The 72,089-nt window shown below is 33.2% G+C and overlaps 1 protein-coding gene and 1 long non-coding RNA gene across 5 annotated transcripts; one reads left to right on the forward strand and one right to left on the reverse strand.

Annotated features, from left to right (window-relative positions):
• The first annotated feature begins 2,759 nt into the window (after window positions 1–2,759).
• Window positions 2,760–4,694, forward strand: LOC100574884. 2 transcript variants are annotated; one of them, XR_510688.3, is made up of 3 exons: window positions 2,779–2,920; window positions 3,952–4,200; window positions 4,289–4,446. It is a non-coding gene; the product is annotated as an uncharacterized LOC100574884 (long non-coding RNA). The 2 variants fall into 2 exon arrangements; XR_510689.3 differs by having other exon boundaries at window positions 2,760–2,920; window positions 3,952–4,694.
• Window positions 4,695–11,600: 6,906 nt separating this feature from the next.
• Window positions 11,601–49,597, reverse strand: LOC100575006 (transcriptional activator cubitus interruptus). 3 transcript variants are annotated; one of them, XM_003244281.4, is made up of 13 exons: window positions 48,944–49,597; window positions 39,373–39,766; window positions 17,150–17,317; window positions 16,324–16,706; window positions 15,965–16,180; window positions 15,561–15,710; window positions 15,161–15,325; window positions 14,549–14,821; window positions 14,297–14,440; window positions 13,900–14,190; window positions 13,720–13,827; window positions 13,449–13,637; window positions 11,601–13,360 (listed from the first exon to the last, which is right to left on the reverse strand). In XM_003244281.4, exons 3-13 carry the CDS (start codon window positions 17,187–17,189, stop codon window positions 12,107–12,109), a joined length of 3,213 nt encoding a protein of 1,070 aa, XP_003244329.1. In that variant the 5' UTR covers window positions 17,190–17,317; window positions 39,373–39,766; window positions 48,944–49,597; the 3' UTR covers window positions 11,601–12,106. The 3 variants fall into 3 exon arrangements, with proteins under 3 accessions (XP_003244329.1, XP_003244330.1, XP_008182798.1); XM_003244282.4 differs by lacking the exons at window positions 39,373–39,766; window positions 48,944–49,597 and adding an exon at window positions 21,449–21,714; XM_008184576.3 differs by lacking the exons at window positions 39,373–39,766; window positions 48,944–49,597 and adding an exon at window positions 21,131–21,393.
• Window positions 49,598–72,089: the final 22,492 nt, after the last annotated feature.

The following is a 72,089-nucleotide window of genomic DNA, read 5'->3' on the forward strand; positions in this document are numbered from 1 at the left end:
TTAAAAGTTCATGTGTTATACTTACCAATTATAATACTGAAATCTGACATTCTTCAAAAAATTCTAAAAAAAATTTCTGGAATTTAAAACGTTTTTATTTTGTCTGCTGAAAATTTTGAAAAATAGGACGTGTCTGGTTGTTTCCCCAAGGTCTTCAAATCTTATAGTTGAATTTCGATAAACAATTACTAAAATTATTTAATTGTTCTTATGTCCTTATGACTTATTTTAAGTTACCTGTGCGATTAGTTTGCTTTATTTGTTGAACATGATAATCATGCTAATGGGTTGGCAGCCATTTGCCCATTAGTATTATGAGAAGTCTATTAGTATTCTATTTGTATGATATTTTATTTGGATATTGTTTTTGTTCACTCTTCTTCACTATTGGAAACCATTAGCACATGAATCATAAGCAACGAAATTTTTTCACATGATTTGCATAATTTGTTTGTTTCATATTAGTATATTTGTATAACGTATAATAATATTTTATTGTGATCATTGTTTTGCACGTTTTTTACATTGTACTCTATTATTTTAGACTAAACAGTCGGTTAAATCTGTGTGTTTTATTATAATGACAATGGTGATTTGTGTTATATTGAGTACCCACTGCTATTCCAGTTGTATCATACTAATACTTATGCTATATAATTATATAACTTTACTGTAGTCTGAATATACTGAACTGTAATTATAACGTTCATGATTTTATCGCGGAAATATCAAATAATAATTCCTTTAACCAATGATTAAACTTAGACTCGATTATTTCGTTTGATCTCAATATTATTCTACAATATAATATAGGTAATATAATATCATACATATTATATATTATTTTATTATGTATTATTATACTTAGAAACTTTATCTATAATTACATTTTATAATAATATACTCGGATGTTAATACTACATAATAATATGAACGGCGTGTCTTTAAACATAAGAATATTTAAAACTATTTTGTTTTCTTTCCACAGAAAACAATTCTTTATAATTATACTCTTAACAATCTTTCTATTAAATACGGTAAATAAAAAAATCTTGAGTTGTCTTGAACTAATTGAGCGTCCTAATTTTAGAATAAATTTACATATTGTTAGAAATAAATCTTTATTTTACTTACCCAACTAATATTTCAAAAAAATCTCCTTTTCATATTATTTTAATATTTACTTCTATAATACAATATATCATCTTCATTATTTTCATTTATCCCTCATTGAACTAACTAAGCTATTCTAAGCTTATGTATTTATTAGTTAATTATATATATATTTTTGTATTCTTGATCTGTATTTATCATTGAATTTTTTTTCTCTAGAAAATTATATACTATAACTTATTCTATGTTTCATTTTATTATGTAAATTGGGATTTATTTTCCCTAATAACGATTATTATTATTATCTATCATAATATGTTTGTATATTATAAATATTATACCAACACGCTAATTATTAGTTGTTAGTCACTTTTAAATGCTTTATATAATTGAAGTTTAAACGCGTAACAGCAATGATTAGGGTTTAAGTACTACTAGTTAGTACTTAGTAGCTACTAATTTACAAATACTCAAAACGGAAATGTATTTATACAATTGACAAACAACAATCATTAATATCATAGTTTGGCTTCAAAAATCATATCGTATAATATAGCCCTGCAATGGATAAATTGTATTATTATTATAAGGTATAACTATAGTGATGTACATTTTCATGAACATTTTTTTTTGGTGAAAATGTATCATATTTATTTCTTACTAATTAAATCTTTTGATATTATATAGTTGTAGTATATTTAACCTTCATAATAATATTTTAAAATATGTACTTTTATTACCATTTACCCATTTTAATATAAATAATATATACCTATATCAATATATAATATTTAACTCGGTAATAAATGTGCATTTTTATCTTTTATTAAAAATGTTGTATATTTATTTCAGTATAAATTATGAGTGTATAATCGTTTTATTACAATTATTGATTTTTCAATTTTTAACGTAGGTAATTTATTGTTTGAGTCACTTCCTCGATTCTACCCAAATTATATATTTTTTTTTATCATTAGTGTTTTGCTTGACTCTGACGTTATACTTGTAATAATTTAAATAAAAATGAAACAGTAATTTTATAAAGTATTTAAATATATTTAAACTTAAAAATTAATTAATTTAAGAAAAGTACAAAAAAACAAATTTTCAAAATGTTCAAGTTTTCAAAGAAAGTTGAAAATTTTCAGAAATTTTTAATGAAAAATAAAATTTTCAATTGAACATTTTCAAGCTTACATCTCTATTAGGTATAACCATTAATTAGGTAATCAATGCCTAAGCTATAATATTTCTAAAGATCTTTTTAATCTAGAGCTTTTAATAGTACACTGGAATAATAAGTGGATGAGTTTTTCTATTAATATGTAAAACAGCACGTTGAGGATTGAGATTGTATGCGTTGGGTTTCATGAAATAAAATGGCAAGGCTTGATTTTTTAATTTTTTTTTTTTGGCGACCTTGGTACAGACGTCACGTATTTCTTCAGTAGGCATCTGTTGTTTTAATAAATTATTTAACATAATACTATAATATGTAAATTTTTTCTTATATTTATAAAACCAACTATGAACCTATAAATTAAAATAAAATAACGGAATGGGATTTATTAAATAGTATTTGAACAACATAGACTGATTGTGATGTAAAATATTGATGTGTACAATAATTAAAAAATATTATTATCCCATTTAATACGATATATTTAAATCGTGCGTGGAGCGCGGCCTTATCATTATGTACATAGTCTGTGTAAATGCTCGTGTTCAGTTTAGTATCCATTCAATTTACAGTTATAGAGATCAACGAGCTACAACGTCGACAGCAAATATTGACCAAAGTGCTTTGGTAAGATTAATCATTATGTAGTATGTTATTATATTTATATAATAGGTATTATAATAGATTTTATGGATTTTACACACTACATATGTATATTTAATTTCAATAAAACTTACATTTTTAAATAGCATTTACTAAAACATAATATTTTTTTAAAGATATTAAATCATATTTAAATTTAAATAAATTATATCAAGTGTAAAATGTAGCATGTAAACTATGCCCGAGTAAAATTTAAAAACAATTATAAGCTCTTTAATCAAACAAAACTAAGTAAAAATAAATATTCTCTAATTTATACTTAGTTTTTAGAACCATATATTAATATATTAATATGAATAATATAAATAATTAATAGAATAAAATAAACAATACAACAAATTGTATTAAAAAATACAATATCGGGACAAAATATATGAACATATTTTTAATACACATTGAACAATTGGTGTTTCACCACTAATATATTTATTGATTAAACTTTCTAATTTTTCGCATTTTTTTTTTTTTTTTTTTTTTGGTTATAGAATTTTGATATTTAAAGGGTTTATTTCATTTTATTTTATTTAATTTTATGCAGTTATGTTTCTATTTAATGTATTATACAACGGTTTTGGACAAAATAAATATTTTTGAGGTTTTATTGAAAAAGTACACAATATTATAGATACTTTAATAAATACATGTAAATATTAATTTTGATTTTATTAAGTTGTGCGTCATAACATAAAAGTCATTTATTTCATATAAAAAATTTTAATAACAAACGTGGTAGGTACAGTTTACGTTATACATTTTTAACATGGAGCGCAGTTTAGGTGTGGCCTGTATATTTTTAATAGTAGCCGGATTCTTATATTTAGGATTTTTAGCCTTATTTAATTTAAACCATCCTCTATAATTATTTATTTCAACGATTCAATTATCGCATTTATGTTATGGTTGATGGATCAATAAACGTTACTGTTGTTAAATGAACAATTGTAAAAATCTTGTTCGTTCAATATCCATACTATAGTTTTGATTTCTATTTACAGAAAAAATCTCACGGTAAACATAATCTGACGACTGACAAGCTGTACTATACATCTCTAAGCCGAAATGAGTGGTTACGCGAAACTTCTGATTTTCGCCTTTCTGTTGGTTCTGTCTGTAAGCCAAGTATTAGGATGCAGAGGCCAATGTTGGAAAGATGTTAAGCCTCGTGACGATTTTTGTTCGGAAATATTCAGATACCAATACACTACTATGGCACCGGCAAATGTGTTGTGTTACTGTTGTAGAAGGTTTATCGTAGAAGATTAAAAATAAAAACCCAAAATCCAAAATTTTACATTATTTTTAAACTATAATATTATAATATAAATTATTTAGGTTATGAACAATGATGCAATACACGCCGTATCAACTGCAGAAACTCAAGATAAGCATTACAGTATAATATAATAATACTCAGAAGAAATTCAGAAACATAATTTGATAAAACAAAAACCATCTCCTAGCTTAAAGATTATAATTTTTATTTTAAAATGTTCATTATGTAATAAATTATAATACTTTGAAGGTTTTTTTTGTATCAATAGTATGTTTAAATGTTTACCTCAAATGACATTGTGATTTATATTATACATTTGTATCAATTATTATCACACAAAGATTTAAAATTAAAACTATATTTGATTATGTCTTGAAATAATATTTTTGTGGTATAATAAATGTAATATACCTAATTGTTTTTCGTTGCCACCAATTATCAATAATTATAAAGCTATTACAATAATTGAATTAATCTCTAATTTCAGATACAAAAGAAATGATTAATTATAACAATTTTTCATAATAGGTACCTGCAATTATATTATATATTTGAATTGCATGGTTATTAAATAATAGATTATATTATGTGGCTTGGTGTGGTGCAGTGCGTACACTCAACTGCGGAAACGCACTGAGTGTACGTAACGGCCGACGTTGCTAGTTCCCGGATGGGTGACCACCTGGGATTTTTAGCAACGAATCCTTGTCACACATACAAAAACGTGTTTTCAACTGTTCTCCCTACTAACAAGCTACAAACAAACCAAAAACCAACAGCCAATGGCCTGAGTTGCCGGGCTCAAGCTCAATAATAGTAATAAAAAAAAAAATTATATTATATTATTATATACCTATTTATGTCTTTGTTACAAATTAAAACCATTCTGTGAAAATCCATAGATGTAGAAAACCGCATAGACTAGAAATATTACTTAACAAATAAAAAAATACAGTAGAACAATTGCAAATAATTACTACAGTGTGCATAATATGAAACAAAGGTCAACCAGTTAAGACAGATGTTGCGTAAGCAGTTCCGGCAGTGTGCGCAAACAGTTCCGGCACACTGAGTGTCGTCAATACCACCAAAAAAAGTTAAAGCCGACGTGTTGTATATGGTTTTTTTATATAGGCTAATAGCTATTTGTATTATAGAACTCAATAATATAGAGATATATATATTTTATATGTTCAAATAAATGACACCGTGAAGAAATACAATACTATTAAACTATAAAAGAAATATGTTTGTTATAAGTAAAATTAAAATTATAATAATGTAACAAAATAATCAATGATATTTGAATTCAATGTAAAAAGAGCAATTAATATAATTATTATGTAATTTTATATCAGTATATATAATAGCTCATCTATTTCTTCAAATTATATTCCATGTTTTATTTTTTAATAATTATTTTTTAACATGATGATGTAATCAATCTGAGATACCCTTTACCAATACGGTAACGCAAAACTTAAGTTAGTATCGACATATTTTCTTCCCTCCGCAATACTTTACTATGCGATAATTGAATAGAACCCTGCAAATTAACTGATTACCACGACGAACTCATCAGTCGAATTTCATTGTTCGAGTAACTCACGATCGGCAATCAACGTAGATGAAAACGTAGAACAATTTTCAGGCGAATAATACACAAGGTTTGGACTGCAGAGTTTTTTTTTATTGTGGAGTGAGACACATTTTGTACAGTGAAAATCGTTACTTTTTGCAGTGCAAAAAAAGAATTTCGGGAAGATATTTATTATAAATTATAAAAATATACCTACTATAATTATTTTATGTAAAATTTTAACACAAAAATTAAAAAGAAGTTACCTAGTCAATTGATTGTTTTTATTTTTATAAACAATTATTATTACAAATCACCTATTACAAGTAAAATATATTACCATTGATTATAAATACTATAGATCGCTCACTGCCCATATAACTAATGGGCGACAACAGCGCTTCATAACGGCCACATCCATTTTTTGTCAATATTTCGCGTCTCGGCGTCGCGTAAATACGGGCCAGTGAGCGGTCTATAGTATTTGTAATCAATAATATTACTTATATAAGTATTATGACTTATATATACAAACAACATTTCAAAATTATTATTCACAATAAAAATAGTTCATCAATATAAAATGTTTTATTTGGTATACCATGGGTTAATCCGGACATGTTTTTTTATAGATATATAGGTATCGTTTCTGAGTATATGAATTGTTATGAAAGTAAAAAATATAGATGGTACAGTATACAGTAGACAGTAGTATAGCCGACACAATTCAACAGTTAACAGTCCGTAGGGTTCGTCGGCGTAGACAAATGCCCTATTACAATCCAAAAGTGGGAATCAGTTTGTGCAGTCAAAAAAAATCAATGAAAAAATCCTGGTTTGGAGATTAAGAATCATAAACTGAACAGACTCGATTTGGCATTAAACAATTGGCTGGATCTTAAGTCGTTCAGATCAGTGTTTCTCAACCTTCGTATATTGCCGGGAAGTGAGATGGAGGATAGTTGATTGATTAATGGGTTACTGTGAGAGTTTAAGTTAGTATGGAATTTAAAGGAATATTATTTTTGTAATTGATTAAGGGTAGGAATGTCTAGGTTTTTGTGATTATTGTTTGTGAAATAGTCCAATGCTGGAAAATAACGAATTAAAAAGTTAAAGTTAAGTTTAAAAATGTATTTTATTTTAACTTTTAACTTAACTGGTTACTTTTGGCTTTTCGTTAACTTAACTATTAACTTACTAAATTTCTTTTTTAATTAACGTGAAGTTAACGAACAAATTTTTTATTTTAAGAAGTAAGTTAAGTTTCTTTAATTTGTTTTTAATTGTATTATATTTCACTATTTGGGTCTATTTCGTTTTCATACCAAAAAATGTTTATCATGAATTGTTTAAAGTTAAAAATGTATATCATTCGAATCTAACTTATATGGAAATACTGTATAAAGTATAAACACCATAGTCTATAATAATTTAGTTTTGGGTGGAAAAAAATTAAATACGCTAGCGTTGTATAAACACATTATCTTTTTTTTAACTTAATAAAAAGTTAACAAAAAGTGTGTATAAACTTTTAACATAACTGAGTTAACCTATAATTAAATTAACTTTTAAATTTTAAATTTTTGTTATTAGCGCATATTAACTTAACTTAATTGAGTTAGAAAAATCATTTACTTGTCCAGCCTTGTAGAAATACCAAGGAGAAAACGTTGCTAGTCGTAAGCAGAAGGATTACGCTTGAAGCGTTTTATGGTAAAACTATTCCTTTAAGATATTAAGATACATATTTTGTTAAATATTTACGTATTTGGGTGATACAGTTTGTGTTTATTTCCTTTTGAAGCACGATAGTATTCAATTTATACCATATTTTATACCAAAAGTGCACTTTTTAATAAAATTAGTCTACACTTGCATAGTGGTATTATAAGTGTATTAACACCAGTGTTTCGTAATTTGGGCTTCGTGATTATTGAACAGTAGATGGATTAATCGATAAAAATTAAAATGCAAAATCTGGTGATTAAGAAGGTAAGTATTTATTTCGCTAGAGTGTGTGTGACGTGTGTTAAAAGATACCAGAAAATGAGACCCAGGTGTAGCTAAATTGTCTATTCATGACGCCGTGTTATCATAAAATACCAAGGTTGGACATTAACTAGCTACTTTTGACTTTTTATTAACTCAACTGTTAACTTATTAAATTCCTTTTTTAAGTAAAAAAGAAATTAACGAGTTAATTTTTCATTTTAAGAAATAAGTTAAGTTAATTTATTTTGTTTTTAATTTTTATATATTTCATTATTTGTGTCTATTTCGTTTTCATAACCAAATATTTACCGTAAATTGTTTAAGCTTAAAAATTTATATCATTCGAATCTAACTTATACGGAAATACTGTATAAAGTATAAACACTATGGTGTTGGGTAGGAAACAAAATTAAGTACGCTAGCGTTATATATACAAATTAATTTTTTTTTAACTTAATAAAAAGTTAACAAAAAGTGTGTGTTAACTTTTAACTGAGTTAACCTATTGTTAAATTAACTTTTAACTTTTAACTTATTGTTATTGGTGCATCTTAACTTAACTAAGTTAAAAGAATCATTAACTTGCCCAGCCTTGTAAAATACTATATTTTATATTAATTATGCTCTACCCCTATGTACTCAAACATATTATTATTTCTGTTTTGTTTTTGATTAGCTAATATTAATAGTCACTTGATGGCTTAATTTTTTGGGGGGGAGAGGCAAGATGGGCGTTTGTCCAGTCTGATTTTAAAAGCAGCTTGAAGGGCCAGTGGTCTGTTTTTTCCGTTTAACCATTATTATATTTTACTTGCGCAAAAATATATATCTACCTATTTTTATAGTATTTTTAGAAAATATTGTATTGTGTACTAAAAAATTATTGTCACAATGATAAACTGGTAATTACTAATTAAAAATTGAAATATATTTATATTTAGATACTTGCGGGGACGTGCATGAAAGTTGGTATGAATATTACATAATATACATGCTATATGTGTATGTGTGTGTTGTATACTTGTATGAAAGAAAACACATATCTTAATTATGTTATATGGCTCCGAATGATGCGAGCAATTTTTTAAAGTTAACCATTTGGGCTGGTCAAATTTTCTGCCTCCTCTATTAAATACTGAAATAACGTCACTATATAGTCGCTGATTATTACAAGTTATACTCCGTTATAGTATAATATAATCTATATATACTTGGTGAATAAAAAATGACACGCATTATTTCAAAATTAAATGTCAGATTCATTTTTTTCGACTGCACTTATGCAACCCTGCTGTTTTTCAAAAATAAATTGATCTATTTTTATATCAATTTTAGGCAAATCTTGTTCGAGGTTTTGTTAATCAGACTAAAAACAAACAATGAATATCAAAAAACTTGATATGTTAAAGTTAAATAGTTCAGTCTTGTTAAACAAATATAACACTGCAAATTGTTAGTTGACCTTGAACTAAATCAATAAAGTATTAATAATTATTTTATGATTTTAAAATACATAATATATTGGTAAAGTACTTGCTAGTTTGTGTGTTTAGATTCATGTCGTATTTTCTTTTATTGAAGTTTATTAATTGTGTCAGTGAGATGCCGTTAAATTAATGGATCTTGGTGTAGCTTAAATGCCTATCCAGAACGCCGTGTTACCATAAATTATCTTGTATCACAATATATTGAAAGTGCAGCATTTGTGAATGGTGATTTCAAAAAATCCAATAATAAAATATTATAGTTTATTTCAAAAATATAGCCTTAATGTGTATTATTTCATGCAATTATTTACATTTTTAAACAATATATTTGGAATTCTTTACTCTGCGGCTAATAGCCATTAAATATTAATGCGGATAGTCGACCTTCTATACTTCTATAGTTTAATAAACTTTAATTTGAATCCATTATTTGTAGTATAATATATGCTATATTTAAATCAGGTTTTATTAGATACTGATATTTTTTTACAAAATATTATCTATTATAATAAATAAATTAAAAAAATATAATAACTTGTACCTACTTTTAATATTATAATATACCTATTTAATTTAATAGGTAAAACGGGCAACGGTCATAATATTATATTATTAGGCTGGCTGTAAAGTGTAATAGTGATTAGTGAAAACATAAAACTATGCTGGCTATAACTAAAATATTTTATTATTTATAATTTATATCGACAGTCAGTTATTTAATATTTTAAAACAACGATCTATTTTTCTTTATTTTAATATTATTTAACTGTGAATAGTTTTCATTTTTAATAGCTACATAATTAGTTTTGTTATAAGAAAATTAATTTAAATTTTAAATCTTTTTACTCTAATTTTGAATGTTTATTTTCAGTGAATAATTTTTCAAGAACACGTCTTGATTAGAAATTGATTATTTTTGCGTTTTGGAATTTTCTAATATTATCCAGTATCCACATCATTGCTATTATATTCAAGAAATACAAAGAAGATTTTAGTTAATCGTATGATGGATTAATAATAATACGTGAAAAAAATGTTTCCTTTTTGTTAAACGAATATTAAAATAAAAATGTTAATAGTATACTAATAGGTAAGTTTAGTTTAGAGATGTAATTTTAAAAATATTATTAAAAATTGATTGTGCTTTACAACTATCAGCTTTAATATTAGTTAGGTAGTATTATAATATTGGTTAAGTAATCTATATGTAATATATTATAATTATTTTCAGTTATATTATATTATATATAATGTTGAATTCAGTAAACAGAAATATATATATATATATATGGATGGGATTACCCAACAATGTTATGGCCAACAGAGTAATGGGAAATTATCGATCTGAAGAGGGATACTTAATATATTTCATTAAATCAAAGTTTTATTTTAAAACAATATTATCATTTTAAATCTTAACATACAGTTTTCTCTATTATAAGTCTGACATTTCAACCATTCTCTTCTTTGTAGATTAGGCATATAGTTAAAAAAACATGTATTACCTATTTCGACATTAAAAAGTGTTACATAATATCTAAGGTGGTGAGGAAACTTGCAATACCTACATTATTAGAATTTTTAATCCATTTATATATGTATATAAAAATTAATATTTGACTCTCTGTCCGCCTGTCTTTAGTCCTTTATGCATTCCTAAACAGCAGGAAATTTTTTGAGTAGTTGTTCCCGGGATGATTTAGATTCACAATTGGACCCACTAGGTCCGATTCGGGGAAGTGCTCAATGAGGGATTTTGAGAATTAGATGGACATTTTTGTTTATAAATGGTTGCTATTGGTTATAGGAGAAATAATTTGTAGAAATTAGTATTTATTGTTTTATGGGTTGCCATTGGTTAATCGGAAATCAGGTGCAAAAGCTTGATTCAAATCGAATTTTCGCACGTTGCCTACCAGGTGGCTGAGTTGCACTTAGTGCAGCGAGTTACACCCAAAAGGAGTTGAAAAGTCATAATTTTTTTAACAGTTGTCATTTTTTATAGGCAGCGAAGTGTGCGGGATCAGCAAGTATATAATGATATTAACATTACATCGTATACAAAATTAATGAATACTGTACACTGATTTTTAGTAGTATATACATCATGCATCATATTACAAACTATGATATATGTAATTTAGTAACATAAATTATTTTTATCCACTTATTTACCCTTTCACATATATTTCAATGGTACCTACCCCGAGGACATACTTGAATATATTATGTATCTAAATATATTGTCATAAGATGATCAGATGTCAGATATAAATGGTCCAAAATATACTTCAAAAACAATTGAATAAGTATTAAATATAACTTTTTTTAATTAAAAAAGAATTTACCATCTTAAATCAAACATACAAGAAAGTTATGATTTCATTTTAACAAAAAAAAATAAATAAAAGTCTTAAAATGAAGATCACATTTATAACAATAAAAATTTAAAGTTTACTACATACTTACATTTAAACAAATAAAATTATGAATTTTAACATTTTCAATATATACACAATTCAAATCCAACGGATTTAAGTCTAATTTTTTCTTTTTTCAATTTCAAAATTACGTTTTAAATTATGTAGAATAAATGCATTAGTTCAGAAATGCATTCATCTTAAATCTAATAAAAAGTTATCATTAATGACCAGTTTTACAGCAAAGAAAACATAAATAAAAATACAAATACAAATGATCAACACTTCATTGGAGGGGGGGGGGGGAAGAGGGCACTTACAAAACACGCTAAAACTGAGTGGTAACTATAGTTTTAATTTTTATACAATAAATACGTAAGGTGGCGAATGATGTGGTTATGATTCAGAAAACACGGTGGACATTTGGAAAAAGGTGTTCTCGTCGTAGAGTGAACTCAATGACGTGGACATGTCCTTGAGCACCATGTTGTTGCTGCTGTCAAACTCTTGGAGCTCTGGTGCGGGCCGGAAGTTAGAGGATTCCTCTTCCATCGGACTCGCGGCCGCCGTCGTCCCGGTGTCCTGTTTCCGGTCCAGATCCGTGTAATACTGCTGCTGCTGCTGCTGTTGTTGTTGCTGCTGTTGCTGATGAGCCTGCTGGTTGAGCTGTTGGTGGTGGTTTGGCCTCGAATAGCAGCCATTGAATTTTCCGCCGTTGTTCTGATGATAGCCACTGTTGTAGTAATTGTTGTTGTGCTGTTGGCCGCACTGCTGTTGACCGCACTGCAGATTGTTACAGCCGCCATTGTAGTAGCTGTGATTGTACGACTGTATGCCATGCGCGGTAGCCGCTTGTCCCACAGCCGCAGCTTGTTGTCCTCCGTTGCCAGCGGCGGTCCTCTGGCACCTCTGGTACGCATTTGGGGTGGCGTTGTTGTCGTCATAGTACCCGTTTTCGTTTCCTTGCCCGTGGAACTGTAGACCGTTATTGTTGTTGTTGTTGTTGTGAGCGCTGTTGCTATTGCTGTTATTGTTGATGTTGTTGTTATTGTTGTTGTTGTTCAGCTGATAGTGTTGATTGTTGTTGTTGTTCTTCACTTGATGGTACTGCTGACCGATGTTGTGCCTAAAGTTGGCGTAATTGTGGTTGTAATTAACAAAGTCCTGGTTGGACGAATACGAGTACCGTCCACCATTTTGCCTCTGCTGCATATTTGGCCCGACGTTAAAGTTATTGTTGTTGTTATTGTTGGTGTTGTTGGTAGTGGTGGTGCCGAACAACATCGCCGGGTGGTTCGCTTGGTACGGTCTTTGGTTCTGGAACTGAGGGTTGTACACCGAACCGGGCAAGACGTGTCCGTGGCTCTGTTCCTGTCCCTGCCAGTTGACCGGTAAACTGTTGCTGCGCATGTTCCGGTAGCTGTTTGCCGGCGGCGCCTTGCTTGGCCGGTCGTTCGGAATGGGTGATGGAATGACGGGAGCCACGGTATTGGTCAACGGTTGACCGTTGCTGGCACCGTTGGACGTGTCCTGGACGACGATGGGTGGAGTCAGCGTGGGAATGTGCTCCAGGGCGGATTCGGTCAGTTCGTTAATGGTCTTTTCCGCGTCAAACGCGCCGAGATCGTAGTCGTCGATTTTTTCGCTTATCTGAAAATATAATTGAACAGAAACCGTTTAGTATAACATTGAACTTACGCAATATCATTTTTGGTTTTATCGCGTTTTATCGACTCACCATATCCTTGATTACGTCGTCAAAATCGTCGGGTAGGACCATTTTGCTCTCCAGCGATTCACCCTCACCGACTTCGTCAAGGTTGATGTTCGAGTTGGGATGATGTACAGCTCCAGCTTGGCGAGTTTGAGGTCTCGACATTTTGGCACTTTCTGGCAACTGTCTGCATTCTTCGTTATCGGTAAACGCCTAAAAAACGACATTGAAATAAAATATATTGTAGACATCAACAAATAATTAACAGTTCTCTGTTAGGTACAATGGTACATACATCGATATCAGGACCCATTGCTGTGTTTGCTTGACTAGGGGAATAATCCACAGAAATCGGATCGTATAGGGATGAGGCGTTGCTTAACCTATGATGCTCAGAAGGCACCTAAAAAAGTACAACATTTTTACATTAAACAATGATACCGAACTATTTTTCATATCAAGTTGGTATGCGTACTTGACTGTTCCTGCGACTTAGGTCAGACTTCATACTATAGTAGTTACTATATGTGCTTTCTCTCCGTATGGTGTCTTGATTAGACACCATTTTCATGTCAGTCAATTGTTTATTTAATTCTTGCATACCAGAAGTACTTCCGTGTCCTGGACTCAAATCGGGCATTGGCGATAACTCACTGGCTGCGGCGTGTTTCAATCCAGCGTGTGGCACAAACCGTCGCATCCTTTGAATCATAGGCGCGGAAGTAACCATTCCGATTTCAGAATGCATCGGAATAAAGTCGAATAACTACAGAAATCAAATAAATTATTAACCGTTTTAATTTTCAATTTCCATGATAAACTGAAATCGGCGCTGCGGTTGCTATTGAATAAGATTTATAATTAACACTCACGTCGGCTTCATGTCCATCTTCGGCCCAATTATCATCCAGAGCGTCTGCACTATGGTTGCTGTCGCTAATAGGCTCATCGTGAAACATTCTATTACTGTACGGAACGCTCATAGGACTGGGTTGTTGGCCAGGGGAATTTGTTTCCTACGGAAAGAAAAAACAAAACACAAATTTTATAAATAAGTCAAACTAAAATTATGCCAAATAGTCTTATTAAATTCGATTTATTTTAGGAATGTTATAGGTACGTACTTCAGATTTTATACTCGGACTAGACACGCTAACGGTTTTGGCACTCATGGGCATCTCATCGCTCCGATACGGTGACGCGTCGTCGGCACCCGGTCCGTTGCCGCCACCTCCACCGCCACTTCCACCACCGCGGCTGTTGTCACCGTTTCCATTGCCCTTATGCCGTTTATGCGCATAGAAATCAGCCCCGTGAACCGTCTTGACGTGTTTGCGCAAGGAACTTGGATCGGTGTAACGTTTTGTACAACCAGGAGCTTTACATATGTACGGTTTCTAAAAAATACAAATATGTACGTTAGTTCAATTCCAGCGAACGATTTATAACTATAGTCTATAACCCATAAACTATAATCAATTCTCACCTATTCATTTTTCCCAACTGATTGCATACACACAAATTAAACATTATGTTATATACAACAATTTTAAACATACAATTTCACCAAAACAAATTTTGAAATAGAAAAAGTATTATTTGTATTTAGTATATTATACAATATACTATTTAAACAGTGCCGCCCACCCATTATATGAGTTATAATTATATTACAACTCATATTAAAAACATTGTATAGGTAGAGTATATTTTTTTTAAATCAAAGTTGCAATTACCTCGCTGGAATGAGTGCGGTTTTGATGTTTCGCTCTATCGGAAGCATTGCTAAAGGCCTTACTGCAACCAGGATGTTCACAAGTATAGGGCTTTTCGCCGGTATGAGATCTGAGATGAGTTTTTAGGTTTTCCAACCTCGAATAAGCTTTGGTGCAATTTTCAAACTGTAACATTAACATATTAAAGTTTATTTTTAAAAACACGTAGTTGAACATTGGTGTTAAACATAACATATTTATAAATGATCGAATTAGTATAATATTTTTGGCTATTGGTTATACATTTATTGAATTAAAGTATCACGGTTTAGTTTTTTCATATAATATATATAAAACTATCATAATATTATTCAATCGACTTATGTTAACACTTAACAGAACTCAGAGATAAATCAATTACCGTGCATTTGTGAGGTTTCTCTCCAGTGTGCCTTCGCATATGTACCACAAGCATGTATTGGGCTTTGAATGGCTTCTCGGCTCTAGAACAATCCTGCCACTGGCATACAAATGACTTTTTGTTCGCCTGAATATGATCATTAACGATGTGCTGCAAAACACAAAAACATAATAATGATATTATAAAGTCATCGCATTATCATTATATTATAAAAGAAAAACGGTAAGCGTATTAGTATTCCGGTGTTGGTGTGTGACTGGTGTTGAGTTATGCAGTGTAAATTAATTTGCTTCGAGCAATTATAGGTACGTTTCAATGTCGGCGTAGGTATATAATATTAATAATATTGTAGATTGAAAACAATATTGAAAGGTAATGAAAACAATAATCATCATGATATGTACCTGCACTAATACTGCCTGAGTCTGGTATTCTAAATTACAGTTCTTCCAGTGACAGTTTGTCTCGATGAAATCTGGTTCCCCTTTGAGGTCACTGATGGATTCCGGTGAATTTTGTTTCGAGTCTTCGACGATCTTTTGAGAAGCCTTCTTCGAAGCCGATGTCGATTTCGATTTGGACCGTTCTTGTTTGATCTTGCACATGTCGTTGGCCAACATCTAATAACCACAACATGATACATTATAATATAATGCATGACGCATATACCGTCCAACTAACACAACGACGGCCGCCGAGTTGAAAAACAACGCGCAGTCATATATCATTATACAACAACAAGCCACGAATAGAAACTACTTGCCTGTGAACTGCAGTCCTGCGAGGGTACCGGTAACATGTGTAGGTTGTACGAAGGATGGTGGGCGGAGGACGGCATGGCGGCGGCGTTGTGCCACGGCAAGTGCAAGCCACTGGCGGATCGCAATAACTGTTGGACTTGCGGCGATATGACGGACGGGTGGTGTTGCATGGTAAACGCCAGCGGGTTCAGGTGCCCGTACGAACCGGAAGTGCTCGAACTCCTGGAGCACGAAGCGCCGTACGCTGCGGCGGCCGAGTAAAGCGCGCTCGGCGATGACCGAATCCGGCCATGGAGCTCCAGGTCCGGGGATGGCGACACGGACAGCGCCCGTTTCTTGCCCTGACGCGAGAAGCTTTGTGCCAACGGGCTACACAGACCAGAACCTGTTGATCACGATTCGCAAAGATTAACACAACAGCCATATAGAGTCATATCTGCTATTAAATGCGTTGAAAACGGCTAACCGTGAAAGGGCAGGCGGGAAAAGTTACAACTCAAAATGTTTTTGAAATTAAAAAATAAGGTGCATTTTTGTTAATATTACACAATATTTCCTTTCAAATGGGGTTATCCCTATTTATTACTATCAGAATTGAACCGACTGTCGTCCTCTCACTTTTCCATAAGAAAAAGCAAGAGATAAAGATATGAAAATTATAATGAATAGAGAAATTATTATAAAACCATAGGTACAAATACTCAAATTTAATAACAATTTGTATCCTGACGTTATTATAGGTAAGTATTAATAATTCAGAACCATGTTCGAGGAAGTCATAATTATCGTTTAGCAACACATATACATCATTATGTTTATTATACTTACTCAGGGAACCGACTGTTGCGAACGACGAACAGATATCCATACAGTTGAAACGAAGTGGATGGGGGAAATCGGCGGGATGGGGGTGCGGATGGTGTGGCGGCAGGACGCCACCCGCCCCCCCTCCGAACTAAGTCACCTGATCCTCCGACACCGCAACTGCCGACCAAGCTGTAAACAATCAAAATACACATGGCTATAAATACACGCACGTAATTATAATAATATATAATATGGGTAGTATATCGCGATACAATTATTATTATCACTGGTGCAGAGGGGGCGGACAGGCTGGTTACACCGAATTGACTTTCCCCGTGTGTAAAAGCAGCTCAAACCCATAAACTTTGCAGGCGTCATAAAATACCACACTTAATACGCCGCAGGAGTAGTGTCTATTCGTGTGTCGGGCGGTTATTTAAAGCCTATATACGCATATACGTCAACACAACATAATCGAAAAGCGCCGCGAACTTGCGGGCCAAAGACGTGAACGCACCAACTCGTAAAATATTTTTATTCTAAATGCCAAAACCAAGTAAACCCCGCTTTTGTACTAATTATTATTATTGTTACTGACAGCCCCGAGCTTGTTGCGAATGCCAAAGAATAAAAAAAATGTCTGTAGTTGCCAATTACCCATAAATTCGCGTGCCGTGTTCAATAAAATGGAACAACTTATTAGATCAAGCGCTCTTATAAACTCGGTGTGTATATATATATTATTTACTAAACGCAGTGATATTATAATGTATCGTATAAACAATACACAATGCGAGTCGTTTGTTTATTGTTTTGAAATAAAGAAACTCAGACAGACCGATAAAGATTTTAAAAAATAATATAAAGAACACGGGAAAGTAATTAATTCCGCGCCGCAAATAATAAAATTAAGCATTTACAATATTTTAAACAAATAATTACGATTTACGAGTCTATATTATTACCTAAATCATGATCACTTAATGACATAAGTACGTATAATGGGTTATATATTATTTATTTGCAATTCATGTAATTATATCTGTACAATATTTTTTACTGTTATTTATATTGTCGTCAGTTTATATGATACATATCCAATTTGCTCCAGTTTTCACGTTAAAATTGTTCCCTGTTTTTTACACTAAATTGACACTATTGTGAATCGTTTTCGCGACAAAACAATTTTCCACCTACCTTCATAATATTTGCTGTATATTAAATCGGTGTTTCATTCGATTAGACCGTTTGGGGCGTGGACGTGGGAATATTTGAACGTCCGTGAGGGGTAAGCAGGGATATTATGATGACAGGACGCGATGACGATTCGTAATGGTCGTCTATAGTGACGAGTGGTGGCGGTAACTAAATATTATTTAGGTATGGTAAATCTCAGGCGGTGTTGTGGTCGTCGTCTGTTACGGCTCATCGTCTCGGAGAGCGGATTCGTAAAAATAAAAACGAAAAACGAGAACCGACGCACAGTTGTTGTGTATCAAAAAACGTGTTCGGCGCTAAACGAATCGTGTCGGCTGACAACCTATGTATATATAAAATCACGGATAGTATGAGGAGCAGCAAGACGTATGGAGTGGCAGCAGAAGGAGCTGCACCGACGGCGGTGCTGTAAAAATTCCCGGACAAGTCGGTGTTGTCCTTTTCGAAAAGAGAGTTTTATTTTAACGACGATAGCCGGGGCCATGTGCGGCGGCGAGAGCGAGCTGTTGATTTACGACACTATTTTCAGATGTCGGCGGCGGTGGCGTATTATATACCTCTACATATAGATGAACATATTATATTATATGTATATATACCGATACATACTCGCACTTAAATGTATATACAATTGGCATCCTGTGAACTATTTCCGGGAGAGGCTTTTCATCGTAATATTTTATTTATTTTCTCGTCCGTTCTTCGTCGCGGCTGCAGAGTGTCTAGCACGTTGCCAACTACATATATAGTGTATACACGATGTGCATCATGATTATTTTATCGTTAATCAGGAAATATCCTAAGAAAATCCTAGGAATTTTAAATCTGAAGAACAAAACCTGATAACTGTAATAAAATTTAAAACGATATGTTTGTAAACGCGAAGGAAAATTAAAATAAAAAAAATCTCAACGCTTTGGGGCCGGTATACGATAAAAGAAACACTCTGTATACAAGTGTGTGCACACATGTGCAGTGTAGTGTACGCAGCATACACATCACTATACGCGACGACTTCGTCATATCAATTACGAAGATGAAGACGAGCTTTTTAGCGTACGTATAGCTTCCGTTTTGCTCGTCTGTGGCGTCGAGTGTCGTTATAAATTATTATAATGTGAATACGGTCGTTATATCGTCATAATATTATTACAGAAATAGAAGGTAGTAATTATGTATAATTACGGTCGATATAGTACCTGTGTATTGAAAATTAAATATAAACAGTACAATAATATTGCAACTCAATCTGTATAATATTATGGTGCCCGGACACCGGCTATTTAATCTTTCAATTATAATATCCTTTAACGTTCAGAGTTCGTGACCATATAGTTTGGACGGACCATGGGTCATTACTCATTAATGCCGCTGCGTTATTCAAACACACGACTCGTAATAATAATAATAATAATAATGGTCGTTTATATTATTATAAATCCTTAGCGTTATTTTTTCCTTCCCGTCGCATCCTCCTCTCACCTCATCGTTCCATACCGATACACGGCAGCAGCGACACTACGATTATATTGTATATTATTTATATCATACAGTTTACGGACCAGCGCTACAGACATGTTAATTTTTTTGTTTATTTCGTTTTTTTTTTTTTTACTCTACGGCGGCAAATTGAATAATCAAACAGACTAAAAAAAACTAAAACTAATGGATACAAGAGAAAAAAAAAATTCAAAGTTAGAAAAAACCGCGCACAGTTTCCTCTTTATCATTGCACCGGACGACCGACGACGACGCATGATTGGAGGTGGTTTAGGCATGTGTTCAATTTGTTAGATCACAGATAAACATTTCGATATAATAATGCCAGTGATGGAATGCAACTGGCCGTGAATTTCTTAGAACCGAACAGCAGGACGTTGAATTTTGAATTCTCGCCGTCCTTTTTTTTTTTTGTGTTCCCCCACCCCCATTCTGTCCTGCCATACAGATGTATTGAGACCTGTTCTCTCTCGACGTCCACATTATATTATTATTCTCCCTTTTGCCGAGTCTTTGTTGAAATATTTTTACCCTGTGAGAATTACACACTAAAAAAAAAATAATAATAATAATAAAATCAGGTGTACCTACATTCAACAACTCGTATATATATATATATATATGTATAAAATATGTTTCTCCTTTACGCACACGATATACGATTGGTGTACATGTGGACCGGTCAAATAATAAAGACGAGAATAAAATATTATAAAATGTTATCGAGGGTTGGCGGCGACGCGCAGACTGACACATAACACTGTAGTATTAGTATTATTGTGACTTTCTTGGCTGTAGCCAAGTTTCGTATGCGGCCGATGAAGCGCGAGAAACGCGAAAACATATTTTATCACTTGCTCCCTGATGACGTAAAGAGTTAATAAAAACACCAGTTTTGACGGCGGACATAATTCTGACAGCCGAACAACGCCGCCGTAGTCGTCGTTGGCCGGCGTCCAGGCCTTATACGAGATATATTTATGATTACAATATATCTGCGGCAATTATAGTACCGTTTTATTCGGGTCGACGGAGACAAATTGTACCGTCCCAAATAGGAAACTTAAAAATAAACAAGATCGCCGACGAACCAGCACTTCTCGTCCATTTCTAAAATAGTTTCTCGCCACTATAATAATATAATTTATTATATTTACATATCACAGCCGATACTATTGAAATTCTAAGAAACCGTCATCCGAAACTCTGACAGAATGCCGACTTATCTGACACTTTCGCGTTTAGCAGATGCGGTAGCAGTGGGCTTAATATTATTGTACGTACCTATAAATTCTCAGCTCGACAACAACAGGTGCTTCGTGTACACGTACCGCAACCGCGGTACGTCAGCATAATATTATAATGTCGGACCGAGATTGTCACATAATACGTAGAGGTCTAATATTATGTACGATACGGTGGCTATATCTACTATCGGTATAGACTGCGAGCATTTAAATAATATACTATTTCGTCTGAAGACTGTCGCCTGTCGTGACAACGGCTTCCGCGGACTCGCCTCTCCCCTCGCCGCTCTCATAAAAAAATCTCCCCGAACCACGACATCCAGAGACCCTGGACATATCTTTTGCGGCTACGAACCTGTGGGTGCATGGTGTACGTCACTTCGTAGCTGTTTACGCGGAGGCTGAAGGTTACGATCGTGGATTGTGTGCTCCTATAATATGATAAAGGTATGCAAGCGACGGTTGCCGCGGGTGAGCTCCTCGAGCGGTGGCGATCTCGCGGACTTGGGCACGGCTGTGACTCGACGGCGACGGCGACGGCGGCGGCGGCGACCAGGACGGGAGAACGACGAGCACGACGCGCACATCGCACCACAAAACCGAATCGTCGACTGAGGCAGCGCGCGCGCGCGGTTACCGCAACCGCGCCACGACGGACCACCCAAGTGTGCGACTACGATGCGGACCGGAGTGAGACGCACGCGGTGACGTCACGACGACGACGCGGTGAACGGTGTAGGTAACAATATTATTATAACAATATTTATAACAATAATAATAATACCGCATCTCCTGATCTTCTTCTATCGTCCGTGGTCCATATTACGTTATGGTGTCGCCTCGCTATGGAGAGTTATCAGTTTATTTGATTAGACATACGAGCAGCAGCCGGTAGACTCGGCGGCGTCACCCGATTGATATAAGTTGTTCCGCCATAGCGATTGCCAATTCGACGGTGTCATTTAGTTACACCCGTTACCCGTAGTCCGATACAATTATTTCACCTGTTATTTGTAAGATACTTAACAATTATCTGATCTAGAGAAAATCTCCAAAATGGTACAAAATATAGGTAATTTTCCCCATCTTGATATTTAATTAAGACTTTGAAACTGAAAGGGCTAGGAGGAATCTAGTTCGTGCAATAAGATATTCTTATCTACACTCATCAATTGCTATCATCTGACGATGGTCTTCGCCCGTTCTTTGTACATCGAAAGTTGTTACGCTAATTAATAATATTATATTTATTCTTAAAAGACTTATTGGACCATTCGTGGTTTTAAATCGACGATTAAATAGTTGCCTAGTCAATTCTGCCACAGTTCCCTTAAAACGTTTTAATATCAAGTGCTGCAGTTCGCAAAAGTGTGTGACGCGCAACCCTATGCCTACGCAAATTATTGGACGAATAATACGAATATAATGTTTATACCGTGGTGTACAGACTATAGCGAAACTGTCACAGGAAAATCAGTCGCCGAGTCTTAGTTCGGTCGAGATTATAATATTATCGTCGGCCAATTATACGCCCGCTGGATGTGGAGTGTAGACATCATAATATAATAACGTACCTATAATACACGACGTACATAGCTGCTGTTACGACGCGATTGTGTGGGTACCGATATAATAATATGTACGCAGTGCGACGTGTGTATAGCGGACAAGATGAAATTATCAACGCGGACGAACCAATCGCGAGAACGGGATCGATGCTGCGGTGAGACTGTAACATTATTATTATTATATATTTACGTGATATCGTTATTTATTTCGGTATAATTTTGTTTTTCTCTCTCCTGCCCGCCCACCGCGTGTATTATACATATAGTATAATATCCAACCTACCCACATTATATAGGTATTACCGACTCTTTTTCTTTTCGGCGCGATCGCTGCGGTGTATAATACGCAATTACATATTATGTACGCCGCCGCGGTTATCCGGGTCCAGTGTTTTTCCCTCCTACACCTCGACCCGCGGATACCCAGGGCATCGCCGCCGACTACACGTTATATTATTATTATTATTATTATTATGTAGTTTTCGTCACGATTTTATTCGTATTTATTTCGTTTTTTTTTTCGTCCGCTTCTCTCGTTTTACGACCGACAATGATTACACGCGCTCCGTACCTTATACACCTATATAGATATTATATTATATATATATTCATAATATATTCGTACACAATATTATGATACACGCGGCGTGTGTAAAGAGTAATGTCTTCATGAAGGCCGTCGTCGTCGTCGTCCAAGGGGGACGGGCCCGACACGCCGCCGCGTCGCCGCGGACTGCGGTGTAACGTACGCACACGTAATATATATAATAAATATATATATATGAGTGTATAATTTATTATATTATAATACAACGGCGATGGACGCGCCCCCCTCGCGCGCCGCGGTCCAACCACCTCCTCCGCCATTAACGTTTTACACCGCGAGCGGGGTCGTCGGACGACGGGTTTAATATTTGTTTATTCGTTTCACCGTCATCGCGCGGGTCTTGGACGAAAAAATTTAGTCGAACAATTTTAGAAAAAAAATTAGGGAGGCGTAGGTGGCGTTTTTTTTTTTTTTTTTATAGAAGGGGTCACTCGCCCGCCGCCGCAGACGTATATTAATATAATATATTGGTACCTGTATAATATGCGTTATATAGGTCGTTATTGCAGCCGTTGTTATTTGATCCCATTATGCGCGTCGCCGATGAATCGGTCCAATTAAAGAGTGCGTGCACGTTATAATAATATCATCGTATTATTATTATTATTATAAAGACGGATAAAAAGTCGGTTCGCGCGCGTGCAGTCGAATACATGTAGGAGGCGAGCATATAGCTAGCTAGCTAGGTAGGTATATAATATACGCTCGCGATGATTTACAACTGGTCGGGCGATTTATCGCCGCCGAGTGCATACACGCCGAGACTCATATATAATACAATACCGTTCGCTATACATAATACAATATAATACAACATAATATTATTATTGTATCGTATATATTATTATTATATACTGCGGCAGTCACCTATAGCTGTGTGTACGCGAAGGTATAGGTATAATTTTTTTTCCTCGTGAAATGTCAGCGCGGGCACGACGAAAAGAAAAAAAAAACGGCGCACGCATATTATCTCCATCGGGCGTAATTTACAATAATACGCGCGGGGTCAACATTTATATATTATTATACATGTGCATGTGTTGTACAGATATTTATATGTATATACGATTCTCCACTCCTACGTGGTGCCCTGATGATGAATAATGGAAGCACATAAGTCACTGTACTACTTAGGTATACAACGCGTACAATAAGACGTATTATTATATTATAGCCGTATACGAGTGTAACATATTATATACATGCGGACGAATAACGGCGATACACTATAATATAATACAACAATATTATAATATACGATACGAGCACGTGTATTTATATATAACTACATTGCACAACGATAGTTCCGTGAACACCATGGTACAGGTTGTTTTTTAAAATTATTATTTAACATTTTTATTATTATTATTATTATAACACATTTTGTAGAACATTATATTAATATAATATTATTATACAGAATGCATGTTAACAAAAGGAACAATCACTGTGTATTGTTATATTGACTGTAACACATGTTCATGCAATTATTATTTAAACGAAAAAAGTAGTTACTGATTTCCATTTTAAGATGAAATCGAATAATGGTAATTATAATGATTGGAACACCGAATGATCGATACCTATCACTGGACTTTTGAGTATCTCCAAAATGTCATAGAAGGACCAGTATTCTAATAAATTAGTACCTATGTGGCTATATACAAATTAACTTACGAACGGATGTAAGTCTGCATCGTACAATATGGTATATAGATAACTGACCTAAGTCATAAGTGTACAGATATAGACGCATAACATAATCAGCTCCGATTTAAAGTTATAAAATGTATTATAATTATATTATAATCCTTCACACATCGATTCTAATAATAAAAAAATTGATTTAGGTATATACTTATGGAAAACATTATGTAGCTTAAGCTTATATTTTTTGTAGATTCCAACAAACGGCGATCACACTGGTCGCAATTCACAGTACCTATATATATGGCGTGGATATAATATTATATGACGATTCATGTTTTTGGGATGCAATGGACGCTGATGCGGCGCTATAAGTACGTACTCGTATATACTTGTACGATACGTGTGATGAACGCAAAAGAAACAAACAGCAAGAAACGCGCATGATCGGTTTTTAATCGAGGCTGTCGAATTATTATAATAATAATATTATGTATAATATCAATGTAATATATCTTACGATAATGATGATATAATAATATTATATTATATTTAACAATATCATAACGTAATGCTGTTACGAGACCTCTCGTGTGCACAAGGTACATCGTATACGCCGGGGGTGAGGGTTAATTAAAAAAAAAAAAAAAAAAAAATCGTCAGACGTATTACACATTTACACGTAGACAATATATACCTGTGGGCTGTTTAGGTAGGACAGTAGGTACATATTATATATTATATTATAGTCGAGTCATATTGTATATATGATCATTACGGGTATTAACGTGACACGTCTTAATTAACGCGCCACTATAATACGGTCCATTGTTGTAAAACGATTGCGGATGAGACGTCGCGGCGAGCAGGAGCGACTCTATATATATACGATACATATTATATGCAGCTACGATGGCGGCGGCGGCTGCTGCTGCTGCGGGAGAGGAACAAAAGAGAATCGTGAAAAACGTACATGATACGCTTGTGCATTATAATACATAATATTATTATTATATAGGAACTCGAGCAGACGTATATAACGTGTATAGGTATGCGCATATATAATATTGTATATAGGTGGTACACTGGGTGACAGTGTGTGGGTAAGGGTTAAGGGAGTCGTCGTACGACAGTAGTGAATATTATAATAATATGGGAAACAAAATAATAAATTCCAAACGCGCTCTACAATAATGGTGACTCTATTTTAAGGCGCTGCGGCACAGCATAATATAATATGTTATAATACACGCACCGTGTCCGACGGAACTGCAGTTGTATAGGTATCCACACTAAAATACATATCGTGTGTGCGTGTGACGAACGCGAGCGTTTCAATGTAAATGACTGTAATTTCTTACTGTTCACCTGATGATGACGACGGTAACAATATAATGTACGTTCGACGCGATAATTTACATAATATTTCAACGGGTTCGCCAGCGCCTAAACTAATTTCTACCTGCCTATAATACCCGCGACCGCCTACCTACATCTATATAATATAATATGCGGTATAAAAATGCTCGTTTGTTTGTCTGCGCGCGCGCGTGTGTGTGTGTGTTTGTTTGAAACATTCAAATCAGCTCGACTATTGTCACGCGCGCGTATAACGACCGTGTTTAAAAGACGACGACGACGACGACATTATATACACACGGAAAACGTGTCTATACAGGTAGACTCCAGACGCACACACACACACACACGTTGGACACATCAGATACGACGTCGACGTGTATATTATAATAGTAATAATAATACGTGTGTGTGTGTGTGTGTACGAGAGACGACTCTGTTACAATCCGAGAAACGCTGCCTGGTGCTCGTTTCGATCCGAACGCAAACGCCGCGGCGATAATATTATTTATATAAATTAAGTCATTCTTTTCGGTAAATACATACCAATCATGTGAATACGTCCCACCCCCTCCACGACCATCGACGACGTTTGTCTGTTCGGAAACGTAGGTATATAATAATATTATTTAGCGTTTTCGTAAATTACAGTGGACGGCGGCCAGGCGGTGCCGTAAACGGTATTTAATTACGCGCGAAAACCAGTTCTGTGCATCGGCGGGGCCACGATAACATATTATAATAATGTTATAACGACATCATAATAAAAATATATATTTATATATCTGTATTATATACCCAATGTATTTAAACGCGCGCGTGTAATTTATTTAACGTACGAATTAATTTTTCTATCGTAATTATTTTTTTTTAATCGGAAAATAATGTTTACGGAGAAGGGGATAATAATAATAATATTATAGACACCACTACCTACGTCGGTTTTTGGATGGAATATTATTATTATTATTATTATTATTATAATAACCGCAACGGTGGCGGCACGCAGCATTATTGTTATTACAATAATATTATATTTTGGCGTAATAGTCTTACGCGGATCTCGTTCGCAGACGCAGAGTTATAAAAATACGAGTGTGGTATTATACGATGTGTAGGTATGTATACATTATTTTTCGACGGTGCGCGGTAATAGGACGGTAGGAGACGGAATATTATATTATTATACTCGGTGGCCGGGGAGTGGGGAGGGGGAAGGACGAGGCGAACAAATGAAGTGATTATCTTGTAACATGATATATACTATTATTATAATATAACACGATGCGGGGGCAACGGGGAATTACTCGTCGACCGTAGGACGAGAGGGTTGAGACGCGACGCGAATACCAATAACGATTGATATTCGTTAGCACTTAGTGTTCACACACACACACACACACACACACGTAATATGCGTGTGTGTGTTTGTCTTTTAGTAGTAGTAATAGTTGTAGTAGTTATAGTAGTAGTCACGTCGTACACATACATATATATTAGGTATGTATATTATATATATATATATATATATATATATAATCGTATATTGTACGGAGATGCGCGCGTCCTGAACGCGAAGGACGACGATGACAGTGTTGCGAGCAGGACGAGGAGAAGAGAGTGCACGTGTGCGTGTGCATATGTATGTGTGTGTGTGTGTCGTTCACGTGCACCTTGTACGTTATATTATATGTAAATAATATAAATCCCCACGATTGTGTTGCCCGAGACCGGGATTCAGTTGTTATTTATTATATAAAGTCGTTTGTGTGTACGTTTTTTTCTTCTTCTGCCGTATAGTGGCGACGAGGTACTTCTCTCTCCGCAGTCATTTCCCCCTTGTATATTACTGGTCTCGTTGGCATTCAACTGCTGCTGACGACTGCAACGACGACGACGACGACCACCACCACCACCACCACCACCAACGCCGTCACCATCACCGCCAACACTACATACGTATCGTGTATAATATATAAATATATACAAACAGAGTGCGTGCGTGTGTAATAATAATAATATAAGAGATCGGGACGGCGATTCTGTGCGAGTCTTGTTCTTCTACCCCGCGCCGCGTCTCACCGTACGACCGGCTGCTGCTGCTGCGCTGTTGCTGCTGCCGTTATGATCACGTCCCTCTCGCACATCATACTATCTTTCTCCATCTCACTCGTCTATCTCTTCTCACGTGTGTGTGTATATATATATATAATAACGTATATTATATTATATATAGTAGGTATACTTCTTATCCGCCGCCGTGGCCATTCCACGAGCCTTATTATACCTCGCGCGATCCGTCGCTTCCATTGATTTACTGACCGCACTCTCACGGCCTACGACACACACACACACACACACACACACATATATTTGTATATACGTATGTACAGATACAACGCAGAGTACTGCAGAGATTATGTGTACAAAGAGGATGTAATCAGTGGTCTCTTTTGATTTCCTATATGTACATAATATAATATTTACACGTATGCGCGACGTCTCTTTCTATTTGCTCGTCGTTTTATATCCATATGTTAAATATAAATCACAACGCAAGTGCGATGACTGGAGGAGGGGAAGAGACCTTGTCACCTTAAATAGTCTATATACTCCTAAGGAGATATTTTGCACGTAGCACGTGTCTGCGCACCGGATCGAATGAGTGGTATAAATAGGTATAACCTGTACATAATATATATTATATATGACCTATACATGATCCTTATAATATAGTAGGTATATATTATATGTATATTGAAGACGACAGTGCAGCATTGAGCGAGTGTATAGGCCATAGGGTCGCAGTGGGGTATTCGCCGAGTGGACCTTATTGTTCACAGCCTTGTCCGACATCGCGGTAAAATGCCCATCATATATACGACAAGTAGAAGAAAAGAAATATTACAATGGAACACAAAAGATAATATGTATAGGGACGGTACCGGTTCTTTTTTTCCCCTGTTCGAATATTTATTATTATTATGTATTTCATCCTTGACTAAATGTTTTTAACAATTTTTGGGGTTTCTCTGGTGAAAAGGATTCCGGTCGGGCAATAATCGTTTTAATGCGACGGTAAAAGAAAACTGTCGTATACCTAAATACATGAAATTTTTTCTTAAACTATGTTATACATATATGTATGTGTGTAATAGACGTATAGGTATGCGCAGTATGCATATACGAATACTGCTTCACTACAATAAATACAGCTCAGTTAACGCTTATATTATATGGCATACAGTGAACATGCAAGTGTAACTATTAATGCAAATGCGCCAGACACCTGTTTGTTGTGCGCAGTTGTAACTTATAATAATGTTTGAGTTTGATACTTTGATATACACATTAGTTTCAAAAAAAAAATTAACGACATAATAATTGTGAGTTTTTAATGGATACGATGAAATATAACGATATAACTTATTTTGAATTGATATAAGGTATAACATTTTTCAGTGTTGAAGAGAATTATTAATAATGTTCAGCGTATTATATTATTATAATGGTAAGTGTGAACGTATAGTCCGGTCGATTACTTTTTAAAGTCTGGATACGAAATATATTATATAGTATGGACATTATAAAGACAAGTAAGCCAATCACGTCCATAACATTTATTATATGGTTAACGAAAACGGGAGAGTAATAAATGGAATTTAATTCGTTCCGATTAGCAAGAGCGTATATATGTACACACCACACACACACACACACACACACACACACACACACACACACACACACACACACACACACACACATTTTTTTCACTTCCCCTCTCGTCCCGCAGCCGCAGCAGCATATTATAAGACGTCTGTAGCGCGTCTCATTTCGATTGAGCTTTCCGCCACAAAACGGCCGTTAAAAAAATGTATACATATATATATATATTATATTATATATAAAAAATAATAATAATAATAATAATAATAATAATGAAAAAAAAGACTACAGGTTTTGGTCGTCAGATAAGCGCATGAAACTGGTTCCTAATAAATCTGTCAAACCCCATAATAGCATTTAGCTCGTGTTTCAGTTCTTATTTGGAACCCGTTTATTTATTTATTATTTCTATATAATAATATTTATTATGTATATATATATACACAGACACGCGCTCGCGTTATATACATATATATACACACATGTGTGTGTGTGTGTGTGTATATGTTTTTTTCACGGACTCACAATACACAAAGACCTATTAGCGAGCTTATTATTATTATTATTATCATTATTATTATTAATACTATAATAATCGTCTCTGTCGTTTTTATCCACTTTCGGACGACAGCAGGCCACGGTGTGGAATGCGTGCGGCGGCAGCGGCGCACATTCGTCGGCCGGGAAGACTTTATAATAATATAATATAAACAGACTTCTGAACATATCATTGTCTTAGCGGCGGCTGTCGACGATATAATACAGTCACGGCAGTAAAATATACCGAGATACGGGCGGCTCAAACGGGGAGGGGGGGGACAGTTATATAATTATCGTGCGTATCACAGATTACTAAGTATCAGCTGTGTAGCGGAGGGTACACGGGGTGTACCCACCTCCTGATTTTATATTTATGCGTGTACCCTTTGTCGTGTACCCTTTATTTTTTAGGACTACATCACTGCTACGTATCGATACCGGTGACGGACGTTCGATCGGGCTTCTTCTAGCGATTTTAGACAAAACGAAATCCGAAAAGTATTATAAAATTTCATTACACAATAATAATAATATTATTATTATTATTATCGTCGCTTGTTGCTTGCGAATTTTTATCTGTATCGCCGCCCGACAACGATATTTATTGCGATATAATATTATTATTATGTATTATTTCACAGGCTGTTCTCGGGGTTATTAATTTGTCTGCGATTTCTCACCACCGCAGCCGCCGTCAAGGGCGCATTAAGTGTCGAAATGTATATACAGAGTGGGCGTGGTCATCTGCAGACAACAATAAATAATTTATTTCATCAATCTATCCGGCGGAGAGCCCAATTAAATGCACGTGTGCATTTCCAGCCGCCGTTGGCCAATTAGACGGGGTGGTGGGGAGCTAACTCTCGGGTTGCGGGGCTAGGGAGGTGCGCTGCTACAGGTAAACAATTAGTATGGACGCTCGCGCATCTGAGGTGGCGAATGGTGGAGTTTTGTCGACGATAAAAATCGGATGTATTAAAGGAATTCCGACAGTAAATAATTATAATAATATTGATAGTGTGATTGTCTTCGTGAGCGAAATAGAAGACAAATAATAATAATATTATTAAAAATGTTTACAGTGTAGTATAGTAAAAACGCTAGTTATTATTAACTGTGGCTGAGGATATTGCTAACGGGACTTAGGACTTAGGTTGACTTAGCCCCCTCAAACAATAATTGTTGAGCCAACCCAAAATAATGTACGCGTTTGACAAATATTATTGTCTTATATCATTAGCATACAATTTTAGAACGATTTGTTATTATTTAATAATTATTATAAATTGGATTCTAAAGGTATATCGGTTCAAAGTTAATAATAATACCTAGTACATAGTCTTATTTTGGCCAACCGGTCTCATTTCGGAAACGACTAAATTGTACTTTGTTAAATTTAAAAGTTCAACTAATTTTTGATGTTTATTGCCTCTATAGAACTATTATATTATGTTTCATTATTATTTAGAGCTATAACAATTTGTATGTTTTTACTGGGCAATAAACAAAAATATTTAAAACGTTGATAAAGTATGCAGACGTGTTTGCCTAAGTGTAAAAAAAAAAATCAAGTCCAAGCTAACAAGATATTCTTCTAAATCTCTTACTTCCACTACGCGGGAACTATATGTTATATAAATTTTAAAAAAAATACGCGCGTGTCTCTCTCTCTTTTTTCATGTGAATTCGTCATTTTTTTTTTTTCGTTTATATACCTATACGAATTTTTTTTCGTTTTTTTGGTAGTTTAGACAACGACGCGATCCGCAAAACGACGTGCCCCTATGCCCACCTATATATACACATTATATACGACGCGCATTGGTTTCATTATATATAAACGAGCCAATTAGCCGAATCCGGTTCTCTCCTACTATCCGCTCGGCCCGTCTGTGCAGAGAGCTCCGGTCCCCGCCGAGTGTGTGCGTTGGAAACTAGTTTTTTTTTTTTTTTTGCCGCGCTCTTGCATACGTGTATATGTTTAGTATATGTATATTATATTATATATATACCGTTTTTATGACTTTATTTATTTCGAAATTGGCCTCCGGTGCGGATTAGCCGTTTGTGTTTAGGGCCGTGATTTAACGCGTTTCTCGGCCGGCTCGATTGTGAGGCGTGCACGCATTTATAATGCCGCCGCGCCGCCGCTGCACTACCGGTGGCGGCGGCGGTGGTGGAGGGGAAATAAGTAATTATGTTTTCCGAAGTTTTCGGCCGGATAAAACGGCATAGTTAAAACAAACTGGTTTTTTATACTCCTTCGTCTCTCCCTGCAGTATCTCCGATAGAGTAACAACCACTTTTTTCTTTCTTTTCTTCTTCTTCTTCTTTTTTTTTTTTTTGGGAGGTTGCATTATGTACCTATACGTATACCAGATACCTCTCTATACGTATAGAGATACGTATATTGACGGCGTAATAATTTTCGGTCGGACCGCCTATTTTCCGCCCCACCGACAGCACACATGCACACGTCGACATCGTGGGCAATGGCTAGTGGAAATTTGATTTATCACGAGTTAGAAAAATTACACTCTGATAGAAAAGAGAAAACTTGATCCGGCAGAAACGACGTAGAAGACTGCACCTGTTTGGCGGTTCGTTGCCTTGGGAACGAGGGATTTCGGAAACACGTGTGTACACTATACAGTATAATATCTGTTACCACCTAACAATATCGCGTACGACACAGGGCTGGATTAATGAATTTAGTATCTAGGTATAGCTGAGGTGTCATACATTTTATAACTTGTACCATAAATTCATATAGGGAATTTCTGTCGGTGATATCTTTACTATAAAAATGAAAAATCCACGATATTGGTCAAACGTTGAAATTAAAACCTATAAGGTACTTAAATTATATATGTATGGTTAATGTATGTAATATATTATTATTAATAATTTTCATTAATTAATGTTTTAAAAAATAAATTATTTTTAGTTAAGTGTAACTGTGTGAGTCATTAAGTCCTTAGACCTAGTGATGACTGATGACAATGTAATAGTACTGTTTTATTCATAAAATATAATGGTAGAAAGAATATTTGATTAAGAATGGTTCAATATTTCATTATGTACCTATAGTAGAACAATTTTTACAGGGCTGCCTATCGTAGTTTTAATATTAATTATGATTAGTGCGTATTATTTTTATTTATTATAGTTAAAAATATGTATTTTTTTATGGAGGTGGAGGGGAGAAATTATTGTTGAGAGTTAGGAAAAAATTAATGTTCTAAGGGCTATTATTCGGCTTAATCCGGCACTGGCACGTCGTAATAATAATTGGTATTGTTATTATCATAATGTATATATGGTGATATATTTGGACTGTGGTGGATAACATCCTCATTGCATTCAATTGGGTATCCATTTATAGTAATTGAAATTAATAAAGACTTGGCGGCGGCCCCGTGATTTGTCTTTTGTCCACCGTCGTACATATATATAGAGCAATAATTAACGACAATTGGCGAAAAGGACGATGCGTATACGCACGCACCACCACCACCGCCGCCGCCGTCGTATAATATGATATTAAACATTATATATATTATACCATGTGCGCGGGCCGAACTAAGTCATTATGAGCGCGTCTCAGGGACGAACGGGTTAATGGCCTCACGCACAGGATCTCGGAACCACCAGGATATTGGATTATTTTTTATGATAATGCATGTCATCAACTGAACGTCGACAATCAGAATGATATACATCGTATCTCTATTTATTGTATTATGCCTGCAAAGTCAACAATATTGCGGTTTGCGGTTAAATATAGGTGACCCAATAAAGGGGCTGAGTTTTTTAGACAGTTGTTCACTTATACGTCTTCACTGGAAAATCGATCGAGGAATGAATTCAATTGTGATAGCGAGTGCAGTGTCAAATCACTTATCGTCCGGCATAAAATACACTCGGTATTTGATTAAAATATTAGAATAATATCATAGACATTTTTTTACCTGACTAATGTGACTATATAATACAGTATGGCCAAGTACGACGGCGGAACTTGGAACTTGACTCGATCAATTGTCAATACGGCGTAACAAGTTCAAAATATATTAACTCGATAACTAAGAAATTACGGTTGATAAGTGTTATTTTTTTGTACGGGTGATTGAACACTAAAAGCTCGCGTTGGATATGAAAATCGGCACGTAAATAAAGTAAAACAGAGAAGCTGTGGTGATATTTGCGCGAAATAAAAGACACGACACAATGGACCTTCATGTGCAACGCGCACAACACTATTATGTAGTATGTCTACCCAGCTATATTGTATACCGTCAGATTATCAGTAAAAAATACACCTCTGCAAATTCTCGACCGACAACGGACTTTGGGTCGAGGTAAAAAAAAATCTCAACGGAAAATAAGATTACATGTTATAACCGTTTGTAACGCAATCCCGCGAGTTATCGGGTCTTTATATCGTGTGTGTGGTTTTTTCCTCTTTAAATTATGTATAAGCGTTATTATTAATATATCGTATATCATATTTTATTCTACGCACGTTTAGTGGTGCACGTTATATACCATATGTGTATACTGCGTATAGTGTAAGTTGCTTTCCCGCCGCAGCAGCAGCAGCGCCACACATGTGCCTAAAATAATATAAAAAATGGTCCGGAGCGAAACTTGATCGAAAATGCAATATTTCGTATGAAAGAATGACGTGGAAAAATATGAATACTTTAAATTATTCTGAATGCCCATAGAGGTAGAAACCTCGAAAGCGCTTTTATTGTTTTCAATATTTAATCCTATTGTTAATATTGAAATCTTGTGTAAATAAATAATATTTCAGGTGAGTGTCTCGATAGTTCCTGGCATTATTAATACACTTTGAATAATGACAAAAAAGACCAAAATTCGTTTTTATGAAAAACGGACGTGTTTTACATTATAATAATATTTTGAAAACGTGAGAAAAATATAATTATTAACAAACGAACTCGTAGTAGACTCGTAGTTTGCAGACCTCTAGAGTTTATTATACATTTGCACACAATACATACGTTAGATTTGGTGCCGGAATAAATAGGATAGGTAAGCATCATCATAATGATAATATGATCTGATCACTCGCCTTTTACAAGCAAAAACGACCAATGCAGACGTAAAAAAACACAGCGCTGTATACAACTGTAATAAAATACGCATTCCTCGCGGCTTCGCTCGGAATCTAAAACGTTAAAAAATTGCCTTGTCGTAGCCGTAAGCCGCGCGCGAAAATCGTCGTGTAAACCTACCGTACAGAAACGATAATGATAATGATAATAATAATAATAATAATAATTGTCGTCGTCGCAGCGTTTCGCGTATGGGTAAAAAAAAATATAATAATAATAATAATATGCGCAATGCGTGCAGATTATCGCAGTTTTTCCCAAGCGGAGTGAACGACTCACGTACAAGAATAAAAAAAAAAAAAAATAATAAACAAACCACCAGAAGACGGATGTAAAAAATAACGTCGCGCAAGTATCCGAGATCGATTTCGAACGCGTATTCGAAATATGCTCGCCGCGCAGTGCGATGTTGTTCGAACAAACGTTTTTTTTTTCCATACATGCATTTTTTCCCTTCACATATTATTATATTATATTATTATTATATCGTCTTCCGTCCTACATATTATCATTATATACATATATATGTATATAAAATATTATATAGTGTATTGTACGGCGTGTACGTATTATTATTATTTTTTTCTTTTACTTTTTACAACAGATATCATTACCGGTCCACCACTGGTCGCATATGAGCATATATGAGTGCAATGTGTGTGTGTGTGTGTGTGTGTGTGTGTGTGTGTGTATGAGTACGCGGCAATACAACATTCCTGTCCCGTGTCTTCCCCGCAGAGGCGTGAATTCTTTTGAAAAACCTCTTTGCCATATAATGTACACACGCACACTGCACTCTGCGTAATGTAATCGCGTCGCCGTCCTTCTGTATGCACGCCGATCGGTGGTGTATGTGTATTAGCTGGTGGGGGGGGGGGTAGACGATGGCCAGTGCAAAACACTATAATACCTACACTTCGATATTCGCGTGTGTGTTTATTATGATAATATATGCGTATAATAATATAATAATAAAAAGTGCTATAAATGCGCTTGGAGTACACATAATATAATATGGCTCGTCTGTATATATATATATATATATATATATATATACATTATTCCACCTTTCGCCGAAATTCAGTGGCACGCACAGAGGGGTACGTGAGTGTCAGCAGACACCCGTATATAAAACGATGGGTGGTGCATATTGTGGCTGTGGTGATATCAAAGGGGATGAACAATAATATGTTATTTGCGCAACGTCAAGACGTATTATGCGATGGACAGTCGTAAAGCAATAATCATCTCCCGAGATGAAATGTTATTCTGCAACTAAAAAGTATAAAGTTATAGGTAAATCTGCATTTTTGATAGCCAAGAATTGTTAGTAAAATGCTTCGTTATATTATCAATAGTGTTGAAAGATTGCAAGTAGTCGAATTCGTTTATAAAAAATTACCAATTTGAAACTGCACCTGAATAATATTAACTCAATCATTGTCTTACCTTGTAATTAGTTAAATATTTAGAAATATCAAATAATATTCAAATATTTAGTTGAGTTGTCTAAAATATTTGAAAACTAAGATATTTTTTTTTTTTTAACAAAATTATATCTTTTATACTCGAAGCCGTTAAAAGTTAAGACATTATAATTATAATGCGTCATCAACCGATGGACAGTGTTCAAACATTTTGGATTAGGACTAATAAATGTGCAGGTCATATTTGACCCGATGCACGATCATTCCGATTCGCGTGTGTGAAAATAGCTCCCGGAGTGCAGTCCAGTGCAGTTAATCGCGACGAGAGGTTTTTATCGTCACTTGTCGTTGTAGCTTATTTTTTTCCGCCATTCTCAGCACAAAGGTTTAGGATTATAAAATATTGTGTTATTACGCATCATGTGTGATGGGAACCGTTTGCGATCCCGTCCCAGTCAGCGTTTTGCAGACACCTTATATATCTATCGCGCCGCGGCGGTCGGTTTTATCGTCGTCGCGTATAATATAATATATTATTTTTTCCGCGGAGTCGCAATCGTCCGCCGAGGACGGATCGGTCAAATTTCATTTAGAACAGATAAATTCGATGTCTTACACGGCGGCGGGAAGATCGTTTATTTATATTTTTTATATTCACACGTTTCGGTTTTTATTTTCCCGCCGTCCGACGCTCGAAACGGATTGCAGTGCGTTTCTCAGACCACGCGTACCGCGGCGGCCGTCGCATTAAAAGTTATACACACTATTAGGTATATTATATATTATCATACACAGCGTTCGTTTGTATCGCGGCGTGACGTGTTTAGTGTTGACTGTTATTTTTTTTGTCAACACCCTGAGGACACGCGTAGATTTACAACGTCTCTGTCGTTACATATTATATATGGGTACTGTTATTATTACTAATACGTGTTTTGACCGCAATTCGGTTTATACCTAAGTACCCAACATAATATACATCCGAGTATAATATATATTAAAAAAAGTGTAACTACCCTGCACACCCAAATATAATAACGGCACTGCATACAATATAATATTACATGTTCACCTGTTGCACTTGTCAAACGTCACGCCGAACGAAATCGGTAATTTACACGCGCGCACGCTCATCGTCTGTAGTTGCAGACGAAACGCATAAAACGCTTTTAACGTTTTTAACAATAATACAGTACCGCGAGTACCTATTGGCCATATCATAATTTACGTAGAAACTACGACTTACGTCGCTGCGAGTATAATATAATAAATACCTATTATTATACGGGCCAGAATGCGACGATAAAATATAGAGATGAGGATAATATTATGTGTTATGTATTATATAGAGACTCACGTGTAAACCAGTTTTCGAATCGCCGTGTCCTATATTATACTTAATTTTTTTTTTTCGTAGAAAAATAACCAAACTCAATAGTTCTATATAGGAGCTATACCTATAATATTATACTTTCAACGAATCAAAAACTCGTAAATCGTAGTTAATTTTCTTATGACTGCTGCAGTAGAATTTACTGTAATATTGAATAGCGGACGTTCAGACCTCGAAGAGTATACGAAATAAGAATAGGAAGTGGACGACTACGTACTCATACGGGGATGATTGGGGTGAGGCGGTGAAATTCATAATAACTATTATACCGAATTACGTTTGGTTGTCAAAAAAAATAAATATTATTACAACTGCTGCTGTTGAAATATAATTTTTCGAAAATCATCGCCAGCAAACGTTCACTACCGGACTTCGATTGGCAACGCTGCAGTTATATAGGAATTTATTATACTGTATATACATGAACATTATTTTCACTGACATCCGTAGTCTTTAGCCTCTAGGGGTTATTGTGGCGACAAAGAGTGGAAAAAAGGGTCTCTTCCGCCGACGCCACAGTTGTCGTCTGAATTTATAGTCGACGGTTATTACGAAATCTAAGCGTTTCGTCTTGCTCGCGTACCTCATTGTGCAGTATTTTTCAGAAAATATTTTTATAGGTTCAAAAATACTAAACACCGGATCGAAACTGAGCAGCGCGGTAAGTTTGGGGGTGACTCGACATTTGAAAAACCCTGCAGATAATAATATACCTGTGACGAAAAGGCGTATAAATCATGCACGACCTTTTTTTCGAGGTTGGCGAGTTTTTGGAGTGCCTGCAGGAGCCACGCCACTATTATACACACAACATAATATAAAATAAATCATATTCTAATAATAGTGTATACAGCGCAGTGTTCTCGGTCGACCCGTGACAATAGTTTAATACAATAATAGTACAATATGTATTGTTGTTAAGTACCTGTGCGGTATCGGCTGGTGGAACGCGCCCATGCCGGACGTTGACGGGCTGGACGTGGCGGGCGGTATGAGGCTCGGGTTCCATATGCACGATCCCCTGGCGTCCGGCGGCGGCGGCGGGGCCGCGGCGGCCGACAGCGGGAACTGCAGGGACAGCCCGACGGAGTAGTCGAACGGATTCGGGTACAGCATGCTGGTCGTCTCTTTATCAGGCATACCGGACGACACCACCGCGGCGATGGTGCTGCGGGCGGACGCGTACCGGACCCGAACGGCTGAACGCCGCTGACCGTGCGACGGCCATACACACGATCACACCTGTGGCTGCTGCGGGCGGGATGGACGTGTCCGCTGCACCGCTGCTGTTATAATATTGTATATCGCAGTGACGATACCTGCGGAGAAAAAAAAAAAGAAATTGAAATGCGTTTCGTGGAGAGGCGTATTATGGTATTATAGCTGTATTATATTCAGTGGAAAACGTGTCGGGGTCGCGTTATTATATTATTATTATTTATTTTTTTTCCCCCGCCGGACTCTGTACACTGCACGCTGGCACAATGCATCCGTCAGGGTCCCGTCGCGGGGGTGGACGTTATACGTGTATAGAGATGGTCTTTTATAAATACGTTCCTGCGCAGCTCACTTATGTGTTATATAGGTAATATATAATATTATATTGTATTATAGTATAGGTACCACGTACAACACGTCTTAAACTCAACTCATATGTATTATATATACACGGTATAATGTGTTTGGATATTATAAAATATATAAAGTTAGGTGGGTAGGCTGCAGTTATATTATATTATATGGGTAGAGGTAGGAGTACCTTTATAGGTATGTCGTGGTTGTAAAATAGGACGTATAATATAATAATAATATGAAATGTATATAATGTACATGCGCGTGGAACTAATATAATATGCTACTAATAAAGTCATTGCCGCCGCCGACGAAAACGTAAATGTAATTAAGGCGCCATGTGCTCTCGCGATCGATTGTGGTGAATTCCTATCGCTCGTCGTTTCTTTATTTTTTTTCTTCTCAGTCGGAGCCATCTTCGATTTTTTTTTATTATTATTATTTATTCGAATCCGAACAATACACCGCGTCGTCTGCGTCGGTTTCTATCTGTTGTAACACAAGCGCATACACACTACACACACACACACACACATACATACACATATTATACTATTGGTCCGGATGCGCGTTTGTATTCGTTATATTATTATTATTATTATCATTATGCAGGTATCTATACACTACCCGGCGCGCGAGTTTTCTTTTGTTTCTTTGGCATAGTTGAAATTCGACTGCTGGCAACAATAATAATAATAATAATACATCTTGCGCCTATATCTGTATCTCTATCACACGCACACGCACACATCGCTACGTACGTCCATCACTCGGCGCGTATATCGTATAATACAATCTCGTGTTAGAGGTATAGAGACTCGTCGTCGGATAGGTCGGATATTATAATCCGCCTATAATTTGAAGCCTAGGCGTATGATTACACGGTGGGTGTTTTTCGTTTGCTAGGTAGGTTACCCATAATATACCTTTGTGCGTGTATATTACGATGTTATACATGGGTACCTCGAACTGCTGCTGCGGCGGCGCGGGCGGCGGCGGGCTCTCTCCTTCGGGGCCGGTCGACGGAGACGATGATCGCGCGACGACGATGATGACTTTATCAGCGGTGAGAGGATGAGCAGTTGCGTTGTATGTTCAAGTACGCGTTTTGGTGTGTGTGTGTGTAGGTGTGTAGGTGTGTGTGTGTGTGTACGCACGCGCGCAAGGCAGTTCGTTGCACCGCCGCCGTTGTTGTTGCGTAGTAATATATATATACGCACACACACACAGACTTACGCACGCGCGCCAGATCGAGTGTACAAGTACAAGTTAATAAAGACATTAGCGCACACGGCCGTTGTTATGTGCATATGTGTGCGGGCGCGCGCGTGTGTGTGTTGGTGAGTACGCGCGCGCGTTAGGGTTAGACCTTGAACATCCTCCATCGGCGCAGCCTCCACGAATTCTTGTGCATCGTACGCGCGGGTTTCCTCTATGTTATTTAGGCGGGCACCCATCGTGTATACTTATATATAGTTGGTCCGTATTTTTTTTTTTTACTACCCTATTTTTTTTTTTTTTTTGTTCCTTATTAACGGCGGCTCGGGTCGGCGTTTTCGTATTTTTATTATATTTTTAGGATCGGTGCGCGCGTATCGCCGACGTACGGTATAATATATTATGTAACATATATTATCATAATGCATGCCGCGTAGCCGGGCGTGCTGCACGTCACGCCGAACCGCGAGATCGAAAAAAAAAAAACTATGACAATATTCTTCGGGATGGTTGTATATTTTTTTTTATAACGGTAAACTGCAGGAACTTTAAACACCACCGACCATCGTATATGCCACGCATATAATATTATTATGATAACCGCGTTATCTATTGACTCTTAAATACAAGACCCTCATCTCCTGCGCACTACAATAATATATACTTATAATTCTTATATATATATATGCACGCGTATCGCAATCAGTACAATATAATCATAAAGGATATATATTATATTGTATATGGTATATATATACCGTTGTATAATATTATTATATGTCGATAGTAATTCGCATGATTATTATTAAGCCAATACGACGTGTTTTTCTCGTATAAAATATTCGCATCACACACAAGCCTCAAAGGATTCCAACAAATTATTTCACTGAACTCGTGCAGTCGCGGACATTGATGACAATTTTAATTTTCTCTCCGCACAAAAATTTTTATTAAATAGAGGTTATAATCTGATAGCGTAAAACGGTGCTCTGGGCGATGATGTACTTGATAATGTTAATTGCATATTAATGCGCCAACTGCGGAACTCATCGTTTACAAGTTTTCAGCGAAAGAGTGCGAAAAACACAATCCTCAATAAATTACTATATTATTTGCGTTTGTGCGGCGAAAAGGGATTGACCGCGATTGTCACCGTCGTCGTCCTCAACCCTCGGAATAATAAATAAAGCATACGCGGCGCTATCGTCACTGCAGTTGTTTATAAGACAATAACGGTTTTTTCTTCTATTTATCATGAATTATAATATTATTATAAGGTGCTATTGGACGCAGTCGACAGGCTCGCCGCGATAACGAGGATCGTCTCAATTAGTCAATTAGCCACCATACACCTATATAATATTATACACATCATATTATATAGGAATAGTGTGTACCATGCGTTAACATAATAAACACGTTGCGTGTGCGAGTGTATAATATAGTAATTATTGTTATAATAATTTATGGTAAGTATATTATAATATTATTATCGTACGGAAACGTTCATCGACGTGCGTGTTTAGCGGCGCACTTTTACGAAGATTTTCTGTACAAGACGTCCAGACGCATACGACGTGAGTGCGGTATTGGTAAAAAATTGATCTAGAGTCTATTATAGAGGAGCTAGACGGCTGCAGCGTCGGTGGTTACCTAACCGAACCGCGCGTAAACGGTTCTAACGTTCGATATAATATTATTGTAAAATTATAAATTATAATATTATTATATGCAAATAAACTGATACACCAAGACGGCTAGACGTATTTTATTATTATTATAATATCGTCGTCACAACTCACAGAATTATTAAGTATTATATTTACAAAGTGTATATGGAGTGCGTGATGTATATTAGGTATATAAGTTAGTAGATAGTTACAATGTTTATATTATTATTATGATTTAATATACGTTATTTACGTGTGCTGCGGTGCTGCACTAAATAATAGTACGCGATGATGATGATGATTGCGACTGTGAAAACCGCACACGCCATTATATTATAGTAATTAAACGAATTATTATCGACTCGCAACTAATAGTATTACAAATATATTATCTACCTAGCTATAATGATAATATTACGATAAACAGCAATGGTGATATTCTTTCATATTGTGTAAATCCGATGAAAATAATAACACACATGAGTGGGACAGTGTGTAATATAATATTATATATTATATTGTTTATCGTAAGATGGACATTGTCTGGGCATAAGAAGACGTATTTTACTATCCCGTGATTATCATATTATTATCGATCTAGGCATCGGAATGAGAACTGTGCATTCGTTTACAATCCACCAAAGACCGCGAGTGCATGAGCGTGTAACGACTGTTGTACGACTTAAAAACTACACTCGTAATGCATTAAAATAATAATATCATCTCATCCACATAACCGTTGCGCTCGCGGTATACTTTCCCGTCCATATAATATTTAAATGTCCGAGGAGATACGATTATTCTATTATAAATTATGATAATAATATTCAGATCCGAGAGTGTTTTCCAGTTCATCGCGCGTACCCCTATCTACATATTATTATTATACGATCGTCATCAGTGAGTTGTACGACGTCAATAATCAACATCCGAAGTTGATTGGTGTGAACCAAGTACAACTGCAGTGTAACAGCTCGTCCGATAGACAAAGGAAAACAGCCATGCCATTTAACCGTACGACAGACGTTAATTGTTACGTATTTGTAGCCGCGTTCCAGCTACTTAAAATGGGAATTGAATAATAATATAATATAATATTATTCTGTATATTATCATACTATATACCTAATAACATGTACGATACAAAAAAAAGAAAAAAACCTAAACGGTGAACCGGAGAGTCTCTTTACAGAGACTTGCGACGGGAGCGTATATTTTATTTCCATTGGGACGACTACGACTACGAATATATTATTATTATAAATTATAATGTGACCATTAAAAATCTGTTAAATGGAGGGCAATAGCGGTGTTTGTTGTTTCTGTAAACAACTATATTAATCCCGTTCTGGGTCCTAATCTCTTGTAAGCTAAAAAGGTTCGACCAGTTAAGAGGCTACATAATATTATTACAATACATCGTTTAAGTATATTTTTATAATTCACTTTTATTTAAGGTTTACGAGATTTACGTTCGGCTTGTATATAGGGTGGCGTCGTGTCAGATATTTTATGTCCGTAATACCTGACATTATATATCTATATCTCCTATAGAGTCAGAAGATTTAATTTGATTGATCAGATTTATTTTCCGTCTATTTTTCACTGGGTAGTATTTTTATATATATATATGAAGTAGATTTATATAGATTCCATATTAAATACCGTGTATTTACCTTGTAAAGTGCTTTTAAAAGATATATCTTATTATTAGGTACCTACTTGGATTAGGTACTTTTCTTGGATTCTTACTAGCTACATAATACTAATAACTATTATAATATATACTATTATACTAATATAATATTATACAGTATGTTCATTTTCTAACATTTATTCTACTTTTGTTGGTAAACCTATTTAATGCTTATTATAATATATATATATATATTAATAATTAATAAAGCGGTAATAAAAATAATAGATGTATGCGAGTTTGATTGCAAGGTACATTATAAAATTATGGCAGATGGTGAAAACTGATGAGCAAAACTACAATGTCACTCCGGAGAAAAAGAGTAATAATACTTACATTAAATTGTCAAAACACAAAATCTAATCCTTAAAATTCAAGATAAGAAATAAGAAATATTTCATATACCTACCTATACCTAGGTACCTATTATGTTTTCAATGCATCAATACATTTTCGTATATAATGCTTTAAATCCAATGAAAAAGATGTTCATGGAAGTTAAGGATTATAGTTGTATAAAGGAATAAAATACCGAGAAGTATATTAAGGGTAAAATATATCATTGTATTTAGGCCATGACAGAACACAAAGATCCGACCCCTCAAACCTATTTCAGGTAAAATATTTTATACAAATAATAATAATGGTATACCTATAGTAAAAACATTTTCTTTTCCAAACAATTCAAAATCAGAAGTTCAAATTTGTATTTATTTATGTTATAGGCGCGTACAGGCGAGAATATTATTATACTGAATGTCGTGAAGTTTAGGGTAGCTGTTCAAGTGTGTGCGTGTAAAATAGTTTAAAATTATTAAAAGAATCGGATAACTATTTTTTTCAATTGTAGTTAGAAAAGAACAAAAATCCCGCGTAAACGACCTTTTTTTTATATCTTGAAAAATCCGCTTATACGCCAATATGTGGTTACATCAAATATTTGTATAAAAACATTCGATTAAAACGAGGAAATTTAATATTTAAAAAAAAATCAACGGCTCGATTAAACTAGTATAGTGTTTCGAACGTCGTTCCGTGAAAATGACGAATGGACGATATTTGAGTGAGCCGATGCGGTCAATAATTTAAACAAGTCGGCTAAAAACAAAATAATCACGAATATAATATCGATATAGATGATCGTAAAGACAACACGATATATTTTAATTCCAATTTCCGACGATCCGAACAGGCAATATTTAACGACTGATTCAAAGAATCGATGAAAATCGTTATTAATTTGTAATGCTAAACGGGCGAATTTGAACGGATGTATAAAATATTTTATGATACGTGTACAAATTATACATCTTGAAACGTGAATAGGCATTGTTGCAAAAACAGTAGGACGTATTAAAAACGATTTTTAATGAAAACATTTAAATATAGGTACATAATATAATTATACATTTTAATATTTAATATTGGGACACTGATAAATTCAATGTTAACGTGTAATTATATTCATATAATAATTATTGTAAAATTAAACTTGTGTGGTTTTTATTTTTAAAAAAATATCATTCCGAATTTCGAATCTCAGAGATGATAATAAAAAGTTCATATATAAAAACTGCAATTTTTAGACACGTTTTAAAAATTGAACATTAAGCCAGGGTTAAAATGCACGTGAACATTCGTATCAACGAGGAATGATCGGGCGAGGGAGGTTTATAGTCACTTGGCTTATAATATTATTCAGTAGGTATGTCTATAACAGTGAAAATTGAAAATATTTAATTTAAAAACACGTCAAAATATACAAATATTTAAAAAATAAAATTACATTGTGTTGGATGTTGACGTTGACGTTGTATAATATCTACGTGAGATCGTGTAGGTGAACGCTGAAAATTATTATAACCGTCGTCTAGAGACATTATACTATTATCATTATTGTTATTATTATAGTACCTACTTATGTTTATTGAAACTACTGCAGAATATGACCGTAAACTAATGGTTAATTGCGCGTTATTGTTTTCAAGCATGGGACGAAAAGAGTATACTTTTCGATAATTTTAGTAGAACATACCGACTATTGCAACGACTATACATGGTCTACATAGTCTTAAATGCATATTATATCCAACATTCAACACAAATTATCAATATGTTATACAATGAATGATCATATTTTTTCGTTACTTATGTATTTTAATATTAATTAGGTAAAATATTTATCACTAAAACTACTGATATTTTAACACGAAATATTAATTACTTGATAGTTAGGTACCTATACTACTACAGTGAATGCGAGACGTTAACAAAAATGTAATTACACTCTTACATCTCGGGTTTAATTTAAAATAAAAAGAATTACTTTTATGAAACTCCATTAGGTACCTATAATTGTTTTCCTACAAAACACTTTATAATAGTACGTTACTAATTAATTGATTTTTTGATTCAGGCGTTAGGTACATTATAATAAAACTACAATTTATTTTTATTTTTTTTTTTTGATAGATCTACGTTGATTAATGAAATAGCGCGTGTGCAACAGATTATAATACAATTTATTCTACCACGTATAATGTAAATCGTCTGAAATATTGATACATTCATTATAACATAAACTATAGTTTTCAATTTTCTAATAACATGGTAAAACCATTAGAAATGTATCCATTAATCAATAGTGTTTTATACGGGTAAGTTGCATGTAAATTATATGTTTGACATGTTTGTTAATATTTTTAATCGATCAAAAACATCATGTGGTCAAATAAGTATTAATAAGCAATTGAGACATGTAGGTATATTACATAATATAATGGCATTATATTATTGCGATGTAGTCTGTAGTATAATTTCTGGTTTAAGCGCAAAAAAAAATATCGAAGAAACTAATAATTATAAGTAGGGTTTATTAATACTACAGTAATTGCTTTTATTTTTGATTTAATATACTTCAATAAAATTGTACTGCGGTCTACGACAAATAAAATTAGTTATAACGGTTAAGGCATTGGTAACCAAATAAAAAATATAAGATTCAAACCCAATCGAAATCGTCTACCAACAATGTTTCCGTATTTAAAATAATTTATAAGATTATGAAAAAATAAAAATAATAATTTCTATAAACGAAACAATATTGAGAAATTGCAATAACAAACTGTAGAAATATATAATTCAGTTTGTATAACATTTATGTGCGAAATGCAAAAATTATTTTCAGTAATATTATTCTTTATCAATGATATATAGGCCATTTAGGGCAGTGCAATTGTAGATTAATACATTTTAGTCTATTGTAAAACGTAGTTTTCGTTGCACAAAGTTTAAATCGTATATAATAATGAATAATTTTGAGACTTTTTTGCATATTTTGATATTTTTGATTTTTGAGGTAAGTTTTTTGTTTTTTTATGAATTTTTTTCTTAATTATTACATTTTACGTTATTATTAACAATATCAATCAATTAACAGTTTGCTTACATTTTATAAATGTGGTTTCATTTTACACAGGCTGTTAATTAAATATTAAAATAATATATAAATATTACCTGTATAAATAAATTAAAAAATTGTAGAATTTGTAATAAACTACCCAAGTACCTAAGCTAAGTGTGTTTTATTTTTAATTAAATATGAACATAATATTTTATTTATAATAAGATAAAACTTTTTTCTATTCATAGGCTAATTTTTAGGCAGTTTTTAAAAATATTGAATGTATATTTATTGAAGTGTGAAATGCAGAATTAAACGGAATTTTTTGTTTTAATTTTAAATGCATTTTTTAATGTTTTTATGGTTAGCAATTTACAGCCGCAAGATGATTAAAAAGTTAAAAGTGATTTTATGTTTAAATTTGTAAGAGTAAAAATATCAACAGTCATAATTTTCGCGGTTATTATTATTTTTGTAATTCAAAAGCATCGGGTACTCCACCGATCGTTATATTATCATAATAATATAGTTGTCAAATTTTTATTATAAAAGTCAATAAAAAAAATAATATATTTGGAAATGCGAAAGGTGATGTTTATACATTAATTGATATCGTACAGATTCGTTTAGTTCAGCCGATGACAAAATAATTCAACGTTATTGCCATTGTTTAAATTATTTCGCCTCACTTAAAAATTCTTATGTAGCGACGGATAAAGGTAATATATTATATATATAATATTATTTTATTACATTTTCGTAACATATTTGGACGCTCAAACGTAATATAAAGTCTTATACTATTATTATGATAAATACCGCCTTCCGATGAACTACTTCACATTGGGATTTCACGTGTGTATCGTGCGTCGACACGATAATAATTGTATAATATGAAATAAAATTGTGTTAAAAAATATCGCTGGACAGTACTCACCGATTATTCCAAAGGCGATGTGTATAAAAAAAGGTTCAGTCCATACAGGGCGAAGAAAACGTTCTGCAGATGGTAAAATCACTGATCATAACATTTCAAAACACTGTCCCGAGAATAATAGAAAATAAATAGTATCACATAATAATTGTACACCGCACTTGATCACTATAGTATTATCGTAGTTGTAGGCACGTAAAGAGGCGGCGCACTCGTTCGCGGACGACACAAAATATTATTATACAACAAAAATAAACCACTGAGCGCAAAACTGAAAAAAAATTAATATTAAATTCAAAAACAGTAATACACCTGCCAGAGAATCGTGTAAAAAATCCGTCGGATCCTTTGGGACGCGCCGGAAACGCGGCGCGGGACACGGCGTCGGGATTTATAATTATAATAATATTATTATTATATATTATAATTGAAATATAAATAATTACAATACAATATTATTATTTATTAATATTATATTATATTATATTATTATTATCGAATACGGCGTGGTCGGCGGCGGCGGACCGACAATATTACAATAATGATATCGAATAGATAATACGGACACGCACACGAAAAAAACGGAAATAGCACAATCACACACACACGCGCGCGTACCGTAACGATCATCAGCCGAGATCCGAGTGCAGTCTCGACCGCCGCCGAACATCCCGGCAACACGAGCGCCGCCGCGGCCCCTCCTCCACCGAAACGGGATGACTGTAGGAGCGCACGTTGCCCGCCGCCGCCGCCGGTTGACAGCTTCATAACGACTCATTTAACTCCCGGCTCTCCGATAGAACGTCGACGGGTCGCCCGTTATAATAATAATATTGTAAACTATGAGCGCGCGCGCTGTTGTTGTACGGTACCTACAACTATATATTATTATGCACCGTCCACCGCAACACGATATTAATATTATAATATTATATTAATGTACAGAGCGATTCGCGCTCGACCGTTTTTTAATATTCTTTCTTCGATAACGCCGCCGCCGTCGTTCGAAATCTGATCTTCGGGATTTTTAAATATTGCGGACCGTGCGATATAATATATTTTGAAATAATATATTTCCATGTTATTTTGTACTGCTCGAGCATGTCATACCTCCCTATGTGGTCTTGGGCAGATAAAAACTTAATTGTTTTTTCAAATGCGAATACTCTCTTTTTCTATACTGTCAATTATTTAGCCGATTTTTCTGAAAATGTCGATGCTTAAAAATCCAAATTTGAACGAGTGGCTTTAGGATTATTTTACTTCGTGAAGGTACTGAAAGATAATAGGTTTCTATTGTTTTTAGTTTTGCCTTATTTGAAATATATAATACAAACACAGTAATTACAATGATTAATTGAATGATTTTCCACTTCTTGATTCTGGACACATTTTATAATATGTAAACACAAAAAACTGGAGACAGATTCAACTATTGATTAGCCGATATGTAATCCAGTATTTAAGTACTTAAGTAGATATAATCATTGCAATTGTGTTCATAAGTATTTTTTTTTTTTTTTTAAACATATTTATAAACATTTGTATATGTCTTATTTCTACTAATTATAATAATCTGTAACCAGCGGCAAAAAAAATTTTGATTTTTGTGAGCCAAAACTAAATATATGTTTGAGCCATCCTACAGCCAACTCATTGGGATTGAAAAAATAAGCTGTTTACACTCTAGACTCTAGAGACTAGAAGTCTCAAGGATTGATATAACGCTTTTATAGAAAACTATTAATTAATTGTTGAGTCTTTAGAGGACAAAGAAACATTCATTTTTATATATATAGATAACATTATAGGTTATATTATTATATTGTTTGTAATTATAACTAATTTTATTCCGAGCTTCAACAGTTCGGCCTGATGTGTTTGACGAAATTAAATAATATGGTTATTTAACATAGTTACCTACCTATTTATTATTGTCATTGTTATTATTTATTGTTATTTTCCTCATTATGTATGGGAGCTCAAGGCTAGACAACGAACTTTCGGGTAGTTGAGAAAAAACTATGTCGAATTATACAGTATTAACTAAAAAAATAGGTAGAATCGATTCACGCAGTATACGTCGTGTATTAAAATAATACTTCAAAGTATATTATACTATGAGAATTGAATATTGGCAAAACTAAATATCAATATTTTTATTTTTCATTTATAAAGTTACATACTATGTACTAAAAAATGTAAATCATGAAAAATGTTTTTATTAATTACTAAATACGCACCAAGAACTTTTGATATGATGGCGAATTACGAAACCAATGTTTATTACTTACTTATATAAATGTATCTATTAAGCAAAAATTAATTTGCAAATACACCTAAGTTTAACCAAGCCCTATAATCATATAAGTATATACCTAACAATATTATCATCATCATCTGAACATATGCTGTTTCTACAATACTGGGATCTTCATATATATTATTTCGTTTGACTATAACCTGCACATTTTTAAATATAAATTATTACGATTTATAAATGCAAAGGCCTGGTTTAAATATTTGAGCGTTATAACATAATATTATATAATAAAATAAATACGATAGGCATTTGACTAAATTAACTTGGTGTAACATTTGATAGTTCAAACTTCAATGGAATATTCTACTCATTTAAGAACCTCTGCACCATATTTATACTAATATAAAAACTAGTGTATAGCGGCCATGTGTGTAATTTTTTTTTTAGGTTTAAAACTGAGTCGCACAAACAGAATATTTCAATTTAGAAAATGTTTGTTCGAAAGCCAAAAACACTTAGACTTCAAATTTATGATTATATATTATTTAACCTGAAGTATCGCAATCAAAACGTGTAAAACGCGACGTTTTTGCAACGATACGGTTGTTGGTTGTGAAATAACACCACGATGACACCAGCTAGATTCGCTCGATTTAAGACCGGAAGTCTATTTTTGATCCCGAATAGAAAATTAGCCAAATAATAGAAATTACTTGGCATCGTGCTCTAAAGAAAGCAATTTTGTATTTTAATTTTTTTTAATTTTAAGGTAGAATGACATTAGTGGATTTGGTTGGCCTGAATTGTATGGTTTTCAGACGATTTAAGATGGATTTTTGGTAAATATATAATATACATATATATATATTTTATTTAAATTTTATTGTATGAATGTATTTTAAGAAAATAAATATTGGTCTATATTTGTCGCGAGAGTTAAAATAATTACATCGCACAAAATATAGATATTGTGTTAAATAAATGATAAAGAGATGATAGTTATAATATTATGGTTTCAATAAACTAAAAATACGTTCGTCTAAATAATCAATAAATAATAGTATGTTAGTCAGGGTAATGTTTATTTATTATTTGGAAAAAATCGCGTACGCGTGCAGTGTCTTTATTAGAAAATTTCAAATTTTTAATGGATTTTAGTATTATCTAATATTGTATAACTTGTGATTAAGTGATGAGTGTTCTTATATATGTATACAGGGTGATTTACCTTACATGCTTAATTGCTCATCCTCTTTTCCCTTAAATAATGCATTTATTTAAATCCTAATTTTTAAATTTTAATTTTTTTCAAATAAATACTTAAATACCATATTTTAAAATACTCTGAATATGTTATACTATATAAAGAGTGTCCTGTGGTGATACAAACTTCTGTTTTTCAAATGATAATCATCCTTGTTTTCTATAAATTACTTAGCGGGTAATTTTTCTGAAAATGTTGACCTATCAAATTCAAAACTTTAATGAGTTTTTGGGTAACTTTAACTTTATATACTAAGGATAATAGCTAATAGGTCCACGGTAATGGTTTTGGAAATATGGGGACAAGGTTAATTAAAATTGATTAGTAATTTATATTAATCTATCAATATTTATAATTTATAAAATTGGTCTAAGTAAATACTAGATCCTAAATAACATTTTTTTTGTATTATTGTAATACAATGCTTAAGGACTAATAATTGAAAAACTATTCGTTTGAATTTTGATCTTAATGCATCAACATTTTCAGAAAAATTATCCACTAATTAATTAATAGAAAACAAGGGGTTCTCATTTGAAAAACAGGAGCTTGCATCACCACAGGACACTTTTTAAGTAGTACAAAATATCTAGACAATTTGAAAATATGGTTTTCAAGTAAGTACTTTATTCAAAAGTTCCAATCATCAGAGTTTAAATTAATGATTTCTTAAATAAAAATAAAAAAAATGAGTGAATCACCCTGTGTGTATTATACTGATAGACTGATATTGTACTTATTCTTAAAACAAATATCATTTATTACAGATAATAAAATTAATGAGTATTTATTTCAATAGCACACTTTTGCCGCAGACCTTAATAGTAAATAGGTAATACATCTTGCAAGTGGTTCTTAGTTTAACCCATTGAAGTAGCTACTAAACGCAATCGTCTGTTCATACATTACTTAAGTCGTTAAAATATTATCGTGCATAATTATGGTCGACTTACTACATTGTAAATTGTTCTATTTATACTCACAAATGTACATAATATGCGGCTTACCGAAATCATCAGCATATCTGGTGATGGGGTTAACGTACAATAATCCTCTTAAGTTTTTTTTAACTTTTCTGGATACACTTTACTCAATCAAAATCAATAAATTATTAGGTATAGGTAGTTGAAATTGCTCAATGATAACTGGTAAGGATTAAGGATGATATTTGAATTATATCACAACGATATTTATGAACAACGTTTAAAATATTAATATAATTAGGTACCTATTGCTGAAGTGTATTTACTAAGTACCTATTTCAATTTCCCCGAAAGTCGTTAAAATAAGTCGTTTCAGGCTCCACTGATCTTACTATTTATCTCTAACTATTCGACTATCGATCATTATTGGGTTAATAATGGAATGTACTCAATACTCATTATTGTGACACTGCAAACATAGTTAACTAGTAAACATCGTAATGTGTGATCAAGTAAATATAGGTACATAATATAATTATAATTTATGATCCAAGTCAAACAAACATAGAACGATAGAACTATAGTGTAAAAAATGTTGAAGGTTTGAGTAGATATGTTCTGGGCACTGGAATATAGATACCTACTATACAACTATTGATTACATTTTAAAATACAATATAGGCCGGTAATTCTTGTTTCATAGGTAATTCATTTTATAGTTCAGTAATGGCATAATTCTCTAATTATACTAATTATATTTACTTTCGTAATACGTAAATTGTAATTTTCTAGAACATTACAAAATAAACCACTTATTATATTTTTTATAGGTTTTTTATATTTTCTTATGAACGGTTTATCTTTACAGTGCAGGTTGAGATGAGTGTAATATTAATTTATAAAATAAGATGCAAATTTAATTTATGAATGTCGTTTGACGTCGCTTCGTTTTTGCAAGACTGTATAATATGTAACAACTAATAATAAAATATAACCAGAAAACGTATGCAGGGATTATTTGGAGGAATATCTGGACATTGCCGGTCTCTGCTGTTTTTTGTTGGTATTGTCGCGACGTCGGTAGCGGTGGAATTCGGATTCGCGACCGCAATAGTTACAGGATTACAACTGTACGCCCGTATGGTAGGTGGAGTAGAAAAAAAAATGAAAAGGGAAAATTTTAAGGCGAAGGTCACACCTTATAACATCAGGAAGAATCGTTACTACCTATTTATTATAAACGCGCGGCGATAATGTCTGTATTACACCGTGAACGGGCCGGCGCGTATTATAATAGATGCTATGCTGCACGTGCATACCTATATGTATACCTTATACATACATACTTATTTCACATATTTAAACGTGCACATAATATACGACCCATGCGTACCCCATCCACACTGTTATTATTACCTGAGGTGAGCGTCGTATATTAGGGCGACGGGGCTACCATAAAGTACAATATACTTATAACGCGACACCGACGGTCGAGACGGCCGCGCGTTACCTGCACCAGTTGTATTGTTGTAGTCGGCTTGAAAATCGGTTTGAGCCGGTCTTTATTTTTTCTTTTTATCCAAAATCGGATTCAAAATCGGTCGGGGGCGGTTACCCCCCGGCTCGAACAATTGCCCGCGGGGGTGTGATGGTCGCGGCGGCGGCGGCGGCAGTAAAGGCGGGAGGATAGATGTGTGTGTGTGTGTATCATTCCGAGGCGGAAAAACAACACACACACACACACATATTATATGGGTACATGAGTATACACGCAGGTTACGGTGTGTAAGGGCAATCGGCGATGGACGATAATGATGTTTTCTACACTGCGCCGACGTATATATACACACATATATTATATTATTATTATTATTATATTCTCTCGGTGTGCCTAATCAAGGAGCATACAATAAAACGCCTCGCGTATATACCTACCGACATAATAATAATAATAAAAATAATAATGATTATAACGTAATATGATTATTGGACACTGCTGCAGCGAGGGTGTAGATACATAACACGCACGTCGTTATGATGATAATAATATAATTATGAGCTGACTGCAGTCGGCCGTAAAATTGCATAATATTATTATGATGTATTTATTGTCGTACTGCAGCAGCAAATCGTTTTTTGTTTTTTCTGCACACACAGTACACAAGAGATAAACGTTAACCGACAAGTACCCTAAACATTTAAAAAAAAAAAACGTAATTAATTCGAGAGGGTAAAAAATGGTCAGTGGGATTAACAGGCAATGAATTTAACAAAAAAAAATCATATCATACGAAATTCAGATCACTGCGCCATAATATCATTATATTAATTTTGATTATCAAATATATTATTTTTGTTTGCACCTGTATTCGGATATAATATATTTGAGACCATTGGGTTTCATAATGTTTGGCACAAATACAAATAAATAAGATTATTAGTCTATTGGTCTATTACTTATGGTATACCTAATGTTTTTACATTTTTAATAGGCAAATCTCAATTTTCATATGTTTTGTAGGTGTGGTTAGTATATTATGAATACCGCATACGGTGGCGCCGATTTATATTTCATGTTATGAGAAAAAATACTGATGTTGGACACACCTACTTAAAAAAAAATGTTTACTGCTTTCCAATAGTGCATTATAATCGCGATATACTGCCATATTCATACTATTTTTGCCTATTATTTACACTTACCATAATTGTTAAATCATGATGATGTTTAAATATTAAATACCACTAATGACTGATTACTTATCATCACCCACCCACCCACCTCACCCAATCATAAATAGTTCTGGGGAATTTCCCCCCGTTGATACCCGTGTTCGGCGCCACTGAGTATGATTATGATAGATATTCGGAGAAATAAATAGTTTCAGGTTTAACATGCGTTGTCTGAACAAAAAAAAAAAAAAAACAAAAAAAAACTAAAGTCTTAATAATGCATCCATCATTAACAGACGATACTGTCCCATTTGAAAATAAACTATAAGACCAACGGACGGAAATAAGTCGGTAGATTTAACGAGTTAAATTGCAAAAATCACACGCCACCGAATCCGCGGGGTACAACAACGCTCATATATAGTTGTAGAGAACATAAAACACTCGCACGGCGACAACAATAATATTGAAAAGTGAAAACTATTGGCTCTCCGAGGCCCGTCGCAGTCGCACAGTCCAACAATAATAATATTATTGTTGTTGTTTTTAAATATTTTTAAATACCTAACAATATTATCATTATGTGAAAAGTGCGCATATTATATAGCAGCGGTCGTTGGGCGTTTGGTGCGTGCTGCTGAGCTGCAGTGAACGGTGTGGCATTCCGATGGGAAATTTATTTGGGCACCGATATAATAATAATAACACCAAGTAGGCCTATTTAATTATAATATGATTTATTTTATTATAATAATATATTATATTGTACGATGGCTCTCCGATGGTATATACACGGACCCCGCGTGATACGACCAACCCCCCGCCGAGGGGCTGTGGAAAGGGATAGGCGCTTTGAAAAGTACGATAATAATAATATTATATTAACAATACGCTCAGAGTATATGTATATTATATTATATGGTATAAGAAAACAACACACGTTGTGAGCAAACATACGACGACGACCGGTTAGGAGACTTAAACAATATAATAATATTATTAGTCAAATATTTGTTTATTATTATTATTATAATAATATAATAATGTCGTCGTCGCACTTATGTCCGTGGGTAACGCAATGCGTGTAAACACATAAATCCCCTTAGCTTCGGCGACATCTTTTGTTTACAGTGTAGTATTTTAAGTTATCGGTACCTATACGTTAGCTGCAGTGCGTGTATAATACTATACATCTAAATATATATATATCGAATCTCGCCAAATTTAAATAATATTTACAATTACATTAGGGTTCGTAGGTTTAAAATATAGGTACTCTAGAAAAGAAAGAATCTGTTCTCAATAATATTGTACAATAGCGGCCAACGATAAATCCAGAATATGTTTATAAAGTTGTCATAATATGTTTTGGAGTTAGATGCTTAAACGGTTACAGTATAATCACGAGAATGCCCCAAAAAATTAAACAAAATCCGCACCTACGTATAATACGTCATATTAGGTACTGCAGCAATATGTAGTCTCAAATAGTCGACCAGCCTTAGAAATGACCAATGTAGGTGCAAATGTTTTGTAATACGCATTACATTGTTTTTTCGAATTTTCTCTTCACAACGACGATGCGCGTCAGAAACCGAAAAAAGTAAATTTGTGCAAAATATCATAATATTAGAATGATGCATAATATTGCCTATAATATGATCATGAATCAGCGACCGATTATGTGGTAACCTCATGAAACGATAATTGTTTTATAATATTGTTACTTCGGTAATAGTGCGGGAATCTGCATAATTTAAAATAATATATTATAATATCGTATCGTATTATTAGCGTAGGCTAATATTGAATAGGATTGAATAATATAACAATATATAGGTAGGTAATATTATATATTGTTATATTTATCTACACGGCTGAATTAGGCCGAACGCCGCCCTTGCTTTTCTGTTTATTATTTTTCTTCCGCAGTTTCACACTGTATATTATAAAGTACGGTCGAGTGTCCATTCTTACTCGGTACAACTATACGTAGGTACACGCATAATAATAATAATAATGGAAGTATAATATATTGTGTTATATTATTTATGCACGCATATTATGTGCCCATCGAATATCGAAAGTTTCGTACGTGGCCGTATTTCCATAGACCTTGAGGTCTGGCTTAAAACGCAGAAGACGTTGATATAATATATACCTACCCGAAAATGTGGACATGAGCTTATTGCAAATATTGGTATATGCGTTGCACGTGACTATAATTTTGTGGGTGTATAGCATTTGATAATATATTGAACTATCCACGAAGAAATGCGTATAATGCTACCATAATATTATGGTTATAAAAATCTCAAAAAAAATTGAAACCAACGTCTTACGACCTGGATAACAGAAATACGTCTACAAGTTACAGCCCTGTACACAGGTTCTTTTAGATAATTGGTTGAGCAAATATCAACGTTTTAGAATAATATATATCGCTTTAATCTTAAACATTACAGAAAGTGATTCCTGTTGAAATTTTGATCTAATACATATCGAAAAAACTAATTCAACGTTTTTTTTTTAAGTTTAAGTTCAAACTTCGTCAAAATCATGAATTTTTGCAAATTAATTTGAAGTTAAAATTTAAAAGGTCGTAAAAAGTTAATAATTTGAATATTTAGTTTCACAAGGTATGCCATTTAATTTTTTCTCAGATAAATTAAAAATAATCCACAATACATAGGCAGTCACTATTTTTTTTACAAGCATTTAAAGTTTGAATTTTGATAAAATTGGAAATATCAGAGATTTCAAACGTTAAGCTAATGATTATACCTCAAATTACGTCCTAATAGATACTCATAAGTTATAACTTATATTATTGTAGGTAATTCAAAAGATGCTAGATAATCGACGAAACTTGATTAATTTCACTAGGAATATTATAAAATTCTAATATTATTATAATTTGCTATTAAGTATAAAAAAATAAGCGATGACATTTTTAAAATAGGCTAATCATATTAAGCAAATTATTTTGCCATCCTATTCACATAATTTTACAGTACGTCAGTAAAAACTTACACCATTTATAATATGCGATGTTCTTGGATAAAATTAGTTAAACTTGACAAATTAAGATAATAATAATGATGTAAATGTAATATAAGATTAAAAAAATTATTCTTAATTTATTAGAATATAATAAGAAATAATTAGAGGCTGGCAGAAATATTTTTCGTACGCAAGACTATTACCTATTGAACTCAAATGTATCACATACATTACCTGTACATTACATTGGAATGACAAATATTCTATAAAATTATTTTTCAATTTATTAATTGATTTATTTTTATTTATTTAAATTTTATGCAAAACCTGTGGCGCTAAAGAATGACATAATTGAACCTACAAAGATTAATTAGTTCACATTTACTTCAGTGATGCATACAAATATATAATACATCAGTTTCTAAAAATTAGTATTTTATATTTTCTTAAAAAGGTTTGTTCTTAATAAGAATTAAAGAGTTTATCGGACGTTCCTGCAGGGTTGAAATATTCTGACCCATGGCAGGGAATACTCGATTCTCTTCTTTCCCTTTCGCACATTCATTGGCCGTTGCATTTTTTTATGTGAGTTTCAGGTATAGTGGTTCATAATATATTTACATTTATAGTTTTACTTGTAAATATTTAACTATAAATAACTAACTTTTCAATTAAATTTTAGACATTTTAAAATTATATATAATATGATTACAAAATCAAACATGCGATGACAGTATGGACTATATTAGTTTAAACTATGTGTAGACATTTCTATTTTTAAATGGCATTCATAGGCAGTTGTTTTTTTTTTATTATTCACTGTTTTGGCATCTAAAACGCTTGTTAAAGTGTAATCCTGTAACAGATGTCAATAAATTAAATAAAACAATAATAAAAAGTATGATATTATTATGTTGTTGTAAATAAATGCAAATATCATTTGCTATACTTTATTAAAGCAACTAGTGTAATAATTAATGACAAGAAATGTTGCACACATAGTTGACTATTATAAATGAAAATAATTATAAAATCAAACCACTATATTATGCTATATAATATGATCATAAATATTTAAATCGTGTTTTCTCGGAATATCAATGCAATGTAAAATCGTGAAATATTAACGGCAATTATCGATTCAATTTCAATTTACATACATTTACATATTCTACAAATATATTTTACGACTAGCATTAATAATCCAATTATCACGCATATTGGAATTTATTTAAACGTTGTGTACTAAAAAAAAAGCATTTATTTAACTATTACTATTTTCCATATTATAATCCGCAATGGACCGTATACCGAAGTTGTATATATAAAATAAAAAATAACTTGTTAACATACAAATTATTTAAATTGATTGACTCATACGGTTGTCCCTTGGACGTTCAATAGCTGCAGATATCATAATTATTATTATATTATTATTTATGTATATACTATTATACAATACGAAAATTAATGAAATAGGTATATAAAATAGTTGTTTCAATCTTTGAGAATGAGTTTCGAATACTGTTTTAGTACCAATTAAAATTATACAGTCGTAGACCTAGTATAATAAACAATCATTCCTATTCATTCAATTATTTTAAAGATTAAAAACACGCTTTCGAAGTATAATATACTATAAATAAATAAATACTTTTTAGAAGACGTTTTATTTGTATTGTAGTTTGTATGAAAACGCTAACTTTATAGATCTTCGTTTTTCAAGGATAAAATAATATAGACAAACACAGAAACAAACGGTTATCGAAGAACAAAGTATAATAGTTGTATGTATTTTGTATTCAATATAATATATAATAAAACATTAAATATCATTGGACCTCCAATAGACATTCGTCTCGATTTTAAGATCATAATCTGAAACAACGAAAAAAAAAAGTCTAGTTTTAAAACAACGGTTTCCACTAATATGAGAAAATGAGTTGGTAACACATTTTTTATTGTGTTTATACTCAATGAAATTTAATCAATAGTATGAAATCAGATCAATTGTGTTTAATATTTCTGATTTGTCGCATTCACTACAACACTATTACAATACCATCACACGAAATATATTATGTACAGCACGTTACATTCAAACTTCTATTGAAAAACATAGATCGTACTATATTTTTCACTGCTGGAAAATAAATCGTACAACTTTGTTTCAAGAATTTTCTACGGTCGTTTGATAGCTATATATGTATTAAGCCGTAACAAGTCCGTTGTCGCCTTTAGCAGGCGACTGAACGCAGATTTTGACGAAACAGCGGAATATTTATAATACGTCATATTTATATTGTAAATGCAACAACAACTATCTTGTGACTAAAAAATAAAAAAATGCGTTTGAAACCTCTGCCCGCTGCATGCGCGGGGCTGCAGGTCGTACAATTAATAATACGTGGCGAAAGATGAAAATTAAGTAAGAAGTGGTTATGTAATGTGTACATAAAGGCACGGAAAAATACGACTATTGTGGAAAGAGTTATGGCCATAATTTCGTCGGGCATAAATAATAAAGAGTATAAAAAAAATAACGTTGGCTACGTCGTTTGTAAACCGTACAAACAACATCGGTGCACCGTGAAAAGGAGAAATTTTACCAAGTCCGCTCATATCATTATCATACTTATCTTACACATCGTATAATTATAACATGCGAACACGCGTGTGCGTTTGAATCTATACACAATATCCGATTATTCAGTACCACATCGGTGATTGAAATACGACCAAAGTGTCGGTTATCGATTGCGCAGACCGTAAAATACGTTCGCAGACGTGATCACCTCTGTAATACAACGAAATTTATTATTAAATCGCGTATCATGCCGGAAATCCGATTATATTATAATATGTTATAGGCACCTACTATGTAATATTGATTATTATTATCGTTTTTATATCATAATTTTCATTTTTTACTGTTTATTTTTTTATTTATATTTAAAAACAATAAGTAACACGGTTCAAATGTTTTTAATTTACTGTCCACGTATACCTACATCTTTTCGTGGTTTTATTGTTATATGGTAATTTAAAACATTAGTTATTTAAATTAAATAGAAAAACTGTATATCTAGCTATTAGCTATTTTATTATAGGGATAAGAAATTTTGAATATATAAAAAAAAGTAAACAGAAGGGACACAGCCCCCCCATCATAGGTTCCTACCCTGAATCAATATCTCAACTGACTGTATTAAATTAAATTATGTTATATTATATTATTATAAAGGTTTATTACTTTGCATTAATTGTGTGTGAGGTCACAGAGAAATTTCCAAATTTTAAGCTATTTCAGTGTATGGTCAGTAAATATTGACTTTATAAATTATAACTTTTTTTTGACACTGGATTCGAATAAATAAAATTATTTAAGTCATTCTCATTATAAAAAAACTTTGGTTTATAACTTTCTAAGGCATGTGTCAAAATAGCCAGTCTTTTTTAAAAACATTTTTCAAAGTAATAACTTAAAATATCCCAATTATTCACTGGGTATAATTCACTTTTTATTAGGTATTCAGTTTACAACTATATACTTATAATAGTTATAACTTATAAATTATAATTATACCAATTATCAAACCCTTGAGACAAATCGAAATTTTTTTTTACTTTAAAAAATGTTTAAGATATTACCTACAACCTTTCAATAAGTGGTTTTAATCTCGAACTTAAATATTATAGTGCGATCACTGGATGGTTTCTTCCCTCACCCTATTCATGTTCTAAATTTATTGTAGCACATATTATTATTATGCCTTTGTGTATAGATATTAGATTGTATATTCTCTAATAAAAATTAGACTTATAAGTGTGTTGTATGTTGTTTGAGTTATTATAAATATTTATCCTCATATGAACTTTTTTAATGAGAGGAGAAAAAATTTTATTATAAAAAACATATTTTTAAAATAACTATTGACTCTAGGGGGATAATTATATTCGGTACCATAGTAAACTATATGATATCATCTGCGTTCAGTTTATTGAACTACAAATAATTATTTATCATCTTAAAGTCTGTGAAATCATTATTGGACGGGTGTACCTGAAATAGGCAATAACAATGTAGAACAAAATGCAAGCATGATATTGATTACTATGTTTTAATAAATATTTGTCTCTGCGGAGTTTAACATGGAAATATTAAACTGCACATTATAATCATATTACAATGACTGTTATTGTATATTTTTGTAGTCTCTGTGGAATATTATTATATATAGGTGCTGTCCATGTATTATATTATTATTAATAAATCATTATGACATCTGGGCGAACCACTGTCTTTTGGGATTGTTTTTTTTGTTTTTGTTTAATCCGCATTATAATATTAAGTGATCAGTAAGACCTATACCACTGTTCGCCTTAAACACGAATCATTTGGTATGACAAACCGACATTTAAATTTTATAAATTAAACCTGTTGTAATTTTGACGGGCTTATATGAATTAAATAATTCGTGGTTATATCAAGTCCCACCTACATATTATATTATAATACATATATGGCTATAATAATAATATACTATTTGGTACGTACGACTTAATTATATACACAATAAGCTAGATAATATAGAATATTATATGCTAATTATTTCCTGCACTTCACCTAATTATTGAAAAACATTATTAGGTACCTATAATGTATATTGATGAAGATGGATGTGTATCACACATAACATTATATATTATGTTTACAAAATGTGTTTTAAATATTTATAAATTTAAGATAAAATATATCATTATAATCATTATTATATATAATGAAATAATTGAACAAATAATATAATAATAATATAATTGAACAAATTTTTGATTTTTACACGTGTAGTAGTTACTAATCGCAATTATTTTCATGATGCGTGTATTATAATATTTATAATGATTTACAACTAATAACAATTCATTCTGTTTCTAGATACCTAAAGTAAAAAATAAATAATACCTACACAATAATATACACAACTTGTTGATAATCAATAACTAACCACAAAGCTAACAAGACGATGTGTTTTAAAATGCAGTGATAAATGGTTTATGGACCACAATATGTGAAAGTTGAAGATGATATGTTATAGTTTTACATATTATGAACAAAGGTATGTAGTAGGTACTAGGTAGTTAAATTCTAAAATAAATAAATTTGTAAATTATCGTTAACAACAATCATTTGTAGATAAAATTACAATAAATGTAAATATTATATGAAAAAAAACTACTGACCACATAGAGTTGAAATGTTCCAAAGAAATTCAATATATTAACAGTACCTATAAGATTTAATAATCTTATCGAACGGATCAGCTGTTTACGATAAATATGGTGTTTCAATGATTGCTATGGCAAAAAATAGAGTACTACTAAACAATAAAATAATATCTATGTTAAAAATGAACGAGTGGTAATAAATCATTATATTTTAATTATTGCATTCGAAAATAAAATATTAATGGTTAGAATATATTAAACATATTTTGCATATTACTGGTATAAGAAATCAGGGTAAGTAAATTTCAATTTATTTCAATTTATTTTCACTGAGTATTAAAAAAAAAAAATTGCTGACCATACAATGTAACATTATAATTATATTGGTAATAAGCTAATATACATAATATAATTTTTTTTATTTCTTTTTTACATTTGAGTGTTTTTTTTTGTGCTGTCTTTTAAATTTAATACTATGAAAATATATACTTGTAGTTAATTTTTATTTATTTATGAATGCATTTTTTAATAATTGGGTATTATTCCTTTGGGTTTATTCAATGGTGCTAATATAATGAACGGAACAACTAAATAATATTAATTGATTATAGTGTCAATCAAAATATTAATTTTTTCCCTAGATTTTTGCATCACAATACGGTCAAAAATCTCTGTACAGCTAAATAGATTTAGTAACACTTTTTTTGGATATGGAAAAGGAAACGGAAGGTAAGATAAACTATAACTATGTTTGATTATGTCATCATCAGAATAATAATTATTATAATATTATCAGTAATTTAGTAATATTCGACTATCCTTTAAACGAAAACATCCAATAATATATTATGTAACTTCTTCAACTTAAATGTTTTATTTAAATTATAGACATCATAGACACGATTAATCCAATGTAAATTAGATATATTATTTGTTTAGCTCCCTTAAGTAATTTAAATTTAAGTTCCAATAATTGTGCGAAAATCAATCGTAATCATCCTCTTGCTCTCATTGTGATTGCATATTATTGCTTCATGCATAACAACACAGTCCACGAAGGAGGATTAGAGAACTCCCTCTGTAGTTTCGTTATTCACTATATTGCATATATATTGTGTTGTCTCCTCCACAAATCTTAAGTTACTGATTGAATCTGCTACAAATAAATATAATATTTTAAAATATTATTTTTTTTTATTTTCGTAACCTATAACGCGTGTGTTATATTTATGCATATAGTCTTCGGACAGTAATAATTAAAAACGAAAAATATTGTTATATTGTAAATACATACATATTATATTATTATAGATCCCAAATATTATCCAATCAATCATAATATTTATGTTAATTTATCAATAATAATAAATACATTTTTAATAGCGTGTTATGGCTTGGTCTTTGCTATTCCACATTCGCACAGACATCAAAACTTTGAATTAATTGTCACACAAAATCAGGACTAAGTCCCGGATTTATTGACTCCGGCTGGACTTTTGTAATCCAAGCTTATATCTATAGTATTTGTCGATGTGATCTAATCTCAATGCTTTGTTATTGAGATGGCCGTTTTTATATTGTTATACGTAAGGATAATATACACCGCGTTACGTTACTTTTTATAACTGTTTGTTTTTCAATACATTAATTTAAACGTTTCATTCTCTCTGACAAGAACATTTATGTCAAATTTATATTAACCACCATATAGCTAGTAAATATACTATACGCTGGTTATGTTTATTTAAATTTTTAAATAAATAAAACGGTTCTCACTAACATTGTTGTGCATTATTATATTGTATTTATTAATATTATTTTTTAGCCGACATTCAAATCTACTTGGACTATATCAGAGGCTTGGGGATTAAAGCGTGGATTCCCGGGACACTGGGAAGTGGCCCCAAGATGTCTGAAATAGACCAGTGTCGATCCGGGGTATTCTGTTTGCATTATGAAGGATCAGACATCTATAGTACAGACATTTTTTTTATTTTTCATAGACGATAACACGTATGTATAAATATTTTAATGAGTAGGTTTTAGTTCAGGGCATTAGTCGTCGTACAAAAAACAACGCGAGTTCCACCTCAGAACTTGTCAAGAGTCTATACCACGTAAAGTCTGTTAAGTTAGAAAACGACGAGGTAAGTCGAAACTGAATTAAATCAATAGGTACACAACTTTAACTAAAAAAACTTTATGTTGAAGTTGGATCGATTAAATGACAATTTGGGTGTAAATATAACGTCACTTGATGATGAAATAAAATGTAGACGTGATGTCGGTACTCAGTGGAGCTATAGAGATATTATTTATGATTCACTTGAGATCCCAAAAATTCCAAAAAGTACCACTAGTCATTTGAAAAAATCTGTTGGAAAAAGAGTTGACGGTATTGAACAAGTGAGGAAACAAAGCAATTATAGTAATTAAATGTTTCAAATGCGACCTGATGATATATAATTTTAGCATAATATCCGATAATGTATAACAACAGTTATATAAATATTACACATTTTACAGAAAACTTTCGTTACTGGTATAACGGGTGTGGCGTATAAACGTATCGTAGAAGAAAAACTTACAAGAGAAGTTAGAGTTGCTAAATGTTACGTATCGTCGTTGCCAGATCGTGTACTTAAATGCGGTAGCGGTGATGCGATGAAAAAGAAAAACAGTCACCTCGATAAGAAATCATTGAGATCAGATCACACGAGTAAATTATGGAGAAGCCTGGACATGCGTTTAGACGAAATCAAAAAATCTGGGCTTAGTCCTGGTTTTGTACGGCAATTAATTAAACGGTTTGATGTCTATGATAATGTGGAACAGCAACGTCCGAGCCGGAAAACCTTATAGACCTATGATGAAATATCATATACCAATATTAATAAATACTAATAATAATACATAATATTATAATAATTTTCACCGATATACAAACATTTAAAATATAAAAGAATATATTTTTTTCTTTTCGCTATCACTATGTTGTTTTTGTACTATTATTATTACGAGCTTTCGACCGGTTTGATCAGTCCAGAATCCGGTCATGCATGTGATAATAATGTCTTTATACATTATAATAAACGACCCAAAATCGGAAGCAATAACGCTGTTCGTTTATATAAAATATTCTACTGCACCACGTTACGCACGTACACATATCAATTACGTGTACGATTATTATATAAGTATTGTAAAATCAGGTATATTCACGAATGCCATTATACGTATCGAAAAAATAATAATTAGTCATTACTCACGCATGATGGTTTAGGATATTATTATAAAATGTTTATCGGTAGATTTAAATGTAAATAGGTACCTAGGATTTGTAAGATAAATTTGTATTTATAGTGTAAATATCCGTATGATCTAAAAGTTAAAACCTACATCAATGTAAAATAAACTTATATACGTATACATAATAATAATAATCGTCAATGACAAACACTATATGCAAATCCAAGAATAAAAAACGTACTTCTTGATATTTTCTCCGCTGTACATGTTTTCGAAATGTGTTTAAAAAAAAGTCTCAACGAGGTTACAATGGTAACATCGTTATAATATTTTTACTCATCGTTTGCTAGGTGTAACCTAGGGTACTATCACGCTAACATATTTTAACGTTATAACATTGATTTCATCTATTTATCGTTTGGTTGTCATAGCATCAGCTGTAATGGTCAGGAAAAAATGTATTCAGTCCAAAAAAATAATTGGTAAGTAATCCCCAAATTATTTTTGAAAAAATGAATGTATTGTTTATTTTAAGCGCATATTTCCGATTTTGAAGTGAAATATTAACTGTAGAACGCATATCTTACTTTATTTAGTACATAATATTATTATTTACAGAACTAGCATTGAAGTTTAAGCCCCAATAATAATTGTATAATATATTATGATAAAACCCGGTACCCATATACCGATATAATAATGTAATGGCTCACATTAATCTTGGCGTACCTATATATACACATGATACATAATATTATAATATATCGTGTAAGCGGACGCGCGACACGGACAAGTCGGCATTGATAATCGTCCATAATATATAATTATATGATATAATATTATAATTGTATATACGATTTGATTTACGACGTTCATATTTCCATTAAGCGAATGGGGATTTTATATGTATTAGAGAGGAGGAGACGATCGGCGGTGTGTCGCGGCGTGTCCACATAAATCACTTGGACTTTTTTTTTGTCGCATTTAATCCCCCGCAACGCGCGCTGCGAAACGTGTAATCGGCCGACGATTTTTTCACTTTATTTCGTTACACGCGTGATATAATAAGCAAAAAAAAAAAAAAAACGCTTAAAATTACGCGCGAGTAAAGTGGCATTTATTACCGTCGTCGTCGTCGCCGACGTCCTTCGGCGCAAAAAAAAAAAAAAAACAAAATATATAAATTAATAATATTCCCGACTTCCTCTATATAATATTATTATATTGTATTATGCTGCGGGTACCTATATGTGCGAATATGATAATAATAATAATAATAATAATAATAATAGTATGTAGTGCGCGGGAGCCGAACCGCCGACGAGCTGCAGCGACGAGAATAATGTACCTATATAATATATAATATTATAATATCATCGACGCGGCGTTTTAATTACGATTTATAATAATAATTATTATGCGCGCCAGCACTGTTTTATTCGGTTTTTTTAATTCATCCCTAATGGGAAACGCGAGACGTGTCTCGGGCGCGCACACGATTTATGGGTTCGTTTTTATTATCATATAATAATGCGTGTGCACTATACACACACGCACACAGAGATATCGCGAAAACCGGCACAGGCACCCATAATTGGATGTGAGTGTGGATAAGAAGAGAGACAAAAAAACCGCGTGAGGAACGCACATACGCCTGTATTATATTATTATATATATATATATTTTATGTGTGTGTGTGTGTGTAGTCGCTTTGGCGAATTTGCATTTTAAATAAGCTCTAGAGCGTATATGACTTCGCTATTGTCGCGTGTATGCGAACGGTTCATTGGCCGTAAATTTAAAACGGAAACAGACGAAAACATTAAAGGATATAACCGCGATATTATTAAAATTATTATTATTATATAACGTGACTCGCGATTATTGTTGGTTTTTTGTAAATTCGCGAAACGTTGATTTATACGACTACTATACGGGATAATCCTTATTTATTGCAAGACAATCGATGTCTCTGCTTATAGTTCTTCGCCTAACCCGACCACGCGGCCCACATGACGTGAAGCATTCACATTCAGCATAATATAACAATAATCACTAATTAGGAGACAATGTAGTATAGATACCCTCTACAGTTCATGTGATAGTATGATTAATATTATTATTATAAATATAGTAGGTATGTAGAATAACGCATTGTAGATGATCGTCTCATCAGACGCGTAGCCAGGATTTTCTTTTTTTTTGGGGGGGGGGATGGGTGTTTTAATTTTATATTTAAATATGACACGTGATGGGAAATTCACACCCTCTTGCATTGCAGTCGTCAATCTTCGTACTATTCATAATATCAAATATCACCAATAAGACAACATATTTTGTAAAAATCTGAATGATTTATTAAGTACATATAATATGTTTTTCGCATAATTACGACTGATGGGAGTACACCCAAGACGTCCCCATGTTTAGGGCACCGTGCCTCATCGATTATTCTGTAGTATCATATTATTTGTGTTACATTCAAACAATGGTGTTGTACAGATATGAATTAGCTTCACTCTAACAAATACATAAATAACTTAGTCAAACAAAAATAACGATATCATTTTTCGTAAAATATATCCAGTAGGTGGATAGCCTATTTGTTAAGATACCTGGGTAATAATATTATTAGCTCTGAGTAAACTGAAAGTGTAGATTAAAATATTATAGCCTTAGGGGATGCTATAAATGAGCCACAACGAATCTGAACCTAACCTCATCTCATCTAACCTAAGACATTATACCATACAGAAGATACAGTAAAGTTGTATTATTGATCAATCGATAGGTCAGTGCACCGTAGGGCTAAAAAGGGTTGTAGACTTTTCGGGGTGTACATATATAACATAAATGTTTACATACATGCATGACGAACCGCTACCGGATTGTTAGTCAAATATACTCGTCACCTGCTACATAGCTCCCTGCTGACGGCGGCAGTGTGTTTTGTGTGTTGACTGTGAGCAAATTTACACAGGAAATAGGTAACATACCTATATATCAACGCATCCACGTCGTCCGTTCTATAATGGCGGCAGAGGTTCAAATAAGAATAATATTATACCAAGTGAACATTTCTGAAAACATATGGAAGAATAATACATAATAATTTTGTACGCAAATCCTAATCGTAACTAATATAATATTATAAGCCTTCGTATTGTATGCGAACCCAATTATCCCCGATATATTGTTAGCTAGTCATATTGCCTCGAGTGTGCGTACAAATAGATATTATATAGAGCCCGGAGTCACATATGATAAGAGTACTTATAAATCGAAATAGCATTAGATCTCCATTTGAAATCAAAATATTGGAAGAAACCAACGAGTAGAGATCGGACATTCGACCATCGTGTCCAAATTCGACAATATAAGCACGGTTTGACGTGATCGATTTGACAAAAAAAAAAAATTGATACCAAAAACATCGAATATAATAATATTATATGACACTATTTTCAGTGGTACTGATAAAACTATAAGACATCAGGTATCGTTTTAGAATTATATTCGTACATCGAATCAACTTTTATCGAAATCTAAATCATAGGTTTCATGGGAATTGTAAACTACATGCAATTGTTATCCAATAATAAAATTTGGGAACAAATTTAATTCGAGATACACTTCAATTATTATGTATATCCAGAGAATCCTACAGGTATCGAAAACAACGACATTATCGAACAAATCGATAAAATCGATAAAACTAATTCAGTTTTTGTTAACCATAATATAGTAAATTATATAATATGTTTAGGTATATTATAAAGCAAGGTATCAAAATTTCGAATGACAGAGAAAATTCGAACGAAATAGCGATATTAGAAATTATGTCGTCGGTCATCACCATATTATATTATTATACTAACCTATACTCGAACTACAGTCGAATCGCACAAAGTATCTATCCGGTTTTCGATCGTCGTCGTCGCCGTTTGCGCGTGACGATAATAATTAAGTGTCTCTCTTTTTTTTCTCCGTTGCCAATAATGCTTATTATATATATATATATGTGCGCAATATACACACAACCGTCGTCTCTGGACTATCGTGGTTCCATTTAATATATTGGCACGGTCGTGCACGATCCGTTGCTATTTTACTCTCTCTCTCTCTCTTACACACACACACACACACACGTGCTCGCCTATATACGATCGCGGCTCGAGTATAATATTATATGTGTGGAAAACATAAAAATAAAATCGTCTCCTCGTCATCTGCCCGGCCGGCGGCGGCGGCCGCGTGTTGAGTGGTAAACGATGTTTCTCTCGCCGAGATTTTTATCGTGTCGGACACGTTTTTCTGCGTTGAGCACTTTACCCGTAGGTACATTTCATACTAGCTATAGTAATAATACGGAGCACGTTATCATCTGCAGCAGTCCCGACGACGATGACGACGACGACTGTTACAGAAAAGCGTATTTCACGCGCTCGTATATTACAACAATATTATGTATGAGTTAAGTACCTTTGAATACGAGATCGATTTTTATTATGTTTTTTTTAATCCATCTCTCCCGGAAAACGACACTCC

This window comes from Acyrthosiphon pisum, chromosome A1 (assembly GCF_005508785.2).
Source record: "Acyrthosiphon pisum isolate AL4f chromosome A1, pea_aphid_22Mar2018_4r6ur, whole genome shotgun sequence".
NCBI classification, from domain to species: Eukaryota; Metazoa; Arthropoda; class Insecta; order Hemiptera; family Aphididae; genus Acyrthosiphon; species Acyrthosiphon pisum.

What these genes read in the sequence shown, in the direction of transcription:
- LOC100575006 (XM_003244281.4), bottom strand. Translation starts at nt 17,189, where the DNA reads ATGGATATCTGTTCGTCGTTCGCAACAGTCGGTTCCCTGA. An exon ending in GTCCGAGTATAAAATCTGAA is followed by an intron (nt 14,441 to 14,548) that starts GTACGTACCTAT and finishes TTCTTTCCGTAG; the next exon opens with GAAACAAATTCCCCTGGCCA. An exon ending in CAATGGGTCCTGATATCGAT is followed by an intron (nt 13,638 to 13,719) that starts GTATGTACCATT and finishes GTCGTTTTTTAG; the next exon opens with GCGTTTACCGATAACGAAGA.